The sequence below is a fragment of the Dendropsophus ebraccatus genome, chromosome 8 (assembly GCF_027789765.1).
Source record: "Dendropsophus ebraccatus isolate aDenEbr1 chromosome 8, aDenEbr1.pat, whole genome shotgun sequence".
Classification (NCBI taxonomy): Eukaryota; Metazoa; Chordata; class Amphibia; order Anura; family Hylidae; genus Dendropsophus; species Dendropsophus ebraccatus.
Window position 1 is genome coordinate 39,278,146 of NC_091461.1, and position 72,089 is coordinate 39,350,234.

The following is a 72,089-nucleotide window of genomic DNA, read 5'->3' on the forward strand; positions in this document are numbered from 1 at the left end:
CTTAACACTATTCGGTCGTTATTGGTGCATTTTTTCGCACGTGACAATTAGCACATCCCTGAATTATATTATAGACAATGGATGACGTCCATAATACGCCAAATATATGTTCCAAAATAGAAAATTTTAAATGCTCCATAAAGCAGTAACTAGACAGTGAAACTTGTTTTCCTTCCATAATTTTGAGCCTAAGCATACACTGTGTGAAAGATGTCTGACATTTTAACTAACAAGCTAACAAGCGAGGGCTCATTTTCTAACCAACAACATGGCTGCAGTCTACTACCGGCGACATCAACGTAAACGTGATCTGCGCTACCATTGGCTGCGATGTCAACCAATGAGGTGTAAGAAAAGTGTCGGGGCCCAACCTTACGACGTTCCTTATTGGCTGACTGCTCAACCAATGGGAATAGTTTCTCAGTAAGGGACCACCGTCCGCTCTTCAGCAACAAGCTGTGGGGCGCTTCTCTAGAGACTTCTCCCAGGGGCTGCTGGGACAGGGGGAAGCTCGGGCGGCTCTCAGTGTGCGGGACGGCGCCGTTCACACAGGACTACTCCTCGCAGCGCTCGCCTCCTGTGACTGGGATAGTGCGTTAGTTACCGCTGCTGAGTGTCTGGAGGGGATGGATGAGATGCGGCCTAGCGGCGGACCCACGACCCAGCCCTTCCCGACCCTCTTCCCTCCGGGACTTCATGCTATCTATGGAGAGTGCCGGCGGCTGTACCCGGAGCAGCCCAATCCCCTGCAGGTCACCGCCATCGTCAAGTACTGGTGAGTGCTGGCTGTGTGAGGAGTCCTGATACTTGTGGGGGCCGTACAGTGAGCTGTTACAGCTGGGGCTGCTGCAAGGTATGCTGGGAGTTGTAGTCTTGATAGACACAAGTTCTAGACCAGGGGTAGGGAACCTTGGCTCTCCAGCTGTTGCAAAACTACAACTCCCATCATGCCTGGACAGCCTTCGGCTGTCCAGGCATGATGGGAGTTGTAGTTTTGCAACAGCTGGAGAGCCAAGGTTCCCTACCACTTGTCTAGACATCACAGTAGACTTATTACTTGAGGTGCTCAAGCTGATTCAGAACTACAACTCCCAGCATGCTCTGACCTACGGCTCTGACCTATGGGAGTTGTAATTGGAAGTTGCCACTATAACAGTGACCTCTAATCCAGCGACTGCAGAACTACAACTTAGAGGTCACCGCTGTAGACTTATAACATGTGAACCCCAGCAGCTATTGCAATAGTACATCTGGTGGCCATTGGTTGTGGGGGGGATGTGTGCTCGGGGCCCCTGATCCAACCATTGATGGGTCTCCAGATCTCTAACTTGTTCCATGCCAGCAATTGCAGTACTACAGCTCTCAGCATGCCCTGACCATTATAAATCATAAACGTTGGCATGTTGGGAGTTGTAGTTTTTCAACAGCTAGAGGACCATTCACTGGGAATGATTGCTCCAGACCCTAGATGTAACCAAGGAGGTCACTGGGCATCACCTAAGTGACCTCTAATGTACAGGATGACTTGTCGGGCCAGTCACTGTATACACATTACTCATTGTATATACCATACACAACACTGAGTGAGCGACTGATTGATTTCCCACCGCACATGGCTTCTGTCCTCATGGTGTCTGAGATTCCTGTTGAGAGTCTTGCCCCAGGATACTTCTTACACATAGTCAATCAGGTGTAATGTGAGCCTCCTTACTGCTACTGTAGATGACTTGGCCCTCGGCAATTTAGTTCTTGCTTAAAGGAACAATAAAGCAAAAGTACAGGTTGTTTCCTGGAGCCGCGATGTAATCCACACGGGTGCATATAAATGTGTCCCAGCACTGTCTACTCTGGAGATGTGGGGGATAAAGTAGTCACCAGGGGGGAGGGAGATTTTTGGACTTCCTGTATGTAATCCTAATTGAGTAACACTGTATGCAGCCTCTCCTGCTTAAAGGGGCAGTTCACAAAAAAAATGTTCTTTCAAATCAACTGGTGCAAGAGATTTGTAATTTACTTCTATAAAAAAAAAAAAATCTCCAGTCTTCCAGTACTTATCAGCTGCTGTATGCCCTGCCAGTCTGACACAGTGCTCTCTGCTGCCACTTCTGTCTGTGTTAGGAACTGTCCAGAGCAGCAGCAAATCCCCATAGAAAACCTCCCCTGCTCTCCAGATTGGAAGGAATACACCGTTTCCTGCAGGACATACTGCAGCTGATAAGTACTGGAAGCCTGGAAATTTTTTTTTGTAATAGGTATATTATAAATTTCTGGCACCAGTTGATTTGAAAGATTTTTTTTTTTTTTTTTTGCTGAACTACCCCTTTAATAATGGGGAGCAATAGTCTGCATTGACAACAGAGACCACCATCAACACATTTGCATTTAAAGGGGTTGTCCAGACTGTAAAAAGTGACCTGAACGTTGACTCCTGGTGGTCAGTTTTTACAGTCCGGATGTCCCTTTTAATCATGATAAAGTGTGATCCACATTGGGGGTCCTCATGATCAGATATACAGAGCCAGCAGAGGTTCTCTTACATCACTAGACTGCATAGCTGTGTTCTCACAGTGCAGCCTTACAGGTAGCATTTGCATAGCAATGTGTGTGTGTGTGTGTGTGTGTGTGTGGGGGGGTTATTTTATATCCTGAAATATCTACAGCGGATGGCCAAGTTTCCTACATTAGAGCCGAATGAATTATAAGAAAGTACCCCCAAAGCTATGGCTATAGTATGTGCTATTGTGTGAAAAATTGTTATATCGTTTGAGTTTAAACGATAATCGTTCTGTGTAATTGCAGGAAACGATCGAAAAATCGTTCTTATGTCATTGATTTAGACCTGAACCTAAAATTATTGCTAGTCGTTCGCTGTAATTCTACGTTCGTTTGCTCAAGTTCTGCATTTTTTCACTAATCGTTCAGTGTAATTGCACATTGTTCATTGTTTTCCTGAGATCAGAAGGAATAAGGGTCCATTTACACAGAAAGATTATCTGCCAAAGATTTGAAGCCAAAGCCAGGAATGGATTTGAAAATAGGAGAAATCTCAGGCTTTCCTTTATGACCTGATCTCTGTTAATAGTCTGTTCCTGGCTTTGGCTTCAAATCTTTGGCAGATAATCTGTCAGATAATCTTTCTGTGTAAATGGACCCTTAATGGTCGCAATAACAATCGTATCTAACGATTATCGTTCTGTGTAATATGGTGAACGATTTCAGTTTAACGTCAAACAATCTCGTTTGCGATTGTTTAGTTAGTCGTTAAAAATCGCTCCGTGTAATAGGACCCTATGTTGCAGTAGATGATGTTTTATAGTGACTCTATTATTCCCAGAGTGGAGAGATGGTGACAGTGAATCTTGTGTGCAGTGAGTTTCCATAGACATCAGAAGCTGCAACCACTCAGTAACTTCTCCACTTGTTCTCCTATAAACGTATGTAATCCTACTCGAATCTTATAAAACATTGCACATTTTATGGCAAGCACAGGACTATATACAGGGCCTCTTATGTTACTATTACTTCAGATGTGACCACAAGCCTGAAATCTTTCTGTCTTGTGCAATAATCGCAGTCCATGTTATGACGACAGTAGTTACCGGGGGTTGTTTAGCTCTTTGTTTGCATATTAGTGCAGTCATATATTTGCATTGATTAATAAGAGGTGTAATTATACATAATGGGGTATAAGTGCTGTAGAACCTGCTGTGGTCAAGTACTTAGTTTACTAGGCAACATCTCGCTACAGGCCCCAGCCCCAACAAAGGTGATTTCATGTTGTTGCATCCAGTAAAAATAATATGGGTACTGAGATAGATAAATTTTATATATATATATATATATATATATATATATATATATATATATATATATATATATATATATATATATATAATTAGGGCTGGGCGGTATACCGCAAAAATACCGATACCGTCACTGGCGTCGGTTAACCGACCTCAACTTAGCCAGGACGGTATCTGCGGTATTTTTGTATTTTTTCTGCTGCTCCTCCAGCTCGGACATGCCGGCGTCACTGCACACACAGCACAATAACTTGTGCAGGGACGCCGGTATCAGAGCAGGAGGTGGAGGAGCAGCAGGGTCCAGGTGACAAAGCCGCCCGCCCCCCGCAGCCAAGCGCCCCCCGCCCGTCCGAGCACCCTCACCACTTCCCTCCCCACCCGTCCAGGCCCCGTCCCGCGCACCTGTCCGTCCATGTGCCCACCCGTCAAGTCCGGTCCCGTCCGGCGTCCCTGCACACACAGCATTGCCCTCCCCGCCCCGCTCGGACGGGACTTGTGCCGGGAAGTGAGGTGCAGGTCGGTCGGGCATTCCGCCTAACAGCCGCGGCTGACCAGCTGTACATATCGCGTCCCATCGCCCCGGCCACACATGCAGGTCCCGGTCTCTGGAGGAGGCTGCAGAGACTGTAATGGTGATAGCGTCCTGCGGGTCCTGGAGCTGAACAGCGGGATCTGCATCCCCCGATCCCGCTGTACAGCTTCAGTAATGGCAGTGACGCTATCACCATTAGAGTCTCTGCAGCATCCTCCAGAGACCGGGACCTGCATGTGTGGCCGGGAGGGGAACCTGTGTGCCTGAATAAGAGGAGGGCAAAGTCCCCCTGTGTCCCCCCCAGCTGCTCCAGTCCCCCTGTGTCCCCCCCCCCAGCTTCCCCAGTCCCCTGGTGTCTGCCCCTGTCCCCCTGTGTCCTCCCCCAGCTGCCCCAGTCCCCCTGTGTCCCTCCCCCAGCTGCCCCAGTCCCCCTGTGTCCCCCCCCAGCTGCCCCAGTCCCCCTGTGTCCCCCCCCAGCTGCTCCAGTCCCCCTGTGTCCCCCCCAGCTGTTCCAGTCCCCCTGTGTCCCCCCAGCTGCTCCAGTCCCCCTGTGTCCCCCCCAGCTGCTCCAGTCCCTCTGTGTTCCCCCCCCCCAGCAGCCCCAGTCCCCTGGGGTCTGATCCAGTCCCCCTGTGTCCCCCCCCAGCTGCTCCAATCCCCCCCAGATGCTCCAGTCCCCCTGCGTCCCTCCCAGCTGCTCCAGTCCCTCTGTGTCCCCCCCCCAGCAGCCCCAGTCCCCTGGTGTCTGCTCCAGTCCCCCTGTGTCCCCCCCCCAGCTGCTCCAGTCCCCCTGCGTCCCCCCCAGCTTCCCCAGTCCCCTGGTGTCTGCTCCAGTCCCCCGTGCCCCAGTCCCCCTGTGTCCCCCCCAGCTGCTCCAGTCCCCCTGTGTCCCCCCCAGATGCTCCAGTCCCCCTGCGTCCCCCCCAGCTGCTCCAGTCCCTCTGTGTCCCCCCCCAGCAGCCCCAGTCCCCTGGTGTCTGCTCCAGTCCCCCTGTGCCCCCCCCCCCCAGCTGCTCCAGTCCCCCTGTGTCCCCCCCAGCTGCTCCAGTCCCCCTGCATCCCCCCCAGCTTCCCCAGTCCCCTGGTGTCTGCCCCAGTCCCCCTGTGTCCCCCCCCCCAGCTTCCCCAGTCCCCTGGTGTCTGCCCCAGTCCCCCTGTGTCCCCCCCCCCAGCTTCCCCAGTCCCCCTGTGTCCCCCCCCCCCCAGCTGCTCCAGTCCCCTGGTGTCCGCCCCAGTCCCCCTGTGTCCTCCCCAGCTGCCCCAATCCCCCTGTGCCTCCCCCAGCTGCCCCAGTCCCCCTGTGTCCCCCCCCCAGCTGCTCCAGTCCCCCTGTGTCCCCCCCCCAGCTGCTCCAGTCCCCCTGTGTCCCCCCCAGCTGCTCCAGTCCCCTGGTGTCTGCTCCAGTCCCCCTGTGTCCCCCCCAGCTGCTCCAGTCCCCCTGTGTCCCCCCCAGCTGCTCCAGTCCCCTGGTGTCCGCCCCAGTCCCCCTGTGTCCTCCCCAGCTGCCCCATTCCCCCTGTGTCGTCCCCCCCAGCTGCCCCATTCCCCCTGTGTCTGCCCCAGTCCCCCCGTGTCTGCCCCATGTCCCCCCATGTCCCCCCCCCAGCTGCCCCAGTCCCCCCCGTGTCCCCCCAGCTGCCCCAGACCCCCTTTGTCCCCCCCCCCCCCCCCGCTGCCCCAGTCCCCCTGGTGTCTGCTCCAGTCCCCCCCAGTCCCCCTGTGTCTCCCCCAGTCCCCCTGTGTCGTCCCCTGGTGTTTGCTCCAGTCCCCCTGTGTCCCCCCCCCCCCCCCAGCTGCCCCAGTCCCCCTGGTGTCTGCTCCAGTCCCCCTGTGTCTTCCCCAGTCGCCCCATTCCCCCTGTGTCCCCCCCCCCAGCTTCCCCAGTCCCCTGGTGTCTGCCCCAGTCCCCCTGTGTCCCCCCCAGATGCCCCAGTCCCCCTGTGTGTCCCCCAGCTGCCCCAGTCCCCCTGTGTCTGCCCCAGTCCCCCGTGTCCCCCCAGCTGCCCCAGTCCCCCAGTGTCCCCCCCAGCTGCCCCAGTCCCCCCGTGTCACCCCCAGTCCCCGTGTCACCCCCAGTCACCCCCTGCCTGCCCCAGACCCCCTTCAGTCACCCCCAGCTGCCCCAGTCCGCCCCCCTCTTATAATCATACACCCCTGTCCTCCCCCCGTATAGTCATACGCCCCTATCCGCCCCCTATGTATAGTCATATGCCCCTATCTGCCCCCCCCCTGTATAGTCATACACCCCTGTCCGCCCCCCCCCGTATAGTCACACACCCCTATCCACGCTCCCTGTATAGTCACACACCCCTATCCGCCCTCCCTGTATAGTCACCCACCCCTATCCGCCCTCCCTGTATAGTCACCCACCCCTATCCGCCCTCCCTGTATAGTCACCCACCCCTATCCGCCCCACCCTGTATAGTCACACACCCCTATCCGCCCCACCCTGTATAGTCACACACCCCTATCCGCCCTCCCTGTATAGTCACCCACCCCTATCCGCCCTCCCTGTATAGTCACCCACCCCTATCCGCCCCACCCTGTATAGTCACACACCCCTATCCGCCCCACCCTGTATAGTCACACACCCCTATCCGCCCCACCCTGTATAGTCACACACCCCTATCCGCCCCCCCCCGTATAGTCATGCACCCCTATCCGCCCTCCCTGTTTAGTCATACACCCCTATCCGCCCCCTATCCCTATGTGCTGCCTGTATAGTCCTGTAACCCGATCCCAACCTCCTGTATAGTAATACACCCCAATCCATCCCCCCCATATAGTCATACACACCTATCCCTCTGTGACCTGTGTATACCCTGTAGAGGCTGTATACCTGTATATACACATGTCCAGGTCTCTGCTGAGACCCCCTAATAATGACAAATAATAATAATGATAATAGACTAACCATGGGTTGCTGCTCAGTGAGTTCTATTTTACTTTTTTGAATCAAAATATCGCCAGTTTGGCACGGCAAGTGGGTGTGGTTTGCAAAAAAGGGGTGTGTCATAATTATCGTTCAATTATCGTTACCGCGGCTACATGTGCGATAAACCGCGATATTGATTTAGGCCAATATCGCCCAGCCCTAATATATATATATATATATATATATATATATATATATATATATATATATATATATATAAAAATATATACATATATATACACACACACACACACAACATTTATAGGGGAAAAATGCTCTTGTTTCTCATTTCAGGGAATGTTGTTGTGACCTATTTGTTCCTCTTGCAGGTTGGGTGGACCTGATCCCCTGGACTATGTGAGCATGTATCGTAATCTGGGCAACCCAGCACTGAACGTATCCGAGCACTGGCATTATGTCAGTTTTGGGCTGAGTGATTTGTATGGAGACAACAGAGTACATGAGTAAGTTACATGGGAATGTGGTTACTGGGCTTTCTTTATTCTAGGTTTAGGCTCCCTTCACGCCTCCATGGCTGTTTATATGATTAGGATCCTGACCATAAAAACGGAGGAGATAAAAAGACAAAAAGCATACTCCGGCTTCTCCCTCTGTCTTTGGGCCTTGCAAGCACACGAGAGATGTCACTCATGCCCAGCAATGCTAGGGAGGGGAGAGCGGCCTCTTGTGGCTGAAAACATAATGCTGTCTTTTGCTGGAAGAGTAATTGACAGGATCAGGAGCCAGTGGCTCCTGGCCCTATCAAACATAGCACCACATTTAACTGTTTGTGCTTCTGATTAGAAACCTACATTTAAAGAGTTAGTGGCACTGGCCCGGGCTGCCAAGCAATGAATCCGGAATTCCGGACAATTTCCAGATGCGTATCTGGAGCTGTCTGGAATTCTGCATACCTTCATAGGGTTCCATGGCAGAATTCTGGACAATGTAGGACATGTCCTATAATTTCTGGACACCCTTTGGGAAAAATCTTATGGGTCCTGATAAGATAATTATTCTAAAGTGTGAAGGGGGTTTCACTGTTGAAGTATTTTCTGATAATATTATATAATCTTTACATTTATTATATTCTTGCTATGTTTTCTGAGATTAAAGTCCAGTGAAAATTTTTATTAAAGTATTGTATTTTCCTCCCCAAAGTTATACAAATCACCAGTATACACTTATTACGGGAAATACTTATAAAGTGCTTTTTTCCCTGCACTTACTACTGCATCAAGGCTTCACTTCCTAGATAACATGGTGATGTCATGACCCGACTCCCAGAGCTGTGCGGGCTGTGGCTGCTGGAGAGGATGATGGCAGAGGGATGCTCAGTGTCCCTCCAGTGCCCTGTGTCCCTTAGTGTCCCCCTGCCATCATCCTCTCCAGCAGCCACAGCTCACACAGCTCTGGGAGTCGGGTCGTAACATCACCATGTTATCCAGAAAGTGAAGCCTTGATGCAGTAGTAAGTGTAGGGAAAAAAGCACTTTATAAGTATTTCCCGTAATAAGTGTATATTGGTTAATTGTATAACTTTTGGGGGACAATACAATACCCTAATAAACATTTTCGCTGGACTTCTCCTTAAATGCATAACTGTTATTATCTCCCCCCCCCCCCCCCCAATAGGTGTGCAGTCATGCACAGAACAGACCAACCTTGGTCATATCATTTATAATAATAATAATTATTCACTTGTGTTAACTCCTGCCTTTGACCCAAAAAACCTGCACTGTATGATCCAGCCCGAGTAAAAGGAATATTCAGCAAACCATTGGTTTTCAAACTGTGGTCCTCCAGCTTCATGCCGCTGTTGCAAAACTACAACTCCCAGCTGCATGGGCATGTTGGTAGTTGTAGTCTGGCAACATTTGGAGAGCCATGGGTTAGAGACCTCTGTATTAGGCAATAGATGATAGTCTTGTTGTGTTAAGGCTTTGATGTAGTTTTGGGAAACAAAACTGTGAAGGAACCCACCTCTTGAGTTAAGGTCACAAGCATAGTAATGTACTATAGATACAATAGATAGCTGTTAGGTCAATGACATTTTTTTTTTCTGCGTTTTTAGAATTACAGCTGGATATATGAAAGGTACCATGTGTGTCCTTGACCTAACAGCATCTAAGAGTGTCAGCAGTTTGGAATGTGAATTACAGCTGACAGATTCCCTTTAAGGAGCAGACTAGGTTGTGATCCATTGTAGTATGTTCCCTGCCTCAGGCTAGCAGTGAGCACTTCCATCTCTTTATTAATATCAAACTTTAAACATATCTGGTATCTTACAAAAAACAGCTCCCCACCCTGGTTCCACTCAATATACTCAATACCAAACAAAAACTAAAGACAAGAGTGGCTCTGTAGCTGGAGGAAAGCAGTCCTGTTAAACTTATCCTAGATAACCCTTTAACCCATTAAAATTGTAACGCTAAGGAAAGAGGGGATGATCAGCATGGCTGGTGCAGGCGAGGAGCATCATAACCCCTGTGTGGGCCCAAGCCGTGGCTATCAATTGGTAAAGCTACAAGAGATGGCAAATTGCCAAAACTACAGAACTCCTTTTACATGAATGGTAGTCAGAAAGCCTTGCTTGATTTTTGCACCCACTCCCTATTTATCGGACATGGCGTCCAGGATCCCTGCAGATGTCGTTTTAGTATTGGCAAACTGTCCAGCCGTTCCAGAAGTTGCTGCTGAGCCTCTGCCAAGATGTGTATATTGTGTGAGGCTCAAGGGGAGTTGTATGTGGGGGGTTGTCTTCTCCAGAGCCATTGTGAACAGCTTGAGGTCATACAAGTAATATGCTGCTCAGTGTATATCGCGCTCTCCAGGAAACCTGGCACTTCTCTGCTGTCAGACTGTACACAAAGCGAAAGACGGGGGAGGTCAACCCTTCAGGTGTCCCCTGTGTGGATGTGATAAAATATACATGAGAATTTCCTTGCTGCTGATGGCCAAATGACAAAAAAACGGAAATGAGAGCATCATTTGCCGCACTTTACTCCTCCATACACCCTGAAAACAAAGGGTCAGTTTGTTTTGCTTAGAAATCCCTATGAAGTCTGCCTCAGGCTGGTGCGGGATTATGCCTTATGTTGCGTGGTCTGTGTCATGAGTCACATGAAGCGACTTTCCTATAATAAAAAAATGTGATACATGTAATACTACCTGATGCACTGAGTATAATTATATCATATGTGAAATACTAATGAAATCCCCAAAACATGACCTGTTGGTGAGGCCTAAAGACTGGAATTGAGAAGCACTGCCGTAAATCATTGGAAAACTTCAGTTCATTTGCACAAGCCTTTTGCTGCACCTCCAGGTGTCATGGTGCAGGTGCTACAGCGATACCCCTGATAGAGCTCAAGCTGTATTAACATTTTCATCATATTTAAAGGGGTTATCCAGTTTTATTAAATGTTTTTTTTTTTTTTAATCAGTGTCCAGTGTTTCCAAACTTGCAGCGCTCCGGCTGTTGTAAAACGAAAACTCCCATCATGGCAGCTGTATCTTTGGAACTGTTGGAGAGCCGTATACTGCAGATCACTGGTTACATCAATTTAAAGATTTATTCTGGAGAAATATATATTTCTTACTATCAGTGCCCAGATCACGGTTAAAAAAGGAAGAAAAAAAACTATATTTGGCCCACTGCCACTATCTCTCTGTTAATAACCTGCTCTGCTGAACTTCCTTCTGTCTGTGTCAACCAAGCACCTTCCCACTCATCCAATCTGTGGTCCCAGGAACAACAGGGGGAGGGAAGGGTCCTTTTAGACAAGGGGATTTTTGAGCTGCAGTGGGCGCAAAGGAGCAGAGCCTTTAGGGCCAGTTCACATGGAGTAAAAGTGGCGGAATTCCGCCTGCTTCACTGTGACACTGTTTCTCTATGGGAGGGCTCACACGCCTCTGCTCTCCGTGGCTCTCCGCTCAGAGAATTGACATGTAGCAGGCAGGATTCGGTGGCAAAGAATTCAGCCACTTTTGCTCCATGTGAACTGGCCCTTACACAGCATAAGAAATCAAGTGCCCGGGCTGCACAAACAATTAATGTAGCATTTGTGCAGCCCTGAAAGCTGATGGCACAGATATGTATAGATCTGTGCTGTCAGTTTCCAGATCACAGGCAGCAGTGTATACTTACCATCCACGCTTCTTGTGATCCAGCATCTGGTTCATTAGGAAGTGTTTGCAAAAGGACGCTAGTTGACCTCAGGGAGATCAACCAAAACACCGCAGAGACACCATCACGTGTCTCAACGTCAGTGTATTCTAGAACATTGCCCTCTGGGAAATCAAATATGCGAAAGAACACTGCAGAGACAGTGTCTCTGCAGTGTTCTTTTGCATATTTCCTTTCCTTTTAAAGGGGTTGTTCGCCAAAATTATTTTTTTCTTTCAAATCAACTGGTGCCAGAGACTTTTAATTTACTTCTATTAAAAAAATCTCAGGTCTTTCAGTACTTATCAGCTGCTGTATGTCCTGCAGGAAGTGGTGTACTTTTTCCAGTCTGAAACACTGTTCTCTGCTGACACCTCTGTCTGTGTCAGGAACTGTCCAGAGCAGTAGCAAATCCCCATAGGAAACCTCTCCTTATCTCCAGACTGGAAAAATACCACTCCCTGCAGGACATAAAGCAGCTGATAAGTACTGGAAAACTTGACATTTTTATTACAAGTAAATATCAAATCTCTGGCACCAGTTGATTTGAAAATTTAAATTGTTAGCAACTACTCTTAAAGTAGTTATCCAAGATTGGAAAAACATCCTTCCTAAAACAGCCCCACACCTGACCTCAGGTCGTGTGTTATATTGAAAGTGATCTTTCATTCACTTAAGTGGAATAGAGCGGCAATACCACAAACTAAGCAGAAGAGTGGTGCTGTTTCTGGGAAAAAAAACCATGTGTTTTTATAATTCTGGATAATCCTATTCAGGGTGCGTACAGGATTCGCACCATCAAATCTGCTGTGGATCCTGAATGCACCCTTAAAGGGATTATGTATGTGTGAACGCACCCTAATAGCAAAGTTAGAATTGTCTGCAGCAGATGAACACCAGGTAGAAAACCTGTAAGGACTTTGAGGCTATGTTCACATGTGGAAAGCAATAAAAATAAATAATTGAAAACCACATAAAATCTACAATGGCTCCATTACGTGTGACTATACCGATACGTTTGTTTTATTTATGTAAATGATCGCAGCCGCTACGTGGATACTATAAATGATTACTGACAGGGTTTGAGGTATGAGAAATGTCTGCTACATTAGACATAAGTTATAACAGATGCCACCAGAGGGCTGATATAAAAGATACCATTATCACCTATATGGTTTCCATAATTGGGTTATCAATATCCCAATTGTATATGGGAAGCAAATGGTGGGCTCAGCCTGTTAGTCTTTACTGCAAGTATAAACCCCCTGCTTCATCTGCCCTGACATGCTTAGTAATCTGCTCCCAGATCTACTTGATCACGGATTGTAAGTAAATGTTTAGACGTTGGGATGAGGCCGTCACCAGGTGCAGGTTGGCCGTGGTGCGGGGTATTACATCAATAGACCCCCTGCTTTATCCGAGTCTCCCTGTGTGCTGGAGGTAGACCTCCCCTGAAGAAATGCCGAACATATGGAAACCTTTTCCTACAGTGTATTTGGTTTCAGATTGTGATTTGTTTGAGCTAGTTAACACCATCAATAAGGCAGGAGGGCCCGGGCCACCAACAGAGTGGGAATGGCTTCTATTCAACCACACGCTCTAATCTGGGAGGATAACAAATCACGAATGCACTTCACCCCCCTCCCAAACATAACATTGTCATGCTGAAAGCCTGCTTGATATTTCTATGTAGAAGTCCTTAGTGACTGCATGTGGGATGTTATCTAGAAGTGGAATATTTTATACCATGAGCTTCACTGATCCAGAACCTGTGAGAATTAAGCCGGCTACAGACACCAGAGTATACGAGTGACCACCCTTAACACTATCCTGCATATCTACTGACTCTATGATGTACTGGTAAAGCCAATGCTGTGTAATACCAGACACCAGTGAGAACAAAAGGCTCTAATTCTAGACCACCCTCCCTTAAACAAACTGCAGCTGAAGCTATATAATCTTTGTATTATATATCATGTCTCAGACATGTTTATAGACACTGGCATAAGAAATTAAACAGGAACATGGGTGCCCCCTCCCCACTGTCTGTGCTGCAGTATACAGAACACCTGTTCATTGCACAGGCAGCGAGGCTGGAAGGCTCCATGTACGGGCTCTGTATTTACACACTGAACGCCTTTTTCTTCGAAAATAAGAGTCCCAGATAACCCTCTAAGGTTCCTATTGCTACAGTCTTATAATCTAATTTGTGTTTTCTTTCTCAGATACACGGGAGCTGATGGACCGAGTGGTTTTGGCTTTGAGCTTTCCTTTAGGCTAAAGAGAGAACCGGAGGAATCTGCTCCTCCGACATGGCCGGCAGAATTGATGCAGGGGCTGGCAAGATATGTTTTCCAGTCTGGTAAATATCATTCTGTCCTTTGCTGTATAATGTAGAGTATAGTTGAACAAATAGAGATTTAAAAGAAGGTGGAAAAGGTTTCTGCTCACCCTTTGACATGACTTTTACATCATTGCTGTAGGGTAGATTCACACATGGTGTGACTTTACAGCATGGAAAAATTCACTGTGGTGTCTACGTGTTTGACAGCTGGGTTTTCTGATTTTACCCTTTGTAATGTAAATGAATCCAAAGGACTATTAAAATCTGATCCCTTTTTTTAACTTAATTTTTTTTTCCTTTTTTTTTTTTTTTTTTTTTGTACGTTATAGCAGCAGACATTTTGTTTTAAGTAGGTTTTCACAGCATTTAGTGAACCTTTAGAGAAGCCCATCACCATAGGCTCAAAAGACTGAAAGGGACCTGATTTGTTTCTATGGGAGAATTATCTAGGCATGCTCTGTGACAGCATTTAGTGATCTCTTAGAGAAGCCCATCACCATAGGCTCAGAAGACTGAAAGGGACCCTATTTGTTTCTATTAGAGAATTATCTAGGCATGCTCTGTTACCTGTGTAGAGGTCTATCTACAAAATAGAGGCTGAGCTCTTATTTTTAGCTGTTGTGAATGGTGATAGATCCTGGCTATCTATATACTGGTGTCACAGCTCATGGTTATCTAGTCTGTGATAAGGAGGACACTTATTAGGCTTCAAGGGGTACTGTGGGCATTTTTTCTCATATTTTGCTGGGGTTGTAGAGAAAATAATAAACAGCCTATTCTCACCTTCCACACTATTGTAACACAGTCATTTGCAGTCGATCTACCTCGTCTGAGGATTAGATTATAACCCTCATTTTGAGTCATCAGGGTGGTCCCAGGTGTCTTCTACCTGCCTCAAGACAGGTTCCATTAAAATTTCTGAACTCTCTCCTAAACCATGTTAAATAGGTGTAATATAGGCTGCTTTTTTGCATCTGTGTCACTGCTGCATGTCGTGCTAATGACCAGAACTGACGGCCGTCCATTCTGGTCATCAACCCAGTGGTAATTTTGGGACGTGATTCCCTTGAGGGTTATAAAATTTTCTCTGGCTATCAGGATCAGAAAGCACAGTGTACCCAGAAAGCTAGGCCGAGCAAATTTATGTCTATGGCGGCTCTTATTGCCTGGTTACCCACACACACAAAGCCTGGACTGGTCTCTGTGCATCCTAATGTCCTCGGTAATGTCTCTTCTGGGCTGGACTCCAGCACTTTAGACGCATTCATGGATTCCAAGCAGGTTACGCCACAATGTGCATTTTTCTCGAGTCATTTTCCATTTGTAATGGATGCTGAATGAGTGACATATTCCTTCACATTTGGTACATAAGCCGCCTCATTCAGCTCTTTGTTTCCTAATGGTTTGTGAAAACTGTGACTGGGAACTAGGGAAGATGATTCCTGGAGCATTAAGCTCCTGCTAAGCTTGGAGGATATCCGAAGTCTTTTCCTTTTTACCTCCAACTAGTAAAGTTTTAATATTTTTTATTTTTGTTAAAATTGTCATCTATTTGTATTTTTTTTAATGGTATATGTTGTACTAGTCCTAATATTAATAATCAGCAATGCTCCATGTGGCACACACATATATACACCAGTGTTTTTATAGGGCTAACCCAATGTATTATATACTTCTTTATTGTATCCACAAATTTTACATGTTTGCAATAAGCAATCATATAGGGAATGCAGTGTGTGTGTGTGTGTATATATATCTTCTTATTTTTCTTTGCTATCTGGACTGTTTTTCGGTATGTATTATTTACTCTCCCATGTGTCATATAGATGTCATAAGAGAGGGTCTAGCACGCAGTGTCCTACAATGATGGTCATTTATATGAATAACTGCTATGTAATACTCTGTTTTCCCTGATTCGCTCTCTCCTGACATCACCAATAGGCATGTTGGTTTAATATAGTGCGAGAAAAGAATAAAGTGCAGTCACTCATGTCATTGGCCGATCTATTTCAGGAGTTACAGCCAATGTACCTGATCTTTCCCGCAGTTTCCCACAGGGGGGGACATGATTGAAACCTTTAAGTACTGTATGTTAAGGGACTAAATAAGGTTCAAGAGGGGAGTGTTTTTAGTAAAAAAACTAAGCTCAAGAACAAGAGGACACAGTGAGAGGTTAGTTGGGGGAAAGATCAAAAGCAACGTGAGAAAATCTTATTTTACTGAAAGAGTAGTAGATACCTGGAACAAATTTCCAGCAGAGGTGGTTGGTAAATCCACAATAACAGAATTTAAACACGCCTGGGATAAACATACTTCTATCCTAAGATAATAAGAAAGACAATACTGAAAGGGCAGACTAGATGGACCCAGTGGTCTTTTTCTGCTGACAATCTTCTATGTTTCTATGTTTCTGCCATCAGGACACGTTTGATCTTTTTCTAAAAAATTCCATTTTGATGCCAGTGTTTCTGGGTGACATGTTTTTATTTGGAGCCCCTATAACTATGCTGGAGACGCTGTCTTTGCGCCTTTGTTAAGAAGAAGCCTAGTGACCATTTTGGTCTCAGGCCAGTTGTGAATTTCGGATGGTTTTTATCTCTGTCTGTCCATAGCCATGACTCATGCTTCTAACAGTAGGTTTTATTGTATGTCAATACTGTGGTATATTGCCAACCTAATCCCAGTCCTAGGCTCTATTGTTTGCTATAATAGATTTAAAGGGGATATATCACGATGACAACCTCTCTGGGCCGCCTCCTATTCCAAAGCTGGCTGTTCTCAGTCTCTGAGGCCGAAATCACATTTTATGAGCCAAAAGCTACAAGTGGATCCAGCAAGGAAGAATTGCTGCTGGAGTAAAATGAAATCCATAGAGCTTGGTGTGGATTTGCCTCTGAGGTTTTCAGCAGATTTGCGTAAGAAGTTTTCTATGGCAGATGTGCAGTGTAAACACGCCCTGAGGATGGTTGTGTGAAGTTTTTGAAGTTGGTTTGCGTTCAGTATGCAGTCAAGCGTAGGTTTTCTAGGTAAAATGTACAATGACCCAAAAGTTGTTCTATTACCTTTTGACTTTTTATACTCTACCCAGTCACACACACAAGTAGAGGCTTACACCACTGATACAACCAGTTACTGTTTTACATATTAGCTGCCTTAAAGGGGTACTTCAGTGGGAAAAAGAATCTGTAAAATCCACTATTTTTAGAAAGTGCCAGAGATTTATAATTCGGCCAGTCTTCCAGTACTTATCAGCTGCTGTGTGTCCTGCAGGAAGTTGTGTATTCTTTCCAGTCTTTCACGGTGCTCTCTGCTGCCTCTTGTCGGGACAGGAACTGTCCAAAGCAGTAGAAAATCCTTATAGAAAACCTTTGGAGACTGGAGAGAATACACCACTTCATACAGCACATACAGCGGCTGATAAGTACTGGAAGACCGAAGTAAATTACAAATCTCTTGCACTTTCTGGCATCAGTTTATTTAAAAAAAAATAATTTCCCCTTTTTAATATGCCTATATTGCATCTCATGTTTTGTAGATCAATGGGAGGTATAGTAATTTTTTTTTTTTACCCCTGCAAACATAAATTAATTTTGACTGCACCAGGGCCTGGTATACTGCATTACCTGTACATAGATTGTATTCCTTGTCTCTTTAGAAAACACCTTCTGCAGTGGGGATCATGTCTCATGGCACAGTCCACTGGACAATAGCGAGTCTCGAATTCAGCACATGCTTCTGACTGAAGACCCTCAGATGCGCCCGGTGCAGACCCCATTTGGCATTGTGTCCTTCTTACAGGTGAGCTTGACATTGATTTTTCGCACAATAAGTATTGATGGCATATTGATTAGATTCCATCCTGGTGGACTGGCTGCTGGACTGAATAGAATAACTGAGAGTGAATGCTAAAGTGTCACTCCCCCCCCCACACACACAAACCAAAACAGAGCAGATATATGATGATTATTTGAGGCGTGTTGCAGTTTTAGCATAGTGATATGACTCCAGGGTTATCCAGGATTAGAAAAAGACAAAGCTACTTTCTTGCAAAAATAGCACCACCCCTGTCTTCAGGTTGTGTGTGGTATTACAGTTCAGCTCCATTCACTTCAGTGCAACTGAGCTGCAAAATTCACACCTAAACTGAGGAGTGGAGAGGCGCTGTTTCTGGAAGAACTCTATATCCCGTGGATGCTTTTATAATGTGATAACATGTACTTTGGTTTCTTTGTTAGATAGTTGGTGTTTGCACTGAGGAGCTCCATGCGGCTCAGCAGTGGAATGGACAAGGCATACTAGAACTCCTCCGCACTGTGCCAGTGTAAGTATTGCCTGTTCTGCTTTTAGTTTAATACATTTTGGTTTTCCTGCATGGAGCGGACGAGGACTTATATCTCTATATACTTTCTGCAGTTCATTGACCTGTTCTTGTACGGAAGCAATGTGTTAATTCTTCTGCTTACTGGGTGGTAATGATAAAAAATATTTATCTTTTTAGAGCTGGAGGGCCTTGGTTGATCACAGATATGCGAAGAGGAGAGACCATTTTTGAGATTGATCCCCATTTGCAAGTATGTCTACCTGATGAGACCCACAATGGGCCTTATGCATCATATTATACCCATAGAAAACATGTTTTGCAAAATGTACTGCACGTCGTTATGGGGGTCAAATTGCTAGATTAAAAGGACATGATGTATATGAATAATCTCAGATTTACAGGTCAAAAGCAGGGACTTGCTTGGGAATTTGGGGTTCACACAAGCATATTACATTTCTGTATTTACAGCCACAAGTCCCAGTCTGACCGTGGGTCTGATAACCTACACTGACATCTATCAGTGCAGTCAGGACTTGAGATCATAATACAGACACAATAGTGTGCATATAATAGTTGTATGTGAAAAGGGCCATATTGGGAGACTCTAGGTGGGGGGGGGGGGGGTCACCACATGTGGGATAGGGTATGAATCAGTAGAAAAACATACAAACCTGTTATCTTTTCTACTGTACCACATCCCACACTGAATGGTGGGTATTGGCAATACCTTACAGGTCTAGTACATTCAACATATTACACAATGAAATAACTGGTGAGCTGGGCAACGGTGATGGGTTTCAGTGTTGGCATACTGCTGCCTAGCAGCGACATACTTGTAACACAACTATAGAAGTGGGCCGATTGAAATCAAGTATAGGCATTAGCTGATGAAAGGCGCTCTTGCTATTAAGCAACATTCATCTCCATTACTTGTAACAATGTCATATTACAAAAAAGTGTATGAGAGCACACACTTGTATTTAAAGGGCGTACTGGGCTGAGGTTATTGAGGTTGACACATAGCAGTTAAGTCTGTATTCAACCAAAACCAGAAATTGGTTAAAGACACAGAAACTGTACAAATATTTTCATTATTTTTCTCTGTTCGTTCTAAGAAACTGTGTTTGAACGTGGCTTAATATTATCTTTCACTGCGTAGTGGCTGGGCCTGGTTACTGCAGCTCAGCTACTGTTTGACCAGAAAACCCCTTTAATGTCTGTCAGTGTGTTTTATTCTTATGATATAGCTGAGCTTGCTTCATTGGATATTCTTACAAAGGTGTGGTTTGGTCATATTCATCTTTAAGCAGGACAGAGTTGATAAAGGAATTGAGACAGAAGGCTCTAACCTCAGCGGTGTCAGCGCCAAGTGTGCTTGGGATGATTTAAGTCGCCCGCCAGAGGACGAGGATGACAGCAGAAGTATTTGTATAGGAACCCAACCACGGAAATTGTCAGGCAAAGGTTTGTGTGGAGAGAAAGAGCATTTGTAGAATGGTTATAATTAGAACATATTTCTCTTATTGTACATTAAAGGTGTTACTGCAGCCTGGCTTCCTTAGATGTGATCAGGGGCTGAGCCCCGGACGTTAGTGTCTGGGGGCCATGCCTTCCAGCTCCGTTCACTGTGTTTATAGCCAGGCGCTGCAATGTGCCCTAAGCTGATTGGCAGGGGTTTTAAGTCCTTTCTTCAGCCTTCCTATATATCTTTGCTTGTGTTTTATTTCAGATACGGAACAGATCAGAGAAGCTTTGCGAAGAGGCCTAGAAATTAACAGTAAACCTATCCTACCTCCAATAAGTTCACAGAGACATAATGGCTTGAACCATGACCGAGCGCCGTAAGTAGACATCAATGTACATGAAAGTGATGTTTCCCATGTTATAATGTGATGGCATATTATATATGTATGTGTGTGTGTGTGGGGGGGGCACAACTTTTCCATAAACAATGGCCCTAATGGCTACAGAGGGGCACATCCAGAAATTCTTATTTGGTAGGAGAACCTCGGTAGGCTTATACAAAAAAAAAAACTGGGTGGACGGGGGTGGTGGAGCATAATAAAGAAGCTATACTTACCCTTCCCTATGTCCCCACGACATGTCCAGCCTAATAGACACCAGGGATTGCTGCATACAAGTAATCAGATGCAGCTGTCAACTTGACAGCTGCATCTGATTACTTAATTAGCAGGCATGGCGATCGGACTGTACCCGCTAATAGCCGCGGTCCCAGGCTTCATGCGGCACCCGGGACACGCTCTAAACACCTGTAGGCGGCCCTGGACGTATGGGTACGCCCAGGGTCATCTAGGGGTTAAAGTGACTCTGTACCCACAATCCGACCCCTTCGGATAGCTGCTTTTAATCCAAGATCTGTCCTGGGGTCTGTTCAGCAGGTGATGCAGTTATTGTCCTGAAAAACAACTTTTAAACTTGCAGCCCCGTGCCCCATGGCTGGGGCTTAGAGAATCTCTGCCCTAACTTTAACCTCTTAGGTCCCTTAACTTAAATTACCTCCTCCCTGTTTCTACATCCGCAGGCAGACCTGTAAAAGTAAGTGGCACAGATGTAGTTGAAAAGTGACACTTGGCAGGTATCTACCTATTATCGTGGCTTTTCGGAAGAAGTGGAAATAAAAAAAACAATCTTCCTGAACAGAGGTATAAATTATCAGTGTTTTCCACCACAAGATGGAGCTTATTGCATGTTGTGTATGCTCTCAACTTCATAACAACGTTGTGAGGGAGTAAGCTCCCTCTGGTGGTGGCAGAATTTCCTCTTTTGTCTGTACATGGTATTTGGAGCTCTCTATCAGAAACAAAGCTTTCACCTTCTAGAGGGAGAGAATAAGGAATTAATTTACACAGAATGTTGAAACAAGAATGTTAAAAAGGGCTAATGATGTCCTAATAGTGTTTTTTTTTTTGTTTTTGTATTGCCATTCATTGGTTATTTATGTTTTCCAAGGAGCCGAAAAGGCAGCCTGGAAAGTGAAACCTCCTCAGCCATCATCCCTCATGAACTGATCCGCACACGTCAACTGGAAAGCGTCCATCTCAAGTTTAATCAGGAGTCCGGGGCCCTTATTCCTCTGTGTTTAAGGTGATATTTAATTGTCCCATGTATTTTATTTCCGGGTCCCAGTCTGGTTATTTGCTTACGTGATGGCAGATAGAAGACATACTAGCGTAAGGGTGGGTTCACACGTAGCGTATCCGCAGTGGATTTCACTGTTGGTTCACAGCGAAGTCCGCTGCGGATACCTTCCCTGTCATCCCGCTGTGAGTATGTAAAAACCGCCCCTCCTTAACCCGCCGCCGCTCGGAACATACTTTACCTGATCCATGCTCCGGCTGCATCTGAGGCTCCTGGAGGTCCCGCCTAGCCAATCGGTGACTGCAGCGGGGCTGTGCACTAATTGGCTTAGCGGGACCTACGGGAGCCGGGAGCCTCAGATGCAGTCGCATCACGGACTAGCTAAAGCATGTTCTAGGCGACGGCGGATTAAGGGGGCCGGCATTTACATTCTCGCAGCGGGATGACAAACCCCTGTGAGTATGTAATCATACAAGTGACAGGGAAGGTATCCGCAGCGTAAAATCCGCTGTGGATGCGGTACGTGTGAACCCACCTTAAAGGTGTATTCCACTTGGGTAAAATACCCCCTTCCTGGAGATAAACAATTCATTACATACTTTTTTACCTTTGCTTTCTTCTTCCCCCAGTTCTGAGCCTGCTACTTTCTGCTGAAGACACAGAAAACTCTGTTTGAGCTGTTCACTTCATCTTTCTCTCCCTTCAGAGGTGGCTCATGTAAACATTGTCCCTGGTCAGCTGTTTCTGCTCTGTGTAATGCAGGAGAGTTAATCTGAGGTTGTTACTTATGACCTTATTGTGATTAACCCTCCTGGGCTTACAGAGTCCAGAAACAGCTGACCAGGGACACTGTTTCCATGAGCCATCTAGGAAGGGAGGGGGAAGATGGAGTGACCAGCTCTCACACGGTTTTCTGTTTTTCTCAGCAGAAAACAGCAGGCTCAGAACTTTGGAAATGAGACAGCAAAGGTAATGAGGTGTATGGAGTGAATTGTTAGTCTCCAGGAGGGGAAACTCAGATTTGTGACACTAAACACCAACAATATATTTTAATGTCCAAAAGCAGAATTTAAAAAAATGAATTGAAGCGTCAGGATTAGGGATGCACGATGCACCGAAATATCGATACTACTATCGATATTTCGGGCAAAAAAACAATTCGGTACCAGGATTTCCTGGTATCGATACTTTATATTAAGCTGCCTAATGACGCAGCTTAACATAAAGTTTAGAGCAGAGAACACAGCCGGCGGCTAGCAGAGCGCCGGCCACGTTCTCTGAGTGCTGCCCCCTGGCGTCACTTCCTCCTCCGCCCGCCCCTTCCTCCGCTCACTGCAGGGATAAGTTATAGCCGCACACAGCGATCGCTAGTGCCGGCTATATAACTGTGCAGATGCCGCTGTCACAACTGACAGCGGCATCTGAAGCATCCTGAGCCTCTCCAGAAGCAGTGGGGTCGGCTACTATGTGTAACAGACCCCCGCTGCTAATGACCCGCAGCCTGTCACACCTCAGCCTCCTGTCCCCCTTGTCATGCAGCCGGTGTGAGGAGCTGCGTCTAGGGCTGTGCTTCTCAGTGTGAGGTTGGTGAGGCTCTGATGCCATCCGCGGAGCTGTTCCTATGCATATTCATGTATGCACACTCTCGGTGGCTGCCTGACCGGCCTGAGTGTGCACACATGAGCATGCAGGAGGAACGGAGGCCTGACAGCTGGGAGCTTCCTGGAGCTGAGGGGAAGGGAGCTTATTTAAGGTGGAACAGACAGCCAGAATCTTGGCCAGCAACAAAGGTTAATCTTCCTGGTGGCCGAGGTTCAGGCTGTCTGTTCCACCTTAAACTCCCTTTACAAATCCCCCCTCCCCTCTGCTTTGATAAGCCTCATGCTTTGAGTGTCCACAGGTACCACAGTAAGTGAGAGCAGGGGATGTGTGCAGACATTGCAAACATCTCTGCCCTCTAGTGTGCCCCCCACATCCCTGCCCTCTAGTGTGCCTCCCACATCCCTGCCCTCTAGTGTGCCCCCCGGGCTGTTCACCCAACCTGGACCAACCCCGTCAATCCGCCCACATTATAATCCACTACTGCCCCCCCCCCCCCATGCTGTCCCCAATAAACACAATGTTTGGTCCCTTGCTTCACAGAGGATGTCAGGAGAGGAGGGTGCTGATCTTATAGGGGAGGTCACAGCAGCACAGAGAATGTCAGGAGAGGAGGGTGCTGATCTTATAGGGAGGTCACAGCAGCACAGATGATGTCAGGAGAGGAGAGGGCTGATCTTATAGGGAGGTCACAGCAGGACAGAGGATGTCAGGAGAGGAGGGGGCTGATCTTATAGGGGAGGACACGGCAGCACAGAGGATGTCAGGAGAGGAGGGGGCTGATCGATAGGGTAGGTCACAGCAGCACAGAGGATGTCAGGAGAGGAGGGGGCTGATCTTATAGGGGAGGTCACAGCGTCACAGCAGCAAAGAGAATGTCAGGAGAGGTGGGGGCTGATCTTATAGGGAGGTCGCAGCAGCACAGAGGATGTCAGGAGAGGAGGGGGCTGATCTTATAGGGGAGGACACAGCAGCACAGAGGATGTCAGGAGAGGAGTGTGCTGATCGATAAGGGAGGTCCCAGCAGCAATTCCAAGAAAGATTCGTGGACCAGCGTGTGCAGGTGAAAACATCAGACGTATTTATTAGACAGACCCATAAGAACATGGACACATCGATCACTTCTCACAGAACATCAACGCGTTTCTGGCGCATGCGCGCCCTTGATCACGACAAATAATGGGTAACATGGTGCACACATATATACACGTAGCCCATCCCCCCAGGTGGGGAAATGGCTCACGTGTTGACAATCAAAATATTCTTAATAAGCATTCAATGTAACCAGTTACAAATACATTAAAAACATTGCTGTATAAGGTCACTCAGAAGACTGTACATAAGTATTTTAGGAGTTTGTAGAGTTTCAGTAATAAAGATGCAGCTCACGGCGCTGATTTAACCCATTGGGGGTACATGTTTCCAAATGGTACATCCAGAAAGCTTCTCTTTCCTGCAGTTTAACCCTTCTGTCCCCACCCCTCCATGGACGCTGGACTTGTTCTATGGCCATGACTTTTAAATTATCTACCTTACCCTCATGGGCCTCGGCAAAATGTCGTGATGCCCCAGAGAGATTGCGTGAGTTACTATGTCCCGCATCATAGATATGTTCCAGGACACGAGTTCGTAGCTGTCTCGTGGTGCACCCCACGTACTGTACATGGCATGCCGCACAGCTTATGGTGTACACCACAAAAGAGCTTTTGCAATTTAGAAAGGTTTTGATTTCATGCTTGTTAGCATTTTTATTATCCGTAAAATATTTGTTCTGGTTCGCATATTTGCATATGCTACAGTTCCCGCATCTATAATATCCTTTACAGGATAGCCATGTTCTCACTGATGTGTTGGGTCTAGGAACCGATGGGGATAAGATATCCCCTAAGGTTTGTGCTCGTTTTGAAACTACGGTACACCCTTCTTTTAGGATTTCATTCAGCATGGGGTCCCCTCGTAAGATATTTACATTTCTTGTAATAATTTGTTTGATGTTATTAAACTGAGGACTAAATTTGGTTACAAACACTGGCTTATTTTCAGTTTTTTCTTTGATTTTAGTTGGATTGATGAGATTGACCCTATCTTTATGCTCCACCCTTCTTAGGGCTCTTTTTAACATCCATGTCGGGTAGCCCCGATTACGGAGTCTCTCCTGACTGATATTACACTCTTGGGTAAATGCCTCCACAGTGCTGCAATTACGTCTCATGCGTGTCAGCTCCCCAACTGGGATAGATTTGACAGTATGTGTCGGATGGCAGCTCTTAGCGTGGAGTGTAACATTTCCTGAAATTGGTTTTCTATGGGTTCTCGTCACAACTATTTTATTTTGTATACCTGTCAACTCCAGATCCAAGAATACAATTTTATCTTGGCTATACATAAAGGTGAATTTTAAGTTCCATGGGTTGGAGTTGGCATAATTTATGAACAGTGGTATGGCAGGTACAGGACCGCTCCAGACCATGAGCAGGTCATCTATGTACCTGCCATACCACTGTATGTACTGTAAATATGGGTTGTCATGCGTATACACATACTTTTCCTCCCAATATGCCATGGCTAAATTTGCCATGGATGGCGAGTGTTTCGCCCCCATGCAAACTCCTGCCAATTGTAGATAATATGAATCACAGCACAAAAAATAGTTATGAGTCATAAGGTACCACGCCACACATTTAGTAAATTCTTGAAAATTTTCATCGTAATTACTGTATTTTTTGAGATGGTAGTCCAGAGCCTCCATTGCCAGTGTATGTATCAGGTCCCAGCAGCACAGAGGATGTCAGGAGAGGAGGGTGCTGATCCATAGGGGAGGTCACAGCAGCACAGAGGATGTCAGGAGAGGAGTGTGCTGATCGATAAGGGAGGTCCCAGCAGCACAGAGGATGTCAGGAGAGGAGTGTGCTGATCCATAGGGGAGGTCACAGCAGCACAGAGGATGTCAGGAGAGGAGGGTGCTGATCTTATAGGGGAGGTCACAGCAGCACAGAGGATGTCAGGAGAGGAGGGGGCTGATCTTAGACGAGGTCACAGCATCCCAGCAGCACAGAGGATGTCAGGAGAGGAGGGTGCTGATCTATAGGGGAGGTCACAGCAGCACAGAGGATGTCAGGAGAGGAGTGTGCTGATCTATAGGGGAGGTCTCAGAAGCACAGAGGATGTCAGGAGAGGAGGGTGCTGATCTATGGGGAGGTCACAGCAGCACCGAGGATGTCAGGAGCGGAGGGTGCTGATCTTATAAGGGGGGGGGTTGTATTTTTTTTTCGAGGTATCGAACTAAAAAATCGAGTATTGGTATCGAACTCAAAATTCTGGTATCGTGACATCACTAGTCAGGATGCGAGTAATGAAGAGACCGTGCATGCTTTTAAAATGGATATTATTTTCCACAAAGATAAACTAGCTTTTACCATTTAACATATCTTTCTTTTTTTTTTCTTCTCCTTAACCCAGGGGTAGACTGTTACATGGACGGCACTTTACATATAAAAGTATTACGGGAGACACAGCAATCACTTTTGTGTCAACGGGCGTAGAAGGAGCCTTTGCTACAGAAGAGCATCCTTATGCAGCACATGGTCCTTGGTTACAGGTACGATGTATTCTCAGGTTTGGAGTAGGTTTTCTAGGGTGATATTACACAAGGACTAGTATGATATTTAAGTGATAACTACAGTAACACATTGCAGATATTTATATATATATATATATATATATATATATTTTTTGTGATTCTAAAGTACCCTCAGTGGGTCATATTTTCTCCCTAAAGGGCGCTCCCTCTGGCTCAGTACCTAAATGGTACTTGTCATGAAGAAATCTCCATGCAAATTGGCATGCTGATGCTGGAGGATGATATTTGCTGTGGATATGTTCCGTGCCTGAGCACTATTTCATAAGAATAGGGCTCTTGCACAGACTTCATCCGGCACTGGACATATTCATAGCAATGCAATCTCCTGGTTCAACTGCAGGGAGATTTATTTGTGACAGGTATCCCTTAATCCTGCCCATTGCAGCAGTGTCAGCTATATGATGAAGCAAGGTGTGTATATTTAGTGAGTTTTGCAGAGTGCTTAAAGAAAAAAAAATGTATTGTGTGTCTAGATCAGGGGTGGGGGAACCTTTTTCATGTCGAGGGCCAGTCGGGCATTAACAAAATCATTCGAGGGCCGCATACTGTGCGCGGCAGTTAGTAGCGTGGGTTTGCAGCACCCGGGGCAAGGCAAAGTATTGTTCCCCTAGTGTCCCTGCTATTGTAGTTAACCCCAAGTCATGTCCCTGGTAGGCTAGTTACAACCCCAAGTCATGTCCCTGGTAGGCTAGTTACCCCCCCAGTCATGTCCCTGGTAGCCTAGTTAAACCCCCCCAGTCATGTCCCTGGTAGCCTAGTTAAACCCCCCAGTCATGTCCCTGGTAGCCTAGTTAAACCCCCCCAGTCATGTCCCTGGTAGCCTAGTTAAACCCCCCCAGTCATGTCCCTGGTAGCCTAGTTAAACCCCCCCAGTCATGTCCCTGGTAGGCTAGTTACAACCCCAAGTCATGTCCCTGGTAGCCTAGTTAAACCCCCCCCCCCCCCCCCAGTAATGTCCCTGGTAGCCTAGTTAACCCCCCCTCCCCCCAGTCATGTCCCTGGAACCTTGTTTACCCCCCCAAGCAATGTCGCTGGTAGCCTAGTTAACAACCCCCAGTGCCTGTCCCAAATTAAAAAACAAATAAACATCCCGCTCACCTTTCTTCCCCTCCCATGCTGCTTAGGTCCTCTTCTCTCCCCTCTAGCCTGTGCCTGTCTTCTCCTGCAGGCGGCGCGATGAAATGACGTCATCGCCCCCGGCCCGCAGGAGAAGAAAGATGTGCGCTGCTCTGGTGGGGAAGGGGACGACACTCACAGCACCCTCTTGTGTCACAGACACAGGAAGATTCTATGAATGCCGGCTCCTGCCCCACCAGAACACCGCGCACATCACGGGAGACGCATCGGGAGGTCTCAGGGGCCGGAGATTCCCCACCGCTGGTCTAGATGATACTGTTACTGGTGTATTTTTGTTTGACAACCTCTTTTTAAAAGAAAAAAAAAAAAAAAACATTGCCATATAAGTCTTAACATTATGCACAGTAGTCTGTTTATTCTCTGTACATATACACAGCTGCTGAGATACCATATAGTATAAATCAAACGCCACTGTACGGGATCTATATACTAATAACTGGGTCTGCAGTTATAGAGCGTTTATGCTGCATGGGAAGAGAGATTGGTAATGGATTTTACATAGTGGATTGTTGGAAATGGTGTCGGCATTTATGCAAATATTTATAAATAACGCATGCTGCCATCATATTTTTTTTTTTTTTTTATGCTGACTGTATTGGGAAGTATCCTCACATTATATTACACTGAATGTTTTCATTGATATAAACTGCCTGCCAGCCAATGCAAAGTCTGACCTACTGTACAAATCCCATGCATAGAAGTTGCACCATCTTTCCCCAATGAGCACTGTCGGTGCGGTAACAATGAGAATGTAAGAGCCATTGGCATAAAGACACTCCTGATATAAAATCTTCCTGTACTTCAGAAAGAAAGATCAAATGCTTTGCCAATTACATAGAAAGGCAGAATAAAAGGCTAAAACAATTTTATCTTCTTAGATTTTGTTGACAGAGGAGTTGGTGGAAAGGATGCTGGAAGACTTAGAAGATTTAAGCTCTCCAGAGGAAGTAAGTTCTCTTCAGCCCATAGAGGAGGGGGGGGGTGAAGGTTCCTGTAAAGTGCCCGACTTAGTTCTGCAGCCCTAGATTTCTACTTCAAACATGAGAACTTGCTGGAGTGTGCCATTTCCTGCGCTCTGTAACGGGGTCATGCATTCACAATGATTCATTTATTAACTCCAGGCTTGTAATCTAGTTAAGATCAGAATACAGTGCACATGGAAAAAGTACAGACCAACTTCTGGGATTCTGCTTTTCTTTTTATAATCTCTCAGCAGTATTCTTGCTTCTGTGAAGCCATGAAAAGACGTTGCCTGAATGTATCTGCAGGATAGACCAATTCGGTGTCATGTTGCCTTGCACATACCTCAAGAGTTTAGGGGATTTATAATTTATATATATATACTAGAAAATGTACCCGGCGCTGCCCGGGTATAAAGTGTCAGTTTGTTAATTAGATTTGTTCTAAGGTGCCCAGGAGGCCAAGCTAAAGGTATTGTTAATCAGTGGAATTAGTGTATACCTGTAGTGCATAGTTGGAGGGGTTCTGTATACCCACAATGTATAGTTTTTAGGGGTCTTGCATATCTGTAGTGCATAGTTGGGGGGGCTGTATACCTATAGTGTATAGTTGAGGGAGGTCCTGTATACCTGCAGTGTACAGTTGGTGAAGGTCCTGTATACCTGTACTGTATAGTTCGGGGGTCCTGTATACCTGTAGTATATAGTTGGTGCTGTATACCTGTAATGTATAGTTGGTGGAGGTCTTGTATACCTGTAGTTTATAGTTTGAGGGTCCTGGATACCTGTAGTGTATAATTGGTGGAGGTCTTGTATACCTGTAGTATATAGTTCAGGGGTCCTGTATACCTGTAGTAAATAGTTAGAGGGTCCTGTATAACTATAGTATAGAGTTGGTGGAGGTCCTGTATACCTGTAGTGTATAGTTTGGGGTCCTATATAGCTGGTGGAGTTCCTGTATACCTGTAGTATATTTGGGGTCCTATATACCTGTAGTATATAGTTGGTGGAGTTCCTGTATACCTGTAGTGTATAGTTTTGGGGTCCTGTATACCTGTAGTTTATAGTTGGTGGAGATCCTGTATACCTGAAGTATATAGTTGGTGGAGATCCTGTATACCTGAAGTATATAGTTGGTGGAGGTCCTGTATACCTGTAGTGTAAAGTTTAGGGTCCTGTATACCTGTAGTATATAGTTTTGTGGAGGTCCCGTGCACTTGTAGTGTATAGTTTTGGGGTCCTGTATACCTGCAGGGTTGTATTTACCCGTATGGCAGTGTTATTCAGTCACAGTGTGTCGGTATTGGTCATGTCTGGTATGGGGGTGTTACCCAGTCACAGTATGGCGGTATTGGTCAGGTCTGGTGTGGTGGTGTTATCCAGTCACGGTATGGTGGTATTGGTCAGGTCTGCTATAGCGGTGTTATCCAGTCACAGTATGGTGGTATTGGTCAGGACTGGTGTGGCGGTGTTACCCAGTCACAGTTTGCCGGTATTGGTCAGGTCTGGTATGACAGTGTTATCCAGCACAGTATGGCGGTATTGGTCAGGTCTGGTATGGCAGTGTTATCCAGCACAGTATAGCGGTATTGGTCAGGTCTGGTGTGGCGGTGTTATCCATTCACAGTATGGCGGTATTGGTCAGGTCTTATATGACAGTGTTATCCAGTCACAGTATGGCGGTATTGGTCAGGTCTGGTATGGAGGTGTTATCCAGTCACAGTATGGTGGTATTGGTCAGGTCTGGTATGGCAGTGTTATCCAGTCACAGTATGGCGGTATTGGTCAGGTCTGGTATGACAGTGTTATCCAGCACAGTATGGCGGTATTGGTCAGGTCTGGTGTAGCAGTGTTACCCAGTCACAGTTTGGTATACCTGTTGTGCCCTGTATATACATGTACTGTATGGATGGAGTAGGGGGTCCTGTATATACATGTACTGTATAGATGGAGTAGGGGGCCCTGTATATACATGTAATGTTTAGATGGAGTAGGGGGCCCTGTATATACATGTACTGTATAGATGGAGTAGTAGGTCCTGTATATACATGTACTGTATAGATGGAGTAGGGGGCCCTGTATATACATGTACTGTATAGATGGAGTAGGGGGTCCTGTATACATGTACTGTATAGATGGAGTAGGGGGTCTGGTATATACATGTACTGTATAGATGGAGTAGGGGGCCCTGTATATACATGTACTGTATAGATGGAGTAGGGGGTCCTGTATACATGTACTGTATGGATGGAGTAGGGGGCCCTGTATATACATGTACTGTATAGATGGAGTAGGGGGCCCTGTATATACATGTACTGTATAGATGGAGTAGGGGGTCCTGTATACATGTACTGTATAGATGGTGTAGGGGGTCTGGTATATACATGTACTGTATAGATGGAGTAGGGGGTCCTGTATATACATGTACTGTATAGATGGAGTAGGGGGCCCTGTATATACATGTACTGTATAGATGGAGTAGGGGGTCCTGTATACATGTACTGTATAGATGGAGTAGGGGGTCTGGTATATACATGTACTGTATAGATGGAGTAGGGGGCCCTGTATATACATGTCCTGTATAGATGGAGTAGGGGGTCCTGTATATACATGTACTGTATAGATGGAGTAGGGGGCCCTGTATATACATGTCCTGTATAGATGGAGTAGGGGGTCCTGTATATACATGTACTGTATAGATGGAGTAGGGGGTCCTGTATACATATACTGTATAGATGGAGTAGGGGGTCTACCAGTTATTACTGTGGATGCTGTGAGGCAGCTTCCCTAGCAACCATTGCTCCCTGTGAAAATGAAAGCAGTAATCCTATTGGTTGCTAAGACTCCAACTGCCGTGTCTGCTGCAGCTAATTATATCACCTGTGTTTGCAGTGAGGAGATTTTCCCATTCATCTCTATGGGGCGCCGCTCTTTCCCCTCCCCCTCCCCTCCTGTACATCTGGCGGGGACGGGACCTTCGCAATAACCTTCCCGGGCACCCAATGTATCTGCGGGCCAAATTTGGGGTCAAACGGTTCAGGCGTTTGGAAGTCTATAGAGGACAGACAGACGGACGGACGGACAGACAGACTTAGATTTTTATGATATAGATATTTTTTTTTGTATGCAATTAAAGCTTTAGAGAAGTGTTAATTTTGTATAGTTTTTCAAGTGTTTAAAATGGCAAGTAACTAAAACTGAATATTTTTAGTATCACGAATCTCTTCTTTCTTTGTGGTTTTCCACAATTATCAGTGTAGTTTAAGGCTGGACTTCAGACTGAGAACTGCATGGGCTGGTTGTTGTTGCTGTTAGATGTATTAGGTCTAAGGGGATAAGGTTCCTACTAAGTCAGATTTGTAAAATGGGGAGCTATTTGTAAGGGAAGGAAACTAGACTATATAAGGTGGGTTTAATTTACACCAGAACCCATGTTCTTTCCACAGGACCCCTGTTCTTAGGAACGGTGGGGGTCCCAGTGGTTGGCACCACAGATCAGACACTCATCCAGTGAATAAGGTGGTGAGTGGGTTTTATTAAGAAATTTAATGTATTCTATACTATGTATGATGACTGTAAGAAAAGAGGTCCCTAAAAACACAGCCATGTTTAATACATAGTTCTGTAATCATCTATTATCCCATTTTCACTATAGGGTGCGTTCACACGTACAGGATCTGCAGCAGATTTGTTGGTGCAGACTTGAATCTGCAACACATCCGCAGCAGATTTGATGGCCCAGAATTGATTTGCTTTGAATCTGCAGCTTCAAATCTGCGTCATCAAATCTGCTGCAGATCCTCTACATGTGAACGCACCCATAAGAGTATGTGCACACTGAGTAATTTTGACGGAAACTCCATTGCGGAATTCTCAGCTCTGCCCGTGTCATAGACTCGGATTCTTTCATCTGTCCAAAGAATGATCAAGTTAATTTTTTGGACGGAGGGCGTAATCCGGAATCCACCCGGAGTTTATGACACAGGTGGAGACACGTGCGCTGAGAATTTTGCAACGGAGTTTCCGTCAAAATTACTCAGTGTGCACATACCCTAATAATGTAATAGTGCAGTGCTGTAGCTATTTTACTTGTTCTTTCTGTAAATGAGATTTTGCATTATGCAGCATCATTCTGTAGGCTGCAGTCGTTGTGCACACTGAGAACCAGCTGACATTTGGTTTCTGAAAGATGGCTTAAAAACGGCTATGCCTTTTTTTTTTTTTTTTTTTTTTTATAAACATGTTTACATTTGCATCAATCCCTGTTTTCAAAAAGGCGGATGTACTCTATCTAAATTTATCTGTATTCATTATTTGGAGCTCATATGCACAATTTTATAAATGTACAGTGGGGAAAAAAAGTATTTAGTCAGTCACCAATAGTGCAAGTTCCACCACTTAAAAAGATGAGGTGTCTGTAATTGACACCATAGGTAGACCTCAACTATGGGAGACAAAATGAGAAAACAAATCCAGAAAATCACATTGTCGGACTTTGTAAGAATTTATTTGTAAATTATGGTGGAAAATAAGTATTTGGTCAGTAACAAAATTTTATCTCAATACTTTGTTATATATCCTTTGTTGGCAATGACAGAGGTCAAACGTTTTCTGTAAGTCTTCACAAGGTTGGCATACACTGTTGTTGGTATGTTGGCCCATTCCTCCATGCAGATCTCCTCTAGAGCAGTGATGTTTTGGGGCTGTCGCTTGGCAACACGGACTTTCAACTCCCTCCAAAGGTTTTCTATAGGGTTGAGATCTGAAGACTGGCTAGGCCACTCCAGGACCTTGAAATGCTTCTTACGAAGCCACTCCTACGTTGCCCTGGCGGTGTGCTTTGGATCATTGTCATGTTGAAAGACCCAGCCACGTTTCAGCTTCAATGCCCTTGCTGATGGAAGGAGGTTTGCACTCAAAATCTCACGATACATGGCCCCATTCATTCTTTCATGTACCCGGATCAGTCGTCCTGGCCCCTTTGCAGAGAAACAGCCCCAAAGCATGATGTTTCCACCCCCATGCTTTACAGTAGGTATGGTGTTTGATGGATGCAACTCAGTATTCTTTTACCTCCAAACACGACAAGTTGTGTTTCTACCAAACAGTTCCACTTTGGTTTCATCAGACCATAGGACATTCTCCCAATACTCTTCTGGATCATCCAAATGCTCTCTAGCAAACTTCAGACGGGCCCGGACATGTACTGGCTTAAGCAGTGGCACACGTCGAGCACTGCAGGATCTGAGTCCCTTGCGGCGTAGTGTGTTACTGATGGTAGGTTTTGTTTGGTCCCAGCTCTCTGCAGTTCATTCACTAGGTCCCCTCGCATGGTTCTGGGATTTTTGCTCACCGTTCTTGTGATCATTTTGATGTATGTCTTCCATTTTCTAATTATTGCTCCCACAGTTGATTTCTTTACTCTTTAAGCTGGTTGCCTATTGCAGATTCAGTCTTCCCAGCCTGGTGCAGGGCTACAATTTTGTTTCTGGTGTCCTTTGACAGCTCTTTGGTCTTCACCATAGTGGAGTTTGGAGTCTGACTGTTTGAGGGTGTGCACAGGTGTCTTTTTATACTGATAAGTTTAAACAGGTGCCATTACTACAGGTAATGAGTGGAGGAAAGAGGAGCCTCTTAAAGAAGAAGTTACAGGTCTGTGAGAGCCAGAAATCTTGATTGTTTGTAGGTGACCAAATACTTATTTTCCACCATAATTTGCAAATAAATTCTTACAAAATCAGACAATGTGATTTTCGGGATTTGTCTTCTCATTTTGTTTCTCATAGTTGAGGTCTACCTATGATGTAAATAACAGACTCCTCCCATATTTTTAAGTGGGAGAACTTGCACTATTGGTGACTGACTAAATACTTTTTTTTCCCCCACTAAGCATCTTATTAAGCACTGTCCTGGAGGCTTGTCAAAAGTCCTGTCCCTCCTAACTAATATGAGCCATGCACTGCCTTCAGTGAACCAAAACATTTCGTTATCATATGAAATGAACTACAGAAATCCTAAAAAGTGCTCTAAGGATCAAGGTAAGAAACTTGTCTTCATCCTCAGCGCACTATAGGGACATATCAGCAGGTTAGTTGCTTCTAGGGGTTTACCCTTAATGGGAAACTAGTGTATACAATTACTTCCACCTCACCATCCCCTCCCTAAGTGTTATGTGGAGTCTGAAAAGAAAGCAATATCTGATAAGTCACATGGTGTATTATATTTTTTCCCAGCCGAAGATGGGATGTCATTGACCCTGAGAGTCACGTTTCTTAGGAGTCGCACAGATTTTGTCTGGCCTTTTGTTCTTTAAAATTTTGCATGCAAAATGGCCATGCTGGCTATAACAACCAATAAAATTTTAGTTTACTTGACCTGTTTTGTATTGATCACTATTGATCGCTTTGCTTTTTCCTTTAACCAGATGAAGTTGCCAAAGGAATATAGCTGGCCAGAAAAGAAGCTAAAGATCTCCATCCTCCCAGACACAGTGTTTGATAATCCGCTACCCTGAGAACAATGCAAGACTATCATGTACTCTCTAACGTTTGGCACAGTCTATTGCTGTAAACCAAAGGAAAGCGATTACTGCACAACTGAGGCATAAAGAGACCATCCACATGGACGCTTGTGTGAACATTCAGACCGTTCCCCCCCCCCCCCTCCCCCCTTAATAATAAAGAACATGCTAGTATGTTTGTCTTGATAGGGAATCCCCCACGCTGTACCAGACCCTTGTGCCATGTTACGGACCCAGCAGGCAGGTAATGGACTATTCTGATCGTAGGTGCCATTACTCTGGGATTCATGCTGTACTCTTATCAGACTATATACCAGTGAACAAGAGTTAACATTAGTTATGACACTGGAACTCACTGGTGGTTAGACTGCTAACTACATCAATGTTCCTTCGCTTTATCATCCCCCACCACATTGTTATATGAATAAAAGTTTAGTTAAACTTTTACTTTAAGTTAAGACCAACATGGGATAGGAAGGAGAATTGTAACTCTATTCTTCCATTCTTTCCCTTCTATTGTTGACATATTAACTCACAAGGTAACACCTGCTTACATGGATTAGTTAGTATTACTCTATGCCCACTCACTACATGCAGCTGCTCCTCTCTATTGTATATGGTCTAGATTATAGGGTTCCTGATGTCCTGTCTGAGTTTGGGTAGCGGCATGTACAGGAAGACAACTGATATAGATTATTTCAGGTTTCCTTGACATTCGTGGCCTAATGAAGCAAAGCAAGTCTATGAAATGTGTTAATATTTAACTCCAGTTTGCTTTAAAGCTTGTGATGCTTCACTTGATTTTAAATGGAGTGCCTGCTTAAGGAAACCCGCTCTTCTAATACTCTAAAAAGAATCCTAAATGAGGGATCTTCAGAACTTACGTTGGTATATCTATGCAGTCATCCTATTGTAATTCTTAGTTTACCCTGTGGAGGTGCTGTTCGTGGGAAAACTACAGCAAAGCTGATTTGTTAGATCACACGAAAGTGGAATTATTACATCTGCAACATGCAGTATAACCCCACGCATCATTGCCCTGTTTGTGCTGTAAATAGCCAAGACTGTTAGGATCTACTTCTATGACCTACACATCAGCAGTTGGTAATACCAAGTAGTAACATGCAAAAAACTTCTCATATACAAATAAAGTTTGTGCACCTGGGGAAAGCTGAAGTTATTAGATAACATATGTGCAACCCAAAATCGTCTGACCACAAACAAGGTACACTATAGAGCCAGTATTGCAAAAATTATTATAGAGGCCTACTATAAATGCTGAACCAGCAAGCAGATGGTTAGTGTAGAGAGCGTAAAGGACTGAAAGGATCAGGCCATACACATTATGCAAAATGCTTTACTAGTACTTATACAATAGTGGAATAATTTATTGTCCGACACTAGAGAGGATACATGGGCCCTGAAGTAGAATGTGATACGGATAATTATCAGGTTTTCATCTGACCTGTCTCTGGTCTGGCTGAGATGGCTTGATCATAGATCCCTAGTAGCGAACCTTGAGCATGCTCGAGTCGATCCGAACCCGAACTTTCGGCATTTGATTCGCGGTGGCTGCCGAACTTGGATAAAGCCCTAAGGCTATGTGGAAAACATGGATATAGTCATTGGCTGTATCCATGTTTTCCAGACAACCTTAGAGCTTTATCCAAGTTCTGCAGCCCCCTCTAATCAAATACCGAATGTTCGGGTTCGGATCGACTCGAACCCGAACCCAGTTCGCTCATCTCTAATTCCTAGGAACCCAACCAAATTGGGTAGGGTGTGGTTGTTCTTATTTTTAATGATATTTGCTATACAGTGATCGCTCAAATAACAATATTAATTGGTTCCAGGATCACCAATGTACTTTACAGAAGCCATAGAAAACCTGGTGTCTAAAGGAGCAGCTCATCCTGGCACAGCTAAAAGGCAGTACCACACTTAGGATCCACTGGTGACGAGAGGTGATGTTAAAATGTCACTTCCCCCTCATTGCACAGATCACAGAGCATTCCTACAGCACTCACCCATAGAAAGACAGTTTGCAGACAGAAAGCTAATCGCTAAATACAAGAGACACTTAATACATTCATGGCAGCGAAATCCGATGATCCGAAATCCTACTCACTGTGTAGAGTATCAGGGCTGGATTCTTGGGTCTGTCATTATTTTACAAATCAGCAGATCACACAAGTCATGGTTTCGCCTACATGTGATCATGATTTGGGACCTGCCTCTTGTCTTTGGAAGTATACTTACAAAATGTGCACAGGATAGAAGTGGAGCAGCAGAGCAGAACAGTAGTACGTTTTCTACTCCCAGACAATTCCTTTAATTTGTTAAAAAAAATATTAAACAGATATCCTAGGTGATACATTCCCTTTAAATAATTAAATGTACACTGTGAGCCATCTCTAGTGCTGGCTGCAGGCACAATTGTCACTGAATTCTATGTAGGTGGTTTGGAGCTCATCTTAGCAAAAAAAGCACCAATCACTATAGAGAGATATTAAGACATTAAAGGGGAACACCAGATGAAAGTTAAAAACCCAGGGCGTCGGTGGGGGAATGTAATTGTATATTCAATATCTTCTCCCCCTGCCATACAGGATTTTTAGCTTTCGTCCAGAGTTCTCCTTTAATAGCCAAAGATTTTTAGAAAAAAGTGGTGGTTGAACACTATTTTGATCACATGGAACGTCTGCTACTATACGTAATGTCATCCCTATGTCTGTGAATGTTCTTGAAGGACATCTTATTGGGAGACCTGTGGGATAAATCAGGACTGGTCGGTAATCCTAGTGAAATACACTGCAGTTGGCTTGAGATGATAGCAGAGTACAGTAGATCACATTCAAGTAATTGTAAAACTTTAATAGAACAGACTACAGTATGTTCAGGATTTGCTCTTTGTTGGACACTAGACCCTTCTGTAAGATCCCTAATTCAGGTTTTTGTATTTGGCATTGTTAGTGAGTGGCTTATAAATGCTGTGTACACTCCAGGTGTCGGGTAATGGAACGTCACATGACATGTTGTCTATGCGTCTAGATGACTGCCATGTACCTGACCATAATACATTCTTCTAGTATTCTGTAATGACTATAGAAAACAAGTGGATGTGTTGTAACAACCTCTAAATTGTTTTCCATATATCCTCATTTTGTAACTTATCTTTTTGTTTTTGTACCTTTTTTTTTTTTTTTGTTTGTTTGTTTGTATCTTTAATATTGTAGTTTGTAAATTCTCACTGGTTTAGATTGCAGGTAGGTTGAGCTTATAAATTACTTTTTGTAATTTGCAGATCACCAAATTTATTATCTTGTTTGTAAACTAAATGCATTAAAATGTATTTGTACAAAAGGCTCGTGTGATGGCTGCATGTGGTTGCTGTTTGTCTAAGAACGTGTTTTTTTTTTAACCATCCCGTTATAAAAAATAGAATACATTGCTTATAGTGACATTGTCACCCCCATTTTTGGATGAGGACTTCTCTACACAGCTGTAAAGCCTAAATTCTGCAGTTTTCCTACCTTTTATTATAGATTTCTTGCCTGGTCCAGTGAAAAACGATTTTTATCATTGGTGGTTTGTGCCACCTGGGCTGGGCTTCACGTCCGCAACACCACTTAGCCCCGCCAATATCAGAGCTGTAGGCTCTGCCCCTCCGCGGACTTTGGAAAGGGCTGGCCTAGAGGTTTAGGCCCCACCCCTCTAGGTTGGCCCATTCCAATGGGTGTTGAGGGGGTAGGGCCTAGAAGCTTGTGATGCAGAGGGGCTAACGATGCAGATGTGGGTGGGGCTAAGTGGCGCTGCAGACATGAAACCTCACAAAGGTGGCACATACCAACGATAAAAAACATTTTTCATTGGACCAAGCAGTCCTCATACAGAAAGGGGGTGACTGTCACTTCAATAAAGATATGTTTGCAATATGCCTTGGTGGTAGTTTTGCCTTCAAATCAGTGGTTTACTCCAGTAAGAAGCCTTAAACCCAGACTGGGGATTTAAGCCAAGCCATGAGACTCTCCAAAAGGAAACATTACTTGTCTGTAGATAGCTGCCTTAGGCGTTATTGCCGCTTTTCACTGACCACAGAAGTGGTGTTTCTCCCTGAGGAGAATGTCAAGGAGACTTATGGGTGTTTATAAGTCATTTAAGTTCCACTGGGAATTGTAGAAGGATATGCAAAGCAGCTCTCTGATGATACCTTTTGAAGGTAGTTTTCCTCTTCAAGTCAGTCTTTAACTCCTATAAGAAGCATTAGAACATGATTTGGGATTTAAGCCGAGCCAAACAACTGTCTGGAAGGAGATATAACCTAACTGCACACAGCTGTTTCAGGTATTTTTTTTACCTCTTGTCATTACAGAGCAGAGTGCTAACTGGCTGCAGAGAGGGCCTATCATTGTCTGGCCAAAGGGGTAATGTTTCTCTTTGGGGAGAACGTCATAAAGGTAAGTGGAGGCTTATAGGCCAATCATGCTTCACTAGGAATTCTGAATTGAAGGATTTGCAAGGAAGCTCTCTGACATCTCCTTTTCTTGGAAGTTTTCCCTTCAGATCAGTGTTTGACTCCATAAAGGAACCTTAGAACATGACTGGGGATTAAGGGGGTTATTCAGCCAAAATATTTTTCTTTCAAATCACCTGGTTTCAGAAAGTTATATAGATTTGTAAAAATCTCAAGTCTTCCCATACTTATAAGCTGCTGTATGTCCTGCAGGAAGTGGTGTATACTTTTCAGTCTGACACAGTGCTCTCTGCTGCCATCTCTGTCCAGAGCAGCAGCAAATCCCCATAGAAAACCTCTCTTTTTCAGAGTAAATGCCCATTAATGCACATCCCGCTGTCGGAGTCTAAGTAAGTTGCATAACACAGGTAATGAATGCTGATGAGTGGCGAGGCTTGCATTAGCTGAGCTGGAGTGGGTATTCTGGCTCATAACCTGCACAATGACACTGAAACTTACTTCCTTTTTAGGTCTTGACAAAAAAAAAAAGTATGATAAAAAGTTTACCCTGCAGTGCACATTGTCAATGAGAACTCGTAATGACGTCACTTCTGGTAAAAGTTCTGAAAATGTATCCTGAAAAAATAAATATACCTTTCCGTTAAGGAATTAAGAGGCGCAGCGGGCTGCACGTTCTGCTCTGTTATATTATAGAGGCCGGTTACATAAATAGTCTGGAAATTCTTCTGTACAGTCTGTACAATAAAGTGAAGTCCAGCCATTTCTACTCCCCCATCCAGTGCTGGAGCAGGTGTTAGATGAAGCGGCTTAGCCGGTCTCTGCTGCTCCTAAAGCAGGGGTCTCAAACTCGCGGCCCTCCAGCTGTTGCAAAACTACAATTCCCATCATGCCTGGACAGCCAAAGCGAAGCTTTGGCTGTCCAGGCATGATGGGAATTGTAGTTTTGCAACAGCTGGAGGGCCGCGAGTTTGAGATCCCTGTCCTAAAGCAATGGGTTCTGCTTATGGGCTCACAGGGGAATGGCCCAAATGGGACTTCTGCAGGGATAATCACCCATGATGATTCAGGAGGACTCATGTGTAGATGAGGCATACCTGCTTCTTTGCTGAATCATGTCTTCCACTTGAAATGGAGAAGGTAGGAACCTCTCCACAGCACATAGACGACTGTGGGCAGAAAAAGACCACTGGGTCCATCTAGTCTGCCCTTTTAGTATTTCCTCTCCTATTACCTTAGGATAGATATACGTTTATCCCAGACAGGTTTACGTTCAGTTATTGGGGATTTCCTGAACGATTAAAGTGGCACTGTCACCCCCTTTTTGCATTCTGACTTCTCTACACAGGTGTAAAGGGTAAATTTAGCAGTTTTCATACCTTATTTTTAATATCTTATGTCATGGTGCTTGTTCCAGTAAAAAGTGATCTTTTATCAACTGCAGATTGTGCTAAGTGGGTGGGGATTCAAAGCAACTGCACCAATTAGCCTCGCCCACAGCGCCACCGTATTCCCCTTTGTGACGTCAACTGCACATAGGCCCGCCCCCTCGACGCCCATTGATATGGGCCGACCTAAAGGGGGTGGGGCCTAGACCTTTAGGCCAGCCTGTTCCAATGGTCGGCAAGGGTGCGGGGCCTAGGTTACAATAAAGTCACGGAGTAGCGGGCCTGTGGTGGTGCTGTGGGCGGGGCTAAGTGGTGCTGATGCTGTGAAGCCCCACCCACTTAGCACAATTTGAAAATGATAAAAGATGACTTTTTACTTGAACAAGCACCATGACATATGATATAAAATAAGGTATGAAAAACGCTAAATTTACCCTTTACATCTATGAAGAGAAATCAGAATGCAAAAAGGAGGTGACAGTGTCACTTTAAGAAGAAAAGCAAACAGCACTGCTCCACTCAATCCCAATGCAGACATGACCGAAACCCATGCGTTTCCACGCCACTGTGGTGCTCAGTCCCAGACAACAGTGGTCAAACGATGAATATGGGGAGATAACAGATGGCACTCACCAGGCTCCACTGTACGTAATAATCCGGCTTTATTAGGACATCTTGAAAGCGGGGGAGGAAAGAGTTGGGTTTATTTCAGTCCTTTAACATATTTGGATCATGTCCCTTTTTCCCTTCTTTCCTCCAGACTATACAGATTTAGATTCCTGTCTTTCCTGATATTCTTCAGACTGTCCACTGTTTTGTGGCCCATCCCAGGATACATGTATAATCATAGTGGGGAACCCTATATCTCACAAATGGGGGTCCTGATTCTCCAGTCAGAATGAATTACAGTCTTGCAGTCACACAGTGACTCCATTCATTGTCTATGGGATCGCTGAAGATAGCTGAGCACTTGCCTATCTCTGGCAGCACCCATAGACAATGAATGGAGTAGAAGTGCACATGTGTGACCATTGCACCATGACTGTGGGTCCTGTGGATAGGGGATAACTTAGTGGTCAAACAACCCCATTATTAAAGTAGTATTCTCAGCTCAACTATTATAGTTAAACTTGTAGACTGAAATATATAGATATATTATATAGGGGGAGATTTATCAAACTGGTGTACAGTAGAATTGTCTCAGTTGCCCCTAGCAACCAATCAGATTTCCCCTTTCATTTTTCAAAGAATCTGTGAGGAATGAAAGGTGGAATCTGATTGGTTACTAGGGGCAACTGAGCCAGTTTCACTTTACACCATGTTTGATAAATCTCCCCCATAGTGTAAATATACTGTATAATATGTACGTATATAATATGTAACCCCTTTCTAAGGTAGGGGGGTCAAATAATGAAGTCATAGGACCAGAACAGGAGGACAGAGGGCCATATTTACGTATCTCTTATAGACAGGCAATGTGAGATTAGCATAGACTGGGTTTACAGCTGTTGACACATGGAAAGGAGGGCAAGCTATGCGTAATTAATCAGTTTATTTAATGTGTAACTGTTCTTTTTTTTTTTTATTTTGCAGAAATCAGTAGTATAAGCAATTTTAAGAAACTTTATTAGGCAAAAAAGACTCTTTCTGTAAAGCATTTTCCCAGCCTCCCCTCACTTCTTATGGGTAGGTTCACTCTACGGAATCCGCACGGATAAGTTCTGGCGGATTCCGTGGCTCGTACCCATTCACGGCGGCGCACCTATCTGCCCGTGCCATAGACATCATTCTACGGTCGGGCGGATTCCGCTTTCTGCTGAAAGAACTGACGTGTCAATTCTTTCGGTGGATAGCGGAATCGGACCTGCTCGTAGAATGGTCTATGGAGCTGGCGGAAAGGCCCGCAGCTGCGAGTGGGTACTAGCGACAGAATCCGCCAGAACTTATCCGTGCAGATTGCGTAATCTGAACCTACCCTAACTGTTAATTATCAGGCAAATCTGTCTTCATTACAGAGAGGGAAAGTGAAGACGCATTTTGCTGTGTCCATTATATCCTATGAAGGGGGGAAAGGCCGAGGGGGATGAGTGAGCAGGAAGAAGAGACAAAAAGGTCAGCTGTTTGGAGACTGTCTGGGCACCTAAAATGCTGGATTCAGAGGTCAGAAAGGTCAGTGCTTATCTAAGAATTTGCTGAGAGAAGATTGCAGGGTGTTGTGTTGTGTAGGACTGATATTTCTCTCCTCCGTGCTTACTCACTCCTCTCAGCCCCTCCCCTCTCCATAGAGCATAATGGACCCAGAAATTTTTCTTCTTTCAAAGTGAGGGGGGAGCTAGGGAAACAGCTTTTTCAGTACAGAAGGAAACTCTTTTGCTATATAAAACCTATTACAGAGTTTCTTAAAATCGCTTGTACTGTTGATATTTATTGTTTTTGAAAAATTATATTGAAATGACAGTTACTCTTTAACCTAATCCATTGCTTAAAGGAGCTGAAGAGAAATCAGTGGACAATACACAGGCAAATAGCCTCTTGGTAATAGGTGTCACCCTACCCACACAGAGTGATTTATCACACTCTGCAATTGAGAGAAAAGGACCTGGGTGTGATATGACTTTTCAACTGTAAACTTCAGAAAACAGAGATTACTAAGAAGTTGAGTTTGATAAGACAGGCTAGCCACTACACTCAAGCTCAATGGTTGTCCTTTAAGATACTTTTGGTAGATAGTAAAGATGACGCTCTGCATTTGATTACCAGTGGCTGAAGAAGTTAAATGCAGCCCTAAGGCTGCCTGGCTGTATCCATGTTTGGCAGGACCCCCTAGAGCTGCATCCAACTTCTTCAGCCACTGATAATCAAATGCAGAGCTTTCAGGTTAAACCTGAGTGCGTTGAGGTTCGCTCACTCTCTGGTAGATAGTAACCACTGTATACTGGGAAGACTCAGCAAGACTTTTTTGGGGATGCTCTGACTCATTTGTCTGGCTGTTATATACATGCAGAATCATTTTTCCTCTTTCCATCACTTGAAGAACTGACCGTTACCTTGTTGCTTAATACAGACCACCCCTTCGCAGATGCCATTGTCATGAGAGTCCCCTGGCGGTGATTGATGTATATAAGCCACGTCATTGTCAGATGACTCAGGCACATGGCACTGTGACTAATACGGTCAGTCTGGACTTTGCACTGTTGCAGTATCCCAGGCACATTGTTTAGTTTTTAGTTATTAACAATTTACATCCAGTTACTAATGGGAACAAATTCAGCCTGTGATGTCATATACTTATTTATACCACAATGATGTAGTACACCCACACAGGAGTGTAAGCACTATATGTAACAGGGATGAATTACCTTTACTATAGGCCTCGGGCTGTTCACCAGGCCTGAGCCCCCCAACTCCACTGTAACTATGGCAACACTAGCCTGGTGTTCATAGTACAGGATAGATAATGTAATGATGCCCTGATTTATGCAAAACAGGCTTCTGTTTCTAGTTTTCGGTGGCACCTGGCTAGTATAGAGCACACTTTTTGTAGCTTGTTCTAGTGATCCGTACAGATCTGAACACCCAGACCCCAACTGATCAAAACATTTGACATGTGAAAAGTTTTTTTTTTAAGGTGAAGTATTAGGTTTCCTATATTATCAAACATTGAAGAAATTTTACAAGAGCAATAAAGGTATAGCAACCGGCACTACTACCCTTACTCTGAAATAGCAGCAAGTATATGATAGGAGTATGCTATTCAAATATCCTGCTGGTGGTGCATTCACATAGCACAGTCTTGCAAGATAAACTTTATATAGAAGAAAACGAGGGCGCTCACGGGCTCCTTGGGTTCAACGCTTTATTATATAGTCTGGTGAAGCGCAGGTGCGCGAAATAGCTGTTACCTTTGCCCGTGTTGGTGTCCTCTCCTACTATGCAGACACGCCAGACTTTCTTTTAATGTCTAAACCCAGGGAGCTAGTGAGCTCCCTTGTTTTCTTCTATATGAAGAAGTTTTACTGTATTTCAAATAACCATACATCTACATGTACGAATGTGACTGTGTCAAACATGGAGCCTGTAGATAAAGTCACTTCTGACCTGTATTGTCCTCTGGTTGTACTCCTGTTTCCTTCTGATAACCATTGTGAATGAATAACATGTAATGTCACACTGAACGACCACCCTCATTGTGGGCATTTACAGATGACGTAACGTAGGAGTGACTTCCTGTCCTTTGTATAATGTGACTGACATATCGATACCCAGGAGCAACTTCTGGATTTTAATTTGTATCTGAAGAGGAAAGGAAAAACTTCTGGGGCAGAGCTGTGTGATGGGGCGAGGACAGGGGAGTAATAGTATTTCTGAGGGCTCAGTCTATGTCTATGAATTCAGGAGGAACGCTGTAAATGAAAATGAAGTCTAGGTTGTATTATAGTTCATTTCAGGGGGGCTGGTTAGTAGAGCTGTGTCATACAGCCTGTGGCATCATTATATTCAGGGGCACATTATGTTGTTTTTAGGGGGCACATTATGGGGCTTTATGAGATGCTTCAGTTAGGAAGTGAGGATCTGCTGCAAAAGTCAGATCAAAAGTTTTTTGGATGGCAAAGGTTGCAGATACAAGATGTAGCTAAAAGTCATGTTGGTCTGGAACAGATAGAGGATAAACAGAGTACAGAGAAGCTGTCACTGATGTTTTTGTGCATTCTACGAAACTACATCCCATCAGTTCTTTATCTATCTATCTATCTATCTATCTATCTATCTATCTATCTATCTATCTATCTATCTATCCTATCTATCTCGGTTCTATTTTATCTGTAGTACCACTTATGACCAGTGGGCTGCAGTGTCCATCTACTTGTTCTTGGATTTGTTTTTAATCTTTTGAGCTTGTGGACTGTGCACAGTAGACTATTATAAGGTGTCTGCCCTTGCTTTACTTACATACAGTACATATTGTAACTTTATAAAAGGAGAACGCTTCTTAAAGTGACATACGATTATAGATAAATTCTATTTTTAACATTGACAGCTTAGGGATCTAGTTTCTGACATGTAAATAATTAATAGGAAAAAAAAAAACACAAAAATAACAAGTGTGTGAATGGACATGCTGGCATACCAGCTTTTATTTATTTATGAAAGAATGACTCCCAGACAGGGGTGGATCACAGCTTTCCTATGGGAACCTTTATCCTCCTCTTTGTCTACAGCAGAATCCAGAAAATCCATAATACAGTGGGTGAAATGAGAGACAGACAGGGTAAGCTGAAAATTTAAAGAGATACTGTCTGAGACTAGAAGAAAAGACTGCTTACTACAAACATCGCCTCTCTCCTTTATGGGTTGATTTTCATAGATTTTCTTAAAATGCATGAAAATATTTTCCACAGCATGTGTATGGAGTTAGAAAAACACCCCATTCACTTGGCACTATTATTGCAGACCCTGAACAAGTCTTGTGTGCTTTTACTCTTATGGTGTGTTCACACATTCAGGTTTTTAATTACAATTAAGGAAACTAATCCAGGAATGGATATGAATAGAGGAGAAATCTTAGTCTTTCCTTTATGACCTGTCCTACATAATCTGTAATCTGTTCCTGACATTGGCTTTGATAATTGGAATTATAAGCCTGACTGTGTGAACACACCCTTGCTGTGCTGTAACGAGTGTGGATTTACTAGCTCATTTACGTGGCTCGATAGTTGTGTGGCCAGGGCTGCATAAACAATCTACATTGTTTGTGTGACCCTAACTTTAATTTGCTGTTAGCCTCACATTGTCTATTACATAAGAAGATGTGACTTTATAGTAAAATAGTTTAGTGTACAGTATTACCAAGTGTACTCATTGTATACACTGACAGCAGCTCCCTGTGTAACTCATAGAGCTAAAATCAGGCTCCCCTCCTCCAGGCTGTGCTGTCCTGCTCTGTGGTGATTCTGTCCATAAGATGGCCGACATGGAGGAGCATGTGCACTGCCCTTAGTGTTGACCACTGACCCTGTTTATTCCTATGGAGGACACTGAGGGTAGAGCATGATCACATGCTCCTCCATGTCGGCCATGTTATGGACAGAGTCACCACAGAGCAGGACAGCACAGTCTGGAGGAGTAGAGTCTTATGTTAGCTCTAAGAGGTACCCAAGGAGCTGCTGTCAGTAAGTGCAGTGAGCACACTTACTAATAATAATGTACACTGAACCCCTTTAAATAGTGAAACTTCTCCAACAGACCACCTCTATGAGAAGACCACTTCTATGCAGACCAGATTTTGCTGTGAGAGATTTACAATTTTTCTTCTCTTATACTGCCCTCCTTCTTTAGCAGACCACTCCCTTACAAGACCATTTCCATACCTTCTGTACCCTGACATCATCTGTTAAGGAAAAGTCGGGAAGCCACCATACACTTTAGAGAGTCAGCTGAAGTCAGTCGGTTTGGCTGACTTATGCCTAATGATTATGGGGACATTTAAGGTCGTATTACACGGCTCAATGTGTTGGGTAAACGAGTGTCGATCTGCTAGATAGGCACTTGTTTACTGAGCCTATTACAAGGCTTGATAATGGTGCAGCCAGGGCTGCACAGACATTGTCAGCAATGTCCACGCAGCCCTTATTTTGAGGCTGGGTTCACACTACGTATATTTCAGTCAGTATTGTGGTCCTCATATTGCAACCAAAACCAGGAGTGGATTAAAAACACAGAAAGGATCTGTTCACACAATGTGAAATTGAGTGGATGGCCGCCATATAACAGTAAAAAACTGCCATTATTTCAATACAACAGCAAATATTTGCCATTAAATGGCGGCCATGCACTCAATTTCAACATTGTGTGAACAGATCCTTTCTTTGTTTTCAATCCACTCCTGGTTTTGGTTAGACCACAATACTGACTGAAATATACGTAGTGTGAACCCAGCCTTAAAGAGGACCTGTCACCCCCCGTGGCGGGGTGACAGGCTCCCGACCCCCCGTTACAGCCCCCTATACTCACCTGATCCCGCCGGGTCCCACTTCCTGATCCGGTCGGGTCACAGAGATATGAGCGCCCGAAGCCCGGCGCCCGCGCTCAGAGGAGAGTCCGATGCCCATAGAGAATGACGGAGCATCGGACTCCCCATTCATTCTCTATGAGCGTCGGACTCTCCTGTGAGAGCGCGCGCCGGGCTCCGGGCGCTCATATCTCCGTGACCCGAACGGATCAGGAAGCGGGACCTGGCGGGATCAGGTGAGTATAGGGGGCTGTAACGGGGGTCGGGAGCCTGTCACCCCGGCACGGGGGGTGACAGGTCTCCTTTAAGGTGTACTTCAGCATTCGTGTATAGAAAATAATAAAGAAGATATGCTTACCTCTCCACCACTCTCTCCATTGTCCTCCTGCCAGTCTCCCACTGACACTTCCGTAGATGAACCCATCTCGGCAGTGACAGCCTGCACAGCCAATCACTGACAAAATGGGTCAGTGATTGGCTAAACAGGCTGTCATTGTGGAAGTGTTTACAGTGGCTGCAATCAGCGGGAAACCCAGAGACATGGAGGGAGGACACTGAGGAAGAGTGGAGAGGTAAGTACTACATCTTTATTATTTTCTAAATACCGACATCTGAGTAACACTTTAACTGGAGCAATGCACGGCAGAACATTTTGTAAACATTTTGAAAGACTAGTATCTGACGAGCAAACAATTGGTCGCTCCGTGGCTAATTGTTGTCTTTATTATATGCTGTAATGTCTGCCCGATTTGGCAGAAAATCACTTTGTAATAGGACATTTAGTTTTCCATAGGCTTTTCCATATATTGGGGTGCTAATCTGTTTGGTAAAAAAGGAGACACAGTTTGCTAATAATAATAAAAAATCTTTAAAGGTCCAATCACACGCTGTAGATTTGCTGCAGATCAGTAGCAGAGAAACCGTGGCAGAGTGGGATTAGACAATCATGAATTTGCTGATTTATGGGAGTAGCCTGAGGACCCCCCCAACTCTTGAAGGGACTTATACAATGTAAACAACCCATTATAATTTTTTTAATAAAACTAAATAAAATATGGAAAACTAGACTTGACTCTGAGATACAATGATACGATTTTATCGCTCGACTATGACCAATATTGTAATAACAATAAATGACAAGCCTGAATAGGTTTATGCATTGTGTTATGTTCAGCCAAATTTAAAAGAACACACAGATGATTGATGTATTATGTTTACTATGGTAAGTACAGTTTTTGTGTCCATTGTTGCACATCATAGCATCACTTCAAACCTTGACTTGAGGAAGGCTGAGGTACAGATTGACCCTTTACTATCAAAAATATGATGATTTTTTTTTTCATTTTGACGTGTAATTAACACGCCAAGTAACCTGACCCAAAAAGAGTCATACAACCGCATAATCTATAACACATCCAAAAGTGTACGGGAAAAAAATGATAACAGGTGAATTCAAAGATCTGGTGACCACATATGAACCCATAAATGTACCACCAGCTTTAACCCCTTCATGACCAAGCCCAACATGGCCTAAATAACTGAACCAATTTTCATTTTAGCATGGGTTATAGCGTTTTCTTTCTCTATCTACAGGACCATGTAAGGGCTTGTTTTTTTAGGAACAATTGTACTTTGTAATGGCGCCTTTTATTCTACCATAAAATATATGATGAAACACCAAAAATATTATTTATAAGGTGAAATTGAAAAAAAAAATGCAATTTTGTTACTTTGGAGGGCTGCCGTGTCTGCATAATGCACTTTACAGTAAAATAATTTTTGCAAATAATTATGACTAAAATAGTCCTATTGTGACTCCTATAACCTACAGGGCTGTATGGGATGTATTTTTTTGCACCACAATCTCTAGCTTTTATTGCTATCAAATTTGTGTAGATCGGATTTGTATCACTTTGTTATTTTCTTTTTATATGTAAAGTAATAAAAAATAAGCAATCCTGCCATTTTCTCCCTTCTTTCTTTATTATGTTTACTGTATGGGAATAATATTGTTATATTTTAACCCCTTCCCGCATCACAACCATAACTGTACATCCTGAAGCAGGAGGGGCGGTTCAGAGGGGGGACAGCTGCATTTAAATGTCCTATGTGTCCCTTTCACTGGTGTGTAGTGGGGGGATCTCCTCCCGCGATGCAATCGCGGAGAGGAGATCTCTTCTACTCATCCAGCTGGGGCTCAGCGTCGCACTGGCAATCAATGTGTCTGGTCTGCTGCAGACCAGAGTAATACAGCAACGATCTAATGGATAATTGCTGTATTAAAGGACAACTCCAGCGCTGATAAAAAATAAAAAAAACTGAACTGAAGCTCCAGTTGGTGTCTTCATTTTTTCTACACTTCAGGGTTTGGGTTTCCCATGATGCACTTTGTCTCCTGTGATGTCTAACTGAACTATTAGATGGCTTACAGCTTGCTCAGCAAACCAGAGCTGAGCAACCTGAGTCATCTGTGGTATGTACATTTTATTTCACTTTCGGGGGAAGGGAGGGAAAGGGGAGAACGGGGCCAGACTGCTTATTATCACACATTACAAAGTTATATAACGTTGTAATGTGTGTTAATTAAGCAGAAAAAGTAAATGGCCGCACTACCCTTTTAATCAATGTTATCTGTGATCTTCTCATAGAGTTTGACAGTCAAACTCTATGAGAAGATTGAGGAGCAGACTGCTCAGAGATAAGCAGTATACCTATGGCAGTGATGGAAATCGATCCCATGCAGTGTGAGAGGACAGCATAGTGACAGGAGGGGCTTGTGGTACTTAAAGGGGTTAATAACAGGCACCAGCACGATCGCTGCAGCCCATCTTAACTGGTGAGGACCCAGCTGCTAATAGCAGCCGGTCCTCACCCTCTATGAAGAGAGCTCAGCTTCTGAGCTTGCTTCATAGAGCCTCCTAGACCCTATGGTAGACTGGTACGATATAGGTCTAGGGCTTGAACCAAACTTAGAGCCACCTATATGACTTGAAGATGCCATGAGGTAAATCTTTCTGTGTAAACGTAAGTGTGAGATTGACTAGGATAAAGTTATTAGGCTGCACTAACAATCCAGGGATAATTTATGCGGCCCAGACAAAGACCATTTCCTATGGGAGTCCGACATCATCAGATGTTCTGAAAACACAGCAAGAGTTGCAGAGGGGTCATCCTGGGATCCAGCAGCGGTGAGGAACTGGAGAAGTAAGTATGCTTTATCAACACATCTCCCGCAGTTCTGGCAGCCTGTCCAAGTATTTATTTTTCCTGGGCAACCTCTTTAAAGCGTAACTGTCATTTTTCTGAAAACATTAAATATCAACCGTACAAGCGATTTTAAGAAACTCTGTAATAGGTTTTATGTACTAAAAGAGTTTGCTTTTTCAGTACAGAAGGAATCTCCCAGCCTCCCCCCTCACATCAAATGAAGCAGGATTTCTGTCTCCATTATGTGGCTATGGAGAGGGGAGGGGCTGTTAGGAGTGACTGAGCACGGAGGATTTCTGCACAGCACAACACCCTGCAATCTTCTCTCAGTAAGTTTATAGATAAGCACTGACCTTTCTGAAACCTGAATCCAGCGTCTTAGGTGCCCAGAGAGTCTACAAACAGCTGTCACCTCTTCCTGCCCCCTCATCTCCCTCGGCCCCTCCCCCCTTCATAGGCTTACAATGGAGAGAGCAGAGCCCGTCTTCACTGGCTTCTCTGTAATGAAGACGTGTTTGCCTGATAATGCACAGATAAGAAGTCAGGGGGGAGGCTGGGAGATTGCTTCTTGAGTACAGAAGGAGGCTTTTTTGGCTGATGAAACCTATTACAGAGTTTCTTAAAATCGCTTATACTACTGCTTTCTGCAATAAAAAAAAAACATGACAGTTACGCTTTAACCCTTAGACGACCCTGGACGTAGGGTTACGTCATGGAAGTCTGTCCCCAGACGACCCATGACGTAACCTTACGTCCTGGGTGTTTTTCCCGCTATGAAGCGCGCTCCGGAGCGGAGCGCGCTTCATAGCAGGTGGGGGCCGGCTGCAAACAGCCGGGACCTCACCGGTAATGACACGCTGCAGCGATCGCGCTGCCGCGTGTCATTAACCCCTTAAACGCCGCGATCACGGCGCGACCGCGGCGTTTAAGTGTAAGTGACAGGGGGAGTCCCCTGTCACTTACCGATCGGGACCCCCGCAGTGTGACTGCGGGAGTCCCGATCGTTGAAACGGACTGCCGGAGGTCTCTCACCTGCCTCCGTGCGGTCTGATCGGCGATCTGCTACACTGAGCCTGCACAGACAGGCTCAATGAGCAGAGCGCCGATAACACTGATCAATGCTGTGCCTATGGCATAGCATTCATCAGTGTATAAATCTAAGTAATGTATGTACAAGTCCCCCAAAGGGACTTCAAATGTGTAAAAAAAAAAAGTTCAAAACACTAACACACTACCCCAAAACCCCTCCCCCAATAAAAGTCTAAATCACCCCCCTTTCCCATTATATAAATAAAACATATAAAAATGAATAAATAGATAAACATATAATATACCGTAGCGTGCGGAATTGTCCAATCTATTAAAATATAACAAGCGTCATTGTGACCGGTAAACGGCGTACACGAAAAGAGGGGAAAAAGTGCGCGGATTACCGATTTTATGTTACATTATATATTAAAAAAAATCAATAAAAAGTGATCAAAACGTCCGATCTTCACAAATATGGTATTAATAAAAACTAGAGATCATGGTGGAAAAAATGACACCCCATACAGCCCCATAGGTGAAAAAATAAAACCGTTATAAGAGTCACAATAAGCCCATTTTATTAATATTTAATTGGCAAAAAAAAGGATTTCATAAAAAAAATATATATATAACATTAGAGAATCTGTGTAACCTGCATATGGTTGTGTTCGGACTGACCTATAGAGTAATAGTATCATGTCGCTGTTACCATATAGTGCATTACGTAGACACAGGAACCCCCCAAGCCTTTCCATATTGCATTCTTTTTTACGATTTCACCTATTTATATCTTCATAAATAATATATTTGGAATTCCATCATACATGTTATGGTAAAATGAATGACGCCATTACACAGTACAACTATTCCTGTAAAAAACAAGCACTTACATGGCTTGTAGATAGAAAACTGAGAGTGCTAGAGCTCTTAGAAGGGGAGGAGGGAAAAACGAAAACACTAAGATCAAAATTTGCGCGGTCCACGGGGTCATTTTGGGCCTGGTCCTCAAAGGGTTAAAGGGGTATTCCCCCCAAGAGCTAAAAAAAATGAAATGCCTCCAAACCTAGCTGGTCTTACTCACCAAGTCCCCCTGAGAATTTTGAGCCATCTCCCGTCTTTCTACCTGCTTCCGTTCCTGAGTTTCAACTTTTTCTAAAAGATGGTCTATAATCAAGATAGGAAACTACATTTCCCATCATGCAATGCTTCTGCCTGAAGATGGTAATGATGATGATGTAGCAGAGCTGAAATAGTGAGAACCATGTAGCAGAGCTGAGATAGTGAGAACCATGTAGCAGAGCTGAGATAGTGAGAACAATGTAGCAAAGCTGAGATGTGATGGGGATGTAACAGAGCTGAGATAGTGAGAACCATGTAGCAGAGCTGAGATAGTGAGAACCATGTAGCAGAGCTGAGATGTGATGGGGATGTAGCAGAGCTGAGATAGTGAGAACCATGTAGCAGAGCTGAGATAGTGAGAACTATGTAGCAGAGCTGAGATAGTGAGAACCATGTAGCAGAGCTGAGATAGTGAGAACCATGTAGCAGAGCTGATATAGTGAGAACGATGTAGCAGAGCTGACATGTGATGGGGATGTAGCAGAGCTGAGATAGTGAGAACGATGTAGCAGAGCTGAGATAGTGGGAACGATGTAGCAGAGCTGAGATGTGATGGGGATGTAGCAGAGCTGAGATAGTGAGAACCATGTAGCAGAGCTGAGATGTGATGGGGATGTAGCAGAGCTGAGATAGTGAGAACCATGTAGCAGAGCTGAGATGTGATGGGGATGTAGCAGAGCTGAGATAGTGAGAACCATGTAGCAGAGCTGAGATGTGATGGGGATGTAGCAGAGCTGAGATAGTGAGAACCATGTAGCAGAGCTGAGATAGTGAGAACCATGTAGCAGAGCTGAGATGTGATGGGGATGTAGCAGAGCTGAGATAGTGAGAACCATGTAGCAGAGCTGAGATGTGATGGGGATGTAGCAGAGCTGGGAAAGTGAGAACCATGTAGCAGAGCTGAGATGCGATGGGGATGTAGCAGAGCTGAGATAGTGAGAACCATGTAGCAGAGCTGAGATGTGATGGGGATGTAGCAGAGCTGAGATAGTGAGAACCATGTAGCAGAGCTGAGATAGTGAGAACCATGTAGCAGAGCTGAGATAGTGAGAACCATGTAGCAGAGCTGAGATGTCCAGGGTTGAGAAGGCTGGATGTGGCGGCGGGTGAGGAAGGCTGAGGGCGGCTGCGGGCGGGTGAGGAAGGCTGCGGGCGTCCAGGGGTGAGGGGGCTGCGGGCGGCGGCGGGAGAAGGGGCTGCGGGCGGGAGAAGAGTCTGCGGGCGGCGGCGGGAGAAGGGGCTGCGGGCGGGAGAAGAGGCTGCGGGCGGCGGTGGGGGGCGTCACACAGTTGGGGCTGCAGGCACAGGAGCACTGGGCGGCCACCGGGTGAGCTGGATGGGGGAGGAGGGAAGGGGTCGTGTACACAGTGTGTGTGTGTGTGGGGGATGCATGAGAGGGGTGATCTGTGTGGGGGTGCCGTTACACAGTTGTGCACTCATCGGAGGCTCCAGGTGGTCATGGGGGGGTGACTGCACTCACAAATGCGGCCGCGGCACAGACTCAAACAGCGCCGCGGGTGAGCTGCGGGTGTGAGGGGAGGCACAGACTGTGGGTATGCTCCAGGTCAGTGGGGGGTGCTGCTGTCAGAGAGGCAGACAGCTGCAGCGTCTCACTGTCCTCCCTCACTTCAGTGGACTGGGTTAGAAGCGCTAACCCGGCCCATTGAAGAGAGTGAGGACACGTGATGCTGTCTCGGAGGGTGCGGGCCAGGAGCAGGGAGCGTGTCAGGATAGACTGAGGTCTGATGATTCTATGCAATCCATGGGGGTGAGTGCTTCTAGATAACAGCAAAACTGTGCAGAATCCGCAATAACTTTATATTGGAAAGATGGAAAGCTACGGGTGGGCAACGTATTAATGCAAAAATAATTTTGGGGGGAATACCCCTTTAAGTCTTTCCTGATATGTTTTATGCGTTTTTGTAGCCCGCCCACCATTTACACCATGCTTTCCCTGCCTACCCTATCCGGCTCTCCTCCACCTTCCAATATTCTCTCCCTTCTCTTGGTCAGGGACACTCACTAATGTATAATTTGCTCATACCTACCTTGCAATACTACCTGTTGGCTCCAGACATAGATCCGTATGGAGAACATAATTGTATGCAGTACGGTTTACATTGTAAATACTAGATTGGCATATTATTGCCATATGCTTTGTTTTTGTTTATTTTCCTTTTTTAGTGATGTTTTTGCAGTGTGAACCCAGCATTAGGGTAGCTTCACACGTACCGTATCGCAGCTGATTTTCTGCTGCGGATCCGCAGCAGATCCGCAGCAAATTTTACTAAGTGAATGAACACAGCATTAAATCCGCACTGTAAAATCCGCTGTGGATCTGCAGCAGATTTTACTAAATGAATGAACACAGCATTAAATCCGCACTGTAAAATCCGCTGTGGATCTGCAGCAGATCCACAGTGGATTTTACAGTGCGGATTTAATGCTGTGTTCATTCACTTAGCCAAATCTGCTGCGGATCTGCTGCAGAAAATCAGCTGTGATACGGTATATGTGAAGCTACCCTTACAGTGTATACAGCTTCTATGCAGACTGATGGGTCTCCTTTGTTACAGACTACAACTAATCCCTGTGCATTCATGTGTTGCTTGGCTGTTCTTTACCTTTTGTTAATAGGCTTTCAGAAGGTCATTAAGACATCGAAGATAGGATGAAAGGCCTATATATTATAGATGTGCCCTTGAGTAATTGATGCAACTATAATTAATATACATACTATGACCAGGGGCGCTGCCAGTGTATGCATCAATAGGCATCATCCTGCCCTTCTGTTGACTAGTGACTGACAGGTCCCCACAGGACTATAGAGATCTGCTGGTGTCACCCATATCCTGCAGTCTTTTGTTATTTAGGGCACAATCTGCTTTGACCGCCGTCTGGTTTACCTGATACTGGGCAATTTTAGATACTTGTTAATTAAAGATGTCACCCCATGTATAATGGATGAAGTGCTGAAAGCTACACCCGGGCTCTAACAGTGTTGGTTATTAAATGCATTAATATGACATAAAAGGCAATCACTGCTTCTTGTACCGGGATGCACATTTTCCATCATTACTTTCACTGCAGCAATGCCATGAACTTGCTGCGAGGGAGCAGAAGCTTTTTATGTCGTTTGGAATCCATATTTTTCTAATAAGAAGTAGATGTCTAACGGAGAAGCCTATGAATAAGTAGCTGCAAAGAAATGTGCAAATTCTCGTCTATAAATTGTAGAAATACATTTATAATTGCAGATACAAATCCACCTATTCACTATTTTTAGTTTGATATACAGTATGGCAGGTTGTCACGGGGGCTGTGGCTGTCATCAGCACTGGAGACTTGCCTGTTATAGTCATTATGGAGTTGGTTACAGGGCTGGCCTTAGGGACTTGTGACTTGTGTATTCACCCAAGGTACCTTGGATGCCCCTGCTAAAAGGGATGCCTCAAATGGCCTGGCACAGCAGGTGGTGGCCAATTTAAAGGGAATCTGTCACTAAATTTATGCTGCCTTAATGAGAACGTCATAAACTAGTAACAGAAATGCTGAACAGAACAATGTATTACTTACATCATTCTGCCTCCTTCTGTTCTCCTTATATGCAGGAGAATTGGCTTTGTGCTGCACCACTCCCTCCAACCTCCAGCTGCTGATTGACAATTGATGCCTATACACAGCATGGCTTGAAAACTGCCAATCAGCAGCTGGTGGGCAGAGAGAGCTGGTGCTCATAAATATCGAGGACTACTGAGCGCATGCACATCATGCAATGGACTAGTGTGCAGTGGTCAGAATCATCCACATAGAACAATGTAAGTGATACATAATTCTGTTCAGCTAGTTTATGCTACCCTTAGATAGGGTCTTTAAAGTACCTTATGCTACCCTTAGATAGGGTCTTTAAAGTATTACATGAAGCCTTCACTTGTTGACTGTCACTTTATAGGGGACTATGGTTGTTGAGATATAGTAGAAATGTTAACTGTATGTCCAGGCCCAGAATGTGGTGGTGTTCAAACCTTCCATTTCAGGTTTGGTCCAATAATGGACAGCTATTCCACCCAACTACCCTACATGCATGAGTTTTTGATGGGGAAGGGAGCATAAGCCACTGCCAAACCTCTTTGATAGTGGCTCATCTCCTGTGGTAACAAAAAGTTCAGTGTGGTGGATTTCAATATGCCCAATATTGTATTCCCTTGGAAAATAAGTGGATAATGAGGAGTCTTGTATTAGCCTTGCTCCCACTGAAAATGCATACAGTCAGAACACTGACCTACACACTGGATAGTCATCTGGTCTCTCCAAAATTGGTGTTTCCACCAACTTAGGCCTCATTCAAACGTTCAGTGATTTTCCTGGGCCGTAAAACCTCCTGTTATCTGTATTTGCATCTGTAATTTTATCCGTTTCCGTGAAATGTAAATAGTTCGAGTTTTGCATAGATTTTATCTGTGTTTTTTTACAGATGTCACGGATGTGACATCCATGACGTCCGTAAAAAAATACAGATAAACACAGACTTCTATTGGTAATACGTACCGCAATCACAATCCGCACTAGGACATGTTCTTTTTTTTTTGTTGTTACATATTATGGATAAAAATGAACTCGAACTGTGTGAATAGCCCAATATAAATCAGTGTGCTCTAAGCTGAACTGTGATTATGGTTCTGCAATTACGGACAACTTTACGGAACGTGTGAATAAGGCTTTAGATCTGCTGTGCATTATCAGTGTGTTGTGACCATGGGGAAAAGTTACAGATGTTATGCTGGGCCAGATAGTGGTTGCACTTAGTGTCCCAGTGGTTGGAATCTGGGTATCTTCCTTGTGACTACAGCACCACAATGGGGGTCTGCATTTATCGACTATTACCCTGGAACATTCATATGTATGTAGTGTCTGGGTGCAGGTGTGGAGTGCCCGTGGTGTTGGTGCGAATACTGTCAATCAGCCACATACATATGAATCTGAACAATAATGTTGGCTTTAACTCTGGGTGGAGAGATGGAGCTAGAACCATGCCTACTATACTTTACTAACTAGCTTTGTGCTGGCAGAGACCACCTTACTTGTCTACTACAACTCTCTCTGGATAGTTCTTGCCCTCTGGGGTGAATGGGTTAGACCTGGGGACTCTTCTTACAACTCTTTCTAGTGATTTCTATGAGAAGGCTTTGCGGGAAGGAACATGTGACCTACCTCTCATATGCCTAATCCACCAGAGGGGGCAGCAAAACGAATACAAACTACTGCATATATATTATATAGAGATGAGTGAACCTCGAGCATGCTCGAGTCGATCCGAACCTGAACTTTTGGCATTTGATTAGCGGTGGCTGCTGAAGTTAGATAAAGCCCTAAGGCTATGTGGAAAACATGGATATAGTCATTGGCTGTATCCATGTTTTCCAGACAACCTTAGAGCTTTATCCAACTTCAGCAGCCACCGCTAATCAAATACTGAACGTTCTGGTTCTGGTGGACTCGAGCATGCTCCAGGTTCGCTCATCTCTTATATTATATTATTATACCTATATGTAATTCAGTACAATATTAGGCATGTTAGACATCTTCTGACTCACAGTACTGGGTTCTACACACTGTGACAAATCTACCGCCACACAACAACCATATTACTAGAGTGCAGGTGCAGAAAGAAGAAATAGGTTGAGGTGAAGGTGAGTATGCTTCGGGTTCATATATATCAGACAAACTAGAAATTGCCAGCAGGATAAAAGGGTTCATACGTTTTATAGGCACTATACTTATTATTAGACAAGACGTTTTTATATACGTATAGCTCGAGAGGTAATTATTATTATTTATGCAGCTTGTCAGGTATGGATAACACCATCATCGCTTGGGGACACTTAACATGCATTTCATCACCCCCCCCATCCGCTGATAAGTGCACGAAACCTATTATATAATGCATTCTATAAAATGTCCTAGAGGAAAATGTCATGGGAATAAGGACTATAGGACTGCTGAGTTTCGATATTTTAGCTAATTTGTTGGCGTTTGTTAAACCTGTTTCTATAATGTGGCGCAGTAAAGGTTTGGACGGGGGAGAAAAGGAGATTTCAGAAAGTCCTTCAACAATTTGGAAGACGGCTTTGAGCAGCGGCATGGAGCAGAAGAGAAATAAAATTAAGAAATGTCAGGGATTGTTTGAAGACAGATGGGAAAAATGCCAGAGGACAAAGCGGAGTGAAAGGTAGGTGAAAATTGGTATAGAGGCAGCCAAGAGGAATTTAATTAGGTGATAAGGGAAATCAGTATTACCCATATTTTGCCCTTATATTTCACGTACCTTAAACTCATGCCACCATGTATCCCAGGATATGTGACTGTATTTTCAATTGAACACGACTCAAGTTCCAGCCATGAATCCTGATTTTTTTTTTGGGTGCCTTGCAGAATGTGCCAGTCCCTTATTTAACATGCCTTTGGCGACTCGTAAACTCATACATATGATAATTAAGCTTGAATCTCCTTAATCAAATTAATGCACAAAACATGACTACATAATTGTCATTTTAATCACATGAAGACTTAAATATGTCAGAGAAATTATGTAAATGATATTAAGATTTATTGTTGCTTATCCTTCCAAAATGATGTTGTTACAAGATTGTCATATGGTAAAATCGGAATAAGGGAGATGGGGCTTTTGCATTCGTTAGTTTGCATTTGCAAATCGTATTAAAACCTGTTTATTAGATGTGGTTACTTATTGTCAGGGGCACTAATATTCTGCGTGCCTATTTCACAGAGATGCACATCCTTCCAGGCCCAAGTCTCCCATGAAGGACACAAAGGCAGATGCGTTAAGTAGGGGATTCTGGGTAATAGGAAAGTAAGGGTATTACCAAATGTGCTCTACTTGTTACTGTCACATTGTAATGTTCTCTAAGCAGTAATCCACTTGACTGTAGGTTAGGCGGAGGGGTGGGGGTCTAAGGAGTTGCCTGATCTCACCCTTAAAGGGGTATTCCACTCAAGCTCAACTTTTCATATGTTGCTGCCTATGGTGAGACTATCAATTGATTCCTTATGTGTTAATCTTTATTCAGTCTCCTTCCCCCAGTGCTGCTTTCTGCTGAAGACACAAAAATCTGTGCGTGAGCTTAATCGAAACCCTTACAATGAGAGTAGAAGTAGCCAGTTTCCTTACTTTGCAAAGAATGAATGGAAGTTTAAAGTTATATCACAAAACACTTTTATAGTCTCCAGTAAGGGGTAGAATACAGCCCCTAACCTCAAAGACCAGTGGCGTACCTACGATTATGCGAACGATAATCGTCCCGTGGAATAGGGCCCTAAGAAAAAGCAGGAGAGTTAACAGACAGACAGTGAAACAGAAGACAGTACCACCAGGTATAGGATAATAGACACGATCACGTTCCGATCACAGGACGATTATTGGCTAAAATTACCACGTGTATAACGGCCTTAAGAATTATACAGTACAGTATTAGTAATATAGGACCATACAGTCTAATGTGCATGGGACAGTTTAGAAAGGACTGAACAAAGAAATTAAAAATGGGTTGACAATAGTGAAAATAAAACACCTGCATAAATGATCCAGCGCTTATACATTAACAACAAATGGTCCTATCAACAAGCACCAACCAAATTGTACATCATCGATCTGCCTCTGGTCCTTATAGAGATATCTGGCTCACACTCTTTTCTTTATTGAGGTACTGTAACCACGCCTACACAGATTCTCCTGTGTGTGCAGTGGATGCAGCCAGTCTTCAGCCTCTATGTCCTGAACTACTCACAACTAGACTAGATGGAGCAGGTGGTCTTTTCCTGCTGACAATCTTCTATGTTACAAACTAAATATTCACCAATGCCGGATACCTGTAATATAGAGGTCAGCCATTGTGATATAGAGAGGGGTCACACACAGTGATATAGAGAGGGGTCACACATAATGATAACACCACACTGAGGACAGAGGTTACTGCTACACGACTTGTGTCTTCTCCTCTATATTACACAGGATATCTTCATATTACACTACTGCTCATATACAATCATCCAGCATCCAGGAAGAGAACAGCACAGATCTCCCCCCACACAATGGACTCTTTCAGCTCAGAAACAAACTGCCAAATAGTGACCGACAACTTTTCCATGACCACCCTTATGTAATAGGGCCTATTAGAATGTTTCTCATAATATATATTCATGAGCAAAACTTGTAAAATTCATATCAAAATTAAATTCTATATTTTTTAAAGATTTTTTTAAAGCTGGAGTCGGTAAATTTTTTTCTGACTCCGACTCCAGCCAAAACTAGCTCCGACTCCACAGCCCTGCTCTCCGGGAAGGGTAAGTATCCGGGGGCTGCACCGGGGGGTGGGGCGGGCTCTGTGCCCACGTCCCCGGTGACAGGTTGCCTTTAAGGTGAGCACAAGAAAATCCCTATAATTCTGTATCTCGGTAAATAAAATATAATAAAGTGGTTAGATATTTTGAGGGCGCTGTCTCTTTAATACTACGAGACACTGCAGTATCTCAGTTTCTGAAATCTGTCCTCGCTAATTAATACAATCAATAAAAATTCTGCAATGAAAGAAAAATATTGATATATTACACTTGGGCTTCTCTCTAGGCCTAAGCTCATTAGCATAGTTAATTATCAATATTTAATATAATATGCAGGTTGCACATCTTTTCCAAGTCATTATTCGGTGACATTTAGAGAAAATCAATAATATTATCATGCCAACCTTCCAAAATTTCTCTATCCCTTTGGGCAATAAGGAGAGATCAGCAGAACATAAACCTTACAGTCCAAATAATCTAACGTTTGCTTTTAATTATCCTCTGAACATCTCCAGACATGTAAAGGAGCCGACAAATGAAAATTGGTTCTGTCTCAGAAACAGAGTTGTAGATGAAAGACTGTACAAACAATGGCTGTGTGGAGGGAACAAAAACTAAAGTCTTATTAAAGGGGAAACTCATGAAGAATAATTAGAAATAAATTTACCCATCACGGCAGCCAGTACCATCTTATTGATAGGGCTCGTAATGTCAAGGTCCGTTTGGTTGGACCAAGATACAGCAGTCTTAAGACATGATGCATTTTGAGAATAGGTCGATTATAGGTTAGTTTCTTACATTCATCCTTGGTGCCAATTCTGTGTAGTTTGAAGTTTAATGCTCCATCCAGTAGGGCCGTTTGGAGCACTGGAGGCGCCAGCCCTGTCTGGTGATTATTAATGGAGTGGGCCTTCTGGGGGCGGGCCAGATGGGTGCTCTGGTGGCCATATCCCCTGCTCGAAACGGCTCTGCATTGGAATGGCACAGAGGATGAAGGTAAGAGACTTACCCTTATCCTCAGTGCTCCATGTGCAATAGGGAGGTATCACCAGGTTCGATTCGTCTGATTTGTTTCTCTTTAAAATGAACCGGATCGGGGACCCTTCAAACAAAAGTAATCCAGTGTTTGCCATTCAATTCCTTGAAAATTTTCTATTCTGCTTGGCTGGTGTAGCCAGCATCTAGTCCTCTACTCTTTGTCTACTGGTAGTTTCCATCCATCTCTATGTTTCTTGTACGTTTGTGTTGGCAAGCATACAGGGTCCTTGCCTGTTACTAGTTTGCAAAACCAGTTTTGGAATACTACTACTCCTATCATTTACAATCATCCTAGTGACTTGTTGCTCACTCATCTATCATGTTTCTGCTCCTGTCTGCTACTACCATTCTCGGCAGGTGGCTGCACCATTGTCCTGCAGATACTACTAGTCCCATTGTGATGGAGTCATCCTGGTTAGTAGTTACTTATTATTTTTGGACTGACACAAGCTTGTATGTATGCGATTACCGGTGTGTCTACCTATCCTGCCTTACTATTAAGACCTGTGGAAATTGAGCATGAGGGGCCATTAATAGGACCCCAAGAAGGGGGGTGGTATAGCTAAAGGCTAGCTCTGCCGTCTAGTATTATTACAGTATGAATGCAACTCGGCACAATCCCTGATGATAACACCTGATGATGTCAGGTTTCTAAAAACAGGCCCATGGTGATTGCCATGTTGGCTTTGCCTCGTAAAGGGGTTGTCAAGCTGAGACAATCCATTTAATTTAGGTAGAGGATTAGGTCTATCTGTAATGCTTCCTGCTCTACTTAGGGCACTGCTGTAGCTAACAAAAGGAAATCATGATGAAAAGCCGCAGGATTTACCCATTTATGGAAACTAGCTGCACGCCATAATGGCATCATGAGCCGAAGACGCCTGATTTGTAATAGCAATGCTTCCGCAGGTTAATACATGTTAATGTAATCCAACTTTCATTTATATTCATTAGATGGAAAAGTCAGAAAGCCACTTTCAGAGTCCTGAGGAAATACCTCAATGTATGTTCGCAAGTACATGAAAAATGACTTAAAGCGGATCTGTCAGCTTAATATGCTGCCCTGTGTAAGTCCGTACTCCTACAAAAAGAAATGGTGCCATCTGACTTATAGGAGGGAGGTAAATATGCAGCAGATTCCCAGTTATTCCCAGTCTGATGTACTCATGAGGTCGGTACTCCCCCCTGCCTCTCCCTATCCCTCAGGACAATGACGGACAGGCTGCTGTACGGTGCTCCATTGAATGCTGCATCTTATACATGACTGGGTATTGTAAAGTCCGGTCTAAATGGAGCGAACTCAACAGGGCCCCCGCATGAATCCTTTCCCTTTTTTACTTCTCACTTTGCTGAATTATCCTCTCCCTCCTCTCCCGCTCCCATTCCCGAAATAACAAACGGAGTCACCTGTTGGATAAATTGGCCATAGTAGCCTTTTTATTACAAACATACAAAAAACACATATGCAATTGTAATATCTTACTTCATCATCCACATATATATTTATTTTAACTGGTACATAAACATGTACAGTGATCCCTCAACTTACAATGGCCTCAGGATACAATATTTTCAACATACAATGGTCCTTTCTGGACCATCATAACTTGAGACCAGACTCATCGTACAATGCTACAGACAGTCAGGATCTGTGAATAACTGTGAAAAACTAGATTATCAACCAATGAAACTGACCATTTTACTGGTAAAACCCCCAGTATTACTGAAATGCCTGCATTGGTTGTCTGTCTAGTAGTGATTCTCCAGAGTATAGAGCGATACTATATGTCCTGTGCTGCTCTTTACATGTGCCACGATAGGTCGCTCCTTTGTGCACCAGGTGAGGGCGGCTTCATTTTATATTTCTGGGACCCTGAGTGATCTGTACAAGACTGAGAAAAAGCTCCCATCTTCTACTTAGAAAGTAATGTACAGTCTCCAGTCGCTCTTTCTGACTGTTGTATGTAAGAATTTGCTTTATCCATATTAGTTATCTGTCTATTTTCCTTTAAATCTTAATTTTTTTCTCATTTTGGGATGACATTTTGGGGGATTCAGAACCAATTACCAGTTTTCCATAGAATTTTGGTCTCAACATACAATATTTTGAGGGATCACTCCAACATGAATAGGAATAACCATAAATAACTATACATAAAATCATAATTTTCAGTAAATAATTCACTATAATAATGACTCCTTACCCCGAGATGCACTCCAAAACAACAGGCCAAAATTCACAAAATGACTCCCCGGGAGGGACTACCCCTTTTGGAAAGCCCAAAATGTGCCAGACATCCCACACCGTATCCCCCCCTTTTGCCAAATATTCTTGCTCCAACTCCAAGGACCTCCAACTCCCAACCTAAATAACCCCATTACCCAACCGCTGCTGTGGACCCGCACTGAACTCTAAGACTCCAATGTACTACCCCTACCAAACCCACACACAAGTGGCCTAAAACCAACTAAGAAAACATGGGGTGGGAGGGCGGGCAACTTTGGCTAGCCCACTTGGACTGACTACTTTCCCGCACTTTTGCCTCTTATACCCCCCCCCCTTTGTTACTCCTCCCCCTAACCACATCAGGGTAGGAAGTACTGCCTACATCCCCTGTCATGGGGGCCTACTCCTAAGCCCCTGGCCCCAGCTCCGGCCCTCCTTTACTTATCAGGCAGAGCACAATGCGACTACATTACTAGGGACATTTGTAGTCCTTTATCTGTCTTAGTTATTCTAGGGACCATTCTGCAATATGAAGAACTGGTAATACCCTAGAGGGTGTTATGTACTGCAAAATTGAGGAGCTAGAGACACATGGGTGGCAAACTCTACAGACATAAGGCACGACCAGGAGAAGCAATCATGACGGTCTAGGCTGGATGAAAAAGAAAAGTGGTACTCCAACATCAGGACCTGTCGGCTCCTGTTCTATAACCACCATCAATCCATTTGTTTGGCAGGTCGGTGTTTTTCTTTTTAAATTTGAGTTTCCAAAATGCATTGCTTCCTCTCAACGCTTAAATCTAGCCTTCCTACCCTCTTCATTTCCCCTCACCTTCCCCTTCTGCAATTGCTGTATTTATTCCCTGTCCGCTCCCCTGCCTGTGGCATTGTTCAGCAACATGCTGTAAATATACCACATTCTTTCCTAAATATGGAATGAAGATGGTGATGTAGGCTGTAGGGGGCTGATCAGAGATGGATGAAAAGGGAGCGGCTCATGAACTCAAAGAAGAGCTCACCAAGTCTCCGGAGACCGCAGAGGATGATGCCTCATCTTACCATATCTTCTGATCAGAAAAGCAGCAAATCCCCATAGCAAACCCCTCCTGCATTGGACAGTTCGTGGAGGTGGCAGCAGAGAGCACCGAAACAGACTTTAAAGAACTTCCTGCACTTCCTGCAGCTCATAAGTACTGGAAGGATGATTTTTGAATTTTTTTTCCCACTGGAGTACCCCTTTAATAGAGAGGTGGCTGGGCATGCATGCTACTGCTGCATTCACTTAGGGAGCAAGTAACCTATGTTTTTCTTATCATTGGGGGGGGGGGGGTGGTTCTTGATACCCACTGATTAACTAGTAAGGATCGGGGACAAATTTTAATCCTTGCATAAAGTTTATTCTGTCCCTAGTCTATAGCACCCTAGTGAGTCGCCTCCTTGAATATCTTCTATAGGTTACCAGCTCATACAATACTTTCCAGAACACTTGACTCCATGGCACACGCTTTAGACTCCATCCTGTAAAATGATGTTTCCAACAAGCTTGTTATAGACTACAATTTGCAATGTTTCATAAATTCTATTTTAAAAATATTTTGATGATTTATTAGAACTCAATTATTATTTTTAACATAAGCCCAGAGAGGACGTGCACAGATGGCTACAACTACATCTTACTTTCAGAAAAGGAGGGAGGCAAGTATTATTTCCAGGGACAGATGTTAAAGCCCTGGAACAATTCCTGGAAATTAAGGACACTTGGCAACAATGTCCTTTACTGGCAAGAAGATGGGAATAGCCAATATGGTTCTCACCTGTAGTAATGCATAGAAACATCTTCAGGGGCCAATTAGACTATTATAGAGAGTGTACCCCTAAAAACAACAACAACAACAACAACAACAACAACAGATCAATGGCAAAAATAGTTTTACGGAGAAAAAAATGGAAACTAATAAACGGCCCAATAATTGGCCATACTTGGTGAGCTCTTTCTTTCCATGTGTACTATTATGACTTGTTCAGACACTTTTTTTTACCTGCAGTTATGCACCATGTGGAGCCATCGTGACTTGGCTGACTACAAAGGATAGTCTGAACCTGCTGAGGTTCGGGTTCGTATGAACCCGAGCGCTCGGCATCAGATTCCCGCTGTCTGCCCGCTCTGTGCAGCGGGTGGATACAGCGGGAGGACCGCCTGGAAAACTGGGATACAGCCTATGGAGCGGGCAGACAGCGGGAATCATTGCCGAGAGTTCGGGTTCATACGAACCCGAACTTCGGCCGGTTCGGACCATCCCTACTGACTACCATCTGCCATTGAGGTTAATAACTATCACTAGCTGCTAGAAGGTTGTTATGGGGTTTGCAACATGCTTGCTAATAAGACAAACACTCCATCACAATAGTATCTGGTTCGTAGAACCAGAATTTTTAAGCTAACTAATAGTCTAAGCTAAAGATGTGGTGAACCTGGCTGAACCCAAATCTGAGTGCTCGGCCAATGAATCCCGCTGCCTGGAAAAGATGGATGCAACTGTAGGAGACCTAAGGCTGTATCCATGTTTTTCAGGCTGAACGGATGCATTGGTGTGCTTCCGTTTTGATCCGTTTTTCCATTGACTTCCATTATTTAAAAAAAAAAAAAAAAAAAGATCAAAACGGATCCTTTTTTTAACATACGCAAAAACGTAGTCGACCTCATTTTTGTGTCCGTTTTTTTTTTATAGTGGAAGTCAATGGAAAAATGGTTCAAACGGATGCACACAAATGCATCCCTTTTTTTGCAAAAACGAATTGCAAAAACGTAGTGTGAACCCAGCCTTAGACAGTTTTAGGAAATCTAGGATATTGTAATTGCTGCTTTCTATATTTCACTTTATATTTTGAAGTAGCATTTGGCCTCAAGTTTTTCAACCAATTAAACACTTTTACATTGATGTCCTAGTTATCTGCATCTGGTTCCATTGACTGTGTATATGCAGGAGCTGTGATTCCGCTGAACAGCTGACCAGTGGGGGTACCATATATTGGCAACATGCCGATCAGACATTAATGGCCTATCCTGAAGATGTACACATAAGTGCCATATAAAATGCCACGAATAAGTGGTATTTTTTTGCAGAACGCTGGGCAGAATGAACCTGCGGTAATACTTGATTTATCTCTATTTTATATCCAACCACACTTTACAATTTTGCAGCTGCCTAAAGCCAAAAAAAAGAAAAGTCCTCAAAATTCTGTAGATGTCCAAACCAAGCCTTATGCAACACCTTAAAATTCTGTAGATGTCTAAAGCTAGCCATATATGAGGGTTCTACATGTCCAAGCATTCCTGTGTTCAATATGGGGAGCTCTAGCGGGAGCTTATCCCTCCGAAAACAGATGGATTGGGCAGTGATTTTCCTTCATACACATTATCTGTCGGTCTGTGGAGCATTGGGAGAGCCTCATACACTGTATACTGATGGATGAACCTGTTGTGAGCCGTGCCCAAAACTATAAAGTAAATGGGGACCATTAGGTTAAAATTGGTTGAAGTGAATGATTTCAACCAAAATTATTGTTTATAGAAATTGCCCATGTTTTAATTTTTTGGGGCCACAGTTGGATGAAAGATTATTCGAGAACAATCTTTTAGGAAAGAATATTCTCAGACCATTCCCAAAATGACTGTCCCGCACCCAACGTCATTGATCATGTATGGCCAGTTTGAACAAATGTGAGCCAGTATGGACTAAAATACGTATAGCTGCATCTAGGGAACGATCATCATCAGATGACCATTTGTTCAACCTTCATTGAGCCATCAAGAAACTTTTATTCAGTGTGTTCAGTGTGTTCAGTGTGTATGGCCACCTTTAGGGTTTAGTCTACTCTCGAACATAATAGGGTGAAGGATCTCTAAACTTCTTTCTCTTTCTCTGAGAGCTTCCTCCACGGTGCACAGCTATTAATTTCAGGGGGCGGGACCACAGCTGAGCTGTTAGCAGTAGTGCACATACATGGACTTCCTGTCCCTGACTTCTCTGACCAATCAAAGCACAGCACCTACTCTTCCCTGCTATGCTATTACACCGCAATGGTGGAAGCGCACTGGACAGACTGACAGATAATTTACAGTACTAGTGGCAAGTGGTGGGAAAAGGTGTTAAGGGTATGCAAGGTGCGTTTCTGAGTATAAATGAAAGTAACAGCAGGACAGCAAGGAAGGGGTTACAAAAGGCACTGAACTGCTGCTGAGATGTGAGAGAAGCCATGTTTTCTGGCAGAGCTTTGATTCTTGTTGAGACAGCATGCCGGCTCACAGATTGCAGGTACAGGTGCAGGTGCCAGGTTTGCATTCTTTTCTGCACATAGCTGTAGTTAAGCCCCGCCCTCAGTTCCTGTGTTCCATCTCTACTCTCTGTTACTAGAGATGCAAAGTGAGACACCTAGTGGCCAGTACTTCAAAGCTGTTTTTCACTTGATTTACAGATACATTAGGAATCACATAGGCTATCACATGGAGGTAAGTTGTTTGATACGACAGTGGCCATTTAAAGCCTATACTGAAAATAAAATACTCTATGCACTATATTATCATTTTTGGCAATTTGTTCCGGGTCAAAGAGTCAAAGATTTCAACACACATATCTGGGTATGGGGTATTTTCCCAAGGTAGTATGTACATATGTACACAATTTTTCTTCCCTGCTGTTTTAAGTGTTAGAAAATAACCGTGGAAGGAAGCCTTTCCTAATCCAGTCCATACATGAGAATGGGGATGTTTAGACAGCATATGCTTGAACACCATTTAAAAGAACGGCCTAAAATGCCACATGTGAACAACCCCTTAGGCTAGTTTCATACAATTTTAATGTGGGTGCACCTGTATGTTGTGACCAGACCATAGGTGTAATGACCTGAACTAACAGCCTCCTAGGGCGGATCATTAGACCCACAGTCGGGCCAGGACTTAATGGAATTGCAGCCATATTACGCCTGTGTGCAATTAGTCTTTGGAAAACCTCTGCTTTCCCTGGTCTGGATCCAATCCAGATTTGGTGCTAAATATATGTCTCCCACACAAAGTCATAATACAGTAGTGTAATAAAAGCCTAAGCGGGGCAAGTAATTCATGATACACAATAAGAAGGCAACACAAGTATAATAAAAAGCTGATTACTTCTATACCAGAAAAAAAAATGTATAGTTTATAAAAAAAAAAAAAAAAAAAAAAAAAAAAAAAAGCAGCTCCCAGGGAGCAAGGACAAGCCTACCTCAATGGCTCATCAATGCTGCATTAATCAGACTGCGGAATAAAAATGATATTTAGCACGTCACACAGATGCATCATTTGTATGTAAAAACTACAGACATTATTCTAGAATAAAACATAGTCCTAATACATTCATGGAGGGGGGAAAAAAAATCAGGAGCATGATTTACAATTCAGACCAAGAAAAAAAAAAAGAAGAAAACCCTTGAGATGTGAATGGTTCTTAAATTACACTCAGCAGATATTCAGATTATGACGAACAGAGAGAGCAACTAACCCTGACTGTCATTTGTCTCCCGTGGAAACGTACACACCTAGCAGGCAATTAGAACAGAAGAGAGAGGTGTTAGCGCCTGATTAATTAGACACCCCCCCCCCTCCCTGAAATGTGCCGGTAATTTACACATAATCCAAAAAACGGCACTCTATGGCAATCCAGCTGAGCCGCTACCTGCTAACCTTTGACCTTGCATGTATGATCAGTGCAAGGTCTTCATGGGTCATAGTAAAGCATCATACATGCAAAATCTGAATGTCCTATCATATGCACTGGACCTAATGAAGTATCCTGTGTTCAGTGATTGTATACGTTCTTCTCACCATAGAATCTGCATCAGCTTCCTCCCACCCTTTCAGTAGGAGATCAGCTGGTAATGCATTGCTCTGCAATATGCTTCCAGCCTCTGCTGTAACACCACGGGGGATCCCAATCTGCATTATATAACCTATCTAATGTATTCTACACAGTCTTTTTTTAATAGGACAGTAAAGCAAGCCAACGCACTGGGCCGCGGTGACCTCTGTACTGATAGATTTCCATAGAAGAAATTGAATTAGATTATTATTGTGGTTTATTACAATAAATACTCCAGGTCCTGCAATAATCGCTGCAGTTTCTATTTATTCGCCTGATATTTTTTTTAAGGGATTCGGGTGCAGCGATTTTTGGCTTGTTAAAAAAGGGTGCGACATGGAGAGAGAGAAACGGACTGATTAAAATTCACTGAATTGGATGTTAGGATCACAGAGCAATGCTCGGGAAGGAGCAAGGTTTTTAACTCAGCCCTTGTCATATAGTGAAAATATTGTATGGTGTATTCTTTTTTGTTGAATCAGATCCAATATTTGAAGCTCATAACCTATAATCTCCCTACCTATGATATGCTGTTTATAAGGCAAGCATCTCCTTTATAAGGCTCGGGTGCAACTACTACCTTTCCTGGGGATCTGAGTATTCCATCAGAATGATGCTGCGGGACCAGTAGTGGATTATAATAGGGGCGTTTTGGGCGGCAGCCGGGGTCCCTGAGCTCCTGGGGGGCCCATGACCACTCAAAAAGACTTATACTTTCAATGGTGTACTGTCTCCTGGCTATACTTCTGCCATGATTTGCAAAAAAATCACTGTTTTTTTATGGCAATTTTGCACAAATCAGGACATCATGACATTATCTGTCCTGTACTATGAACGCCAGGCTAGTGCTTCCATAGTTACAGTGGAGTGGGGGCCCAGGCCTGGTGAACAGCCCGGGGCCTATGGTAAAGTTAATCCGCCCCTGTGCGGGACACACATGCACATCGCCTCTCCATTCATTCTCTATGGGAGCCATGGAGATAGCTGAATGCTGTACTCTGCTATCTCCAGCATTTCCCATAATGCAGCATCACAACGCTCTATTCTGATGCCGCACTCGGGTCCCCATTCTTTACATTGAAAGGGGGGTCCGACTGCTGGGACAGATCGCCCTATGCTAGGGGGTCCCCTATGCTGGTAAGGAATAACTTTCAGTTTACACCTTGTTTGATAAATCTCCCCCATTGTGTTTAACTAACTCTGTGCAGGTTATACGCCGCTGTGGCTAAAATACAGACAAACACAACCTGCAAGTGTGGTAACCCCCGGTGGTGTTGTGTCGGAGGATCGTCC

At 44.2% G+C, this 72,089-nt stretch overlaps 1 protein-coding gene across 3 annotated transcripts; it reads left to right on the forward strand.

The window, feature by feature from the left end:
• The first annotated feature begins 425 nt into the window (after positions 1–425).
• Positions 426–36,637, forward strand: SUFU (SUFU negative regulator of hedgehog signaling). Of its 3 annotated transcripts, none has more exons than XM_069979043.1 (12): positions 426–775; positions 7,600–7,734; positions 13,663–13,799; positions 17,437–17,579; positions 18,017–18,102; positions 18,280–18,352; positions 19,410–19,566; positions 19,832–19,943; positions 21,073–21,207; positions 26,260–26,398; positions 28,456–28,524; positions 34,961–36,637. In XM_069979043.1, the coding sequence occupies exons 1-12, from the start codon at positions 627–629 to the stop codon at positions 35,048–35,050; spliced, it is 1,425 nt and encodes a 474-aa protein (XP_069835144.1). In that variant the 5' UTR covers positions 426–626; the 3' UTR covers positions 35,051–36,637. The 3 variants fall into 3 exon arrangements, with proteins under 3 accessions (XP_069835144.1, XP_069835145.1, XP_069835146.1); XM_069979044.1 differs by having other exon boundaries at positions 19,413–19,566; XM_069979045.1 differs by lacking the exon at positions 426–775 and adding an exon at positions 3,360–3,434.
• Positions 36,638–72,089: the final 35,452 nt, after the last annotated feature.

What these genes read in the sequence shown, in the direction of transcription:
- SUFU (XM_069979043.1), top strand. Translation starts at nt 627, where the DNA reads ATGGATGAGATGCGGCCTAGCGGCGGACCCACGACCCAGCCCTTCCCG. An exon ending in AAGATATGTTTTCCAGTCTG is followed by an intron (nt 13,800 to 17,436) that starts GTAAATATCATT and finishes TTGTCTCTTTAG; the next exon opens with AAAACACCTTCTGCAGTGGG. An exon ending in GCATTGTGTCCTTCTTACAG is followed by an intron (nt 17,580 to 18,016) that starts GTGAGCTTGACA and finishes TTTCTTTGTTAG; the next exon opens with ATAGTTGGTGTTTGCACTGA.